Raw genomic sequence first — 72,089 nt, 5'->3', positions numbered from 1 at the left:
TTAACTATGCCATGTGCCTACATTAATGTCTATGAATCTCTTTTTGGTCCTATTTCTTTTCATCTAACCCTAAAACCACAATAGATGGAACAACAAATGGACTGTTTTTTTTTTGATAGATGGATATAAATCGCTACAAAAATGAAGGGTATTTTCTCTCGCTGATCTGTTGTTAAAGGGTCTTTCATCACTGATCTGTCGTTGAAAGTTCGTCTATTGATATCAGCGATGGATCAGAAAATTCATTATGGGATTAATATAAGATTGTAAAAAAGAATATCAGAAAAAATTGATGATTTCATATGTGTTATGCTTATTTTAACGCAAATAAATAGAAAAAAAATTAAGATAATGTTTGAAAGTTGGGTTTATTTGGTCTGTAACGAGTTTTACGTGCATATAGTTTTGTGGGTCATCGTGTAACTCCAACGAATCAAAAGTTTTGACGTTTAAGCTGGATTTTTTTCCAACCTGTTTTGTTTTTTCCTACTAAAACATGAATTGTTGATTCTTTGATTCTTTTCGTGTCAAACCACCACTACCGTCACCAAGAACAACAAGGGTCGAACCTTTTCACCACCTTTTCTTGTACTGTCCTAACGTTTGACGATTCCGTTGTTCTGAAAACGCTAAAGCTAGTAGATTATTGAGTAAAGAAAGTCGGATTCAAATGAAATCAAGTGCCTTTTTTTAATGTTTCTTCCAAAAAAAAAAAAAAAAAAACCAAACTTCCATGATAAGAACAAGTCTTGCTAAGTTCAAACCCTAGGCCACCTTTTCTTGAAATGATACTACCACTCTAAACCTAATCACTGTTCAATCATTTGAAAGAGCAAAAATGGGTTCCAAAGTAAAGAAAGTTTGATTGAACCATATACCCTTTTCAATTTATGCCAACAATAGTATAAAATACTTATATATCTTTTAGCAAATCTTTTTTAAAATCAAATGCATATATATATATATATATATATATATATATATATATATATATATATTCAGTTGCACCAAGATGCATTAGATCAATCCTTGTATCAAGCGTGATTCATGAGTGAGTTTGAGATTAAAGGTGATCAAGGGTCCAGATCCCTTCTTATATATATATATATATATATATATATATATGTGTGTGTGTGTGTGTGTGTGTGTGTGTGTTTGTATAATCGTTTGAGAATGGGAGTTAAGGTGAGAAGTCTAAGAAGGATTTGTACCCTTGATTACTTTTAATCTCACCCCATCCCATGAATTACGTTTCCTCACGTGAATTGATCTGATGCATTTCGTTGTATCTCATTATTGTTGATCTTCAATTATAATTGATTTAAAAATGGAGATCCATTCTCACCCTTCTTAGCATAACTTCCATTCTAATCAGAACCCAACCCTTTTATATATGTGTTGGGTTCCGGTGAGAATGAGAGTTAAGCTGAGAAACATAAGAAAAAATCTTTACCTTGGATGCACATTAGGATGAGATGCACCAGATCAATCCCCATATCAAGCGTCAATTTATAGGTGGCTTTGAGAATAAAGGTGATTAGGAGTCCAAATCCCTTCTTAATTACGCTTCTCACAGGATTCTTCGCCATATATATAATATACAAAGTTTCAAATATAAACCATATCATTCATACAAACTAATCTCAACCGTACATCATATCTCAATTGTTTTTTTAATATAAAGAGTTGAATCTTAACTAATGAACTTTAGTTATCTTCTATAAATATTAAAATCACAATAAATGAACCCTCATCATTTACATAAGTATCTCAATTGATTGGTTTATATTAAAATCACGTATAAAATCACATGTGATTCACGTCGCCTACACACCCTTGCATTAACCATTCATATAAAATTAGTAAAATCACATGTGATTTGACCGTTTTTATACCTTATTCGGTGATCTTGTTTTCGTTTAAACCCATTTTGTATATATAAAGGAAAAACAACAAATAAATGAAATGTTGATGTTTTAATATAATGTGAAACAATAGAAAATGAATAATGAGAAAGAAATGTGTTGTTATTTTAAATGTATTCGTTAATCGCACTTATAAACCTAGAAAAATATTTTATATTTCTTCACGTTTATAAATGCACACATTTTTATGCATTTAAAAACATTTTAATGAAACATGTACGATTCCATTACATGTTTGTCTGCGATTACGCGTGGGTATATTTTATATATATATATATATATATATATATATATATATATAGACCTAATCAAATGAGAACTGATTAGTTTGTGGTAATTGGGAGGTCCAATTTCAACCACAAATTAACGGATAAATTAAAAAATTAATAATTATGGTAGTTTGAGTTAAAATTATAATTAGAGGGCATATTAGGTATTTTAAAAAAACTTATCTCTCCTCTTTCCTCTCTCATCTTTCCGACCTCCGGTGAAATCGGTATCACAGTATATCACAATGAGTATCACATTATGTATCTTTGTTGTTAATGTTTGAGTTGGTATCACAGTATATCACAATGAGTATCACATTGTGTATCTTTGTGATTACTTGATACCTGCTGGATTAATGTTCACCGGAGGCCGGAGATTGGAGGTCGGAGAGATGAGAGAGGAGAGAGGAGTTTTTTTTTAAAATACATAAAATGCCCTCTAATTATGATTTTAACTCAAACTATCATAATTATTAATTTCCTAATTTATCCGTTGATTTTTGGTTGAGATTGGATCTCACAGTTACCACAAACTAATCAGTTCTCCATTGAATAGACCCCTATATATATATATATATATATATATATATATATAAAGATCATGTTGTTTTTTACGAGATCTATGAGACCATATAAATAAGATTAAACCTTCATTACAAAACATTACGAAAATAAACCTTCACAATGTTTTTGTGAAGATTTGGTTTTTTTTGTATTTTCATAATGTTTTTATTGTGAAGTTTAAGTGTAATTTTGTGGTCTCACAAAAACATGTTGGTATCACGTGAAACCCCCCCCCCCCCCCCCAAAACACACATACACACACACACATACGAGAATTGTACATATTTAAGAAAATAAGAGAATAACAAATTATGTACAAAATCATATGCAATTTTACATTAACGGCAAAAAAAGTATGCCAGCAACCCTATGGCCCCGTGTTTGTGTGAATCACATGTGATTTTGTACGCGATATTAACGTATAATCACATGTGATTCGGTCATTCTCTTATTTTCTAAAATAGGAACCATTCTCATATAAACCCGACTATATACATACACACACACACACATACACACATATAGAGGGTTGGGTTCCAATGAGAAGGTAAATCAACACTAATTAAATGTCAACACTAATGAGGTGCACTGAGATCCATCAGATCAATTCTCTTCTAAAGCGTAATTCATGGGTACGCATGATATTAAAAGTGATAAAGAGTTCAGTCCCTTCTTACGTCTCTCATCATAACATCCCTTCTCACACGATCCTCCACCTATATATATATATATATATACACACACACACACACACACACACATATATATATATATAATATCACTAGAAAACAAAGAGATTTCACCAACAAAAAAATTCATCGATAATCCGTCAGAAAAAACCACGACCAACAAACCATAGACATAGTTGTTGTATATACCACTAGGGTTAAGTTCACTTGAGACAAGGTTGTTTTCGTGATACACGTGAGACACGATTTTCACAACAAAATATTGTAAAGGTAAAAAAAGACGAATCTTTACAATAAAAACACTATGAAAGTTACATTCACAGTATTTTGCTGTGAAGTTTCAAGTGCAACAATCGTGTCTCAACGTGTTTCACGAGAATAACCTCATCTCACATGATCTCAAGTCTATATCGCTATGTTTAAGGTAGAAAATCTACAACGACTAACGCTTTAAGAAGAAAAACCCTAATAATTACAAATGAATTCATGAACATTTCTATCGACGTACAACCCATGACCAAAAACCCACCAAGCTATAACCTATTTCTTATACACAAACTTGTGTCTTATTAGAAACTTCCATCGTATCGTTTTCATCTCGTCATCATTTTCCTAAAAATGGCGACGAATGTGACACGTTGTCTTCGATCCGTAGTTTCTCTTCCACTTTATAACCCGTTTTTAGGCTCGTCTCGATTAACGAATCGTCTAAAAAAAGGTCAGAAACCGTATGTTGACACCAATTGTTTATATGCCATTTTAATTGTTACATAAACGTTATAAACGTTTAAAAGGTTAGTAGGTGACGATTATTTATTTTTCAAACGTTTAAAATGAAAATTAAGATCTATGATATGATGGTTGTCAAATTTACATCAAAAAACTCGATAATTTTGACGGGTTTTCTAGATTTAATTGTAGACTCGGAAATTAACGTGGACGAACATATGAAGCCCCTGGGAGTTCTGTATATCCGTTTTAACTGATTCTCGTAAGTAATTTTTTTGAGGTATGAAACATGGTTAAATTTTGAGGGTGCTCTACGATATTAAAGAAATACTGGGGACATCAACCAAAAATGCAAAAAAAAAAAAAAAAAACCCTTAAAATCAACTGAAAACCCGAAAAAATTCTTCAAAATTAGCTAAAAACCCAAAAAAGTTCATCGAAACCAATCAAAGAACTTTAAAATCACTCGAAATCAACCAAAAAAATGAAAAAAAAATCCCTTGAAGCAGTAGAATTCGCTGAAAAACTCACGAGGTCATCCACTTTTCTACAGGATCAAATCACGACTTTACATGTATCTGATCTAACTTAAGAATGTACCTTTTCAGTAGAAAAAAATCTTGAACCCATCGTTGAAAGTTAACAACGTAGAAGAATAAGTTCACGAAATCGCCTCGAGGCAGAAGATCTGGCTTTGACGTACTTCATTATTGCATCGGAGTACAATGATGTTAAAGAGGAAGAAGACAAGTACACTATGTCAACATCATTAATATCTGGTTACAACAAAATTGGTTTTATATGACATCATATTTTATTTTATTTTTGATTAATCTGGATATCCAACCCGCTATGCGAGCCGACTAATCCCATGCAAGACGACTACATGCTTTGCAAATAGTCCGGAGTCACCGCATTTAAACCTCCGTGGCCATAAGGGGACTTCTATTCCTCATTGGATTTGAATTTGGGACCTCCTGGTACTTTTGACATTTGGAGTCAAGCTCAAACCAATCAGACACCACCCTTGTAGTTATATGACATCATATTAAATCTTGATCTATGTTTTAATATAGATGGGGTGATAGAATTCAATAAGCCTATAGAACTGAATAATTGTATACTTTATATAAATGTGTTACAATAAGTGGATAAGACGTTTTAGACGACATAACTGGTTTTTAAGTCAATTCAAAAATAAAGCTCATTATTAGTGTTTTACGTATACAATGCTCGGAGAAATTTATAGTGTGAACTCATTAACGTATTTACAAGATTACCCTCTCGAACTCAAAAATACTTGGGATTGATAATTTTTTTTATCATATTATAAAGAGACTTGGGATAATGTGAGACGAGACTGTTTTCATGATGCCCATGAGACTCCATAAATAGCACTACACTTTCATGGTAAAACAATATGAAAGTAAACATTCACAATGTTTTGCTGTGAAGTTTCAGTGTTATTTTAAGGTTTTACACAGGTCTCACGAAAGCAGACTGGTCTCACGTGAACACAACCCTTATAAAGCAACTACCCCATTTTACGTCTAAACAACGTAAACTTCATATTTTTTTAATTAAAAAAGTACATTAATTTTTCATTCTTTTTTACAATAAAAGTTGACGTCTTTTGTATCGCAACGCTACACCAACTAATTCTTAATCGTCACCGATACATCCAAACGAGGTTGCTCGTGTGCTCGAAACACGTCTAAGTTTCGATATGATACGCACCTACCAATTTGCCCAAAAATGTGTTATTAAGTTTATCACGAGTCTTTTTGTTCTTTGATTAATGAGCGTAATAGCATACGTTAATTAATCAGTGTTTTTGTTTTTATTTAATTAATCATGAATTAATTGAGGGGTCATTTACCTAAATTCTTACCTAGTAAGCGCTTACTGTTATAAGTCAACATTATAATTTATTTTACCGGGTAAGATTGTAGTACATCAAAATGGTATCATATGCAACAATTTACCCGGTAAGCGTTTACCTAGGTAAGAGTCGTCACTCTCACTTACCGAGTAAGACTTTTCATCTTTATCATTGTTTTTATCAGGTAAGATTTTTGACCCTTGTCATGTTCATCCGGGAAGGAAAATTACCCAGTAAGCACTTACAGGGTAATCGTTTAGTAAACGGCCCGTCAAAACAATTGATTAATCATATATTTGTTAATACTGTTATCCATATGTAACCAAAATAATTCTAACTTTTACAAGATTTCTTTTCTAATTCAGTTTTTTCCAAGTTAATAATTTTTACTTATACCAAGGTATAGGGTTAGGGTTCAGATGCAGAAGTTATGATGAAAAAGATAAGAAATGATCTTTACCTTTGGATCAATACTAATTGAAAAACAACACTGATGTGGTGCACCAAGATGCATTGGGTCAATTCCCGTGATAAGCGTAATTCATGATGTTGGGGTGAGACTAAAAGTGACCAAGAGTTCAGATCTCTTTTTACGCTTCCCAAACTCCTATTTTCACACGATCCTTCGTCTGTATATGTATAAATATTCAATAGTCCACTCACTGCAATAAATCTGGTTTGTCTCGACGTTAAAAATGTTTAAAAGTCATAATAAACTGTTTTATAATATTTAAATTTAAAACTATAGAATGTCTTATTTATAAATGTTACAATAAGTTTATAGGACGGTTTTGGACATTCTAACAAGTTTTTAGATAGGACGATTTAGAAGGGAATTGATCTGATGTTTCTCATTAGTGTTGATGTAGTGGAACTCTTCAATTATGATTGATCCAATGATGTAGATATATTTTTATCTTTTTCATCATAACTCTCATTCTCATTGGATCACAACCCTTTATTACTTCGTTATTAATCGTAATTAACATTTATACTATTTTTGTATATATAATATTAATTTTTAAAAAATTAGTTAATTGTGAATGGACAAATTTGTCCTTGGGCTCTGCCTGCATGCATGATTCCACGTGATTGAGTAGCCATTTAGAATAAAAGGCCAAATATGGAAATGTCACATCTAGGTCACTGAAGGATCACCATACTTGCAATGGGACCTCATGCACTTGATTGCATGTTTCTTTAAGCACCAAAACGAAGCCATACAGATTGATGATGGTGATGGAGGGTGTTATGGCCATTGATGGTAATCTTGATCACCCATTTTGGAAAGGACCATTTTTATACGGTAGGAGTTAGTACATCGTATCCTTTCTCCACCAATTGAACAAATGGTTGACCACTTTGTTCTTCTAAAAGTATTTGACTTTACAACTTACCCATGGTCCCACATCAAATATTAAATCAATTAAAAATTATGATATATAAGATTAAAGATGCCTTTTCAATAACCCCAATCTCTTAATAGTTTTGTTAACACATAACATTTGAATCGTTAAGATGTGAATCTTGTTTGGTAAAAAAAAATTGTCTTTTAATAGTTCTAAAACCCTCTGAAAGATTTTACATCTTGAACTTCCCTTAACCATTCAGTATTCTAATTTCATTCTGAATAATTAGCAAACACTTATATTACACCATATTACAAGAGTCTTTTAATCATTCTGATCACTTAATCATTCTGCACCAAACCATTCAGCAACTGTCAAACAGCTTTTTAACCTATAGATGTCTACCAACAACTCATTTGAATGACTTAGAATATTATCCGATAAGGTAAGCAATGATGATGAATATTGCTAATAAACATTTACACGGTAACCGTTTGATAAACAAAGGTTAGCAGAAACGAAACTATTTCACGTGGCTGCTAAAATTACACCTAAATAACCACTTGGGTTGTGGCGTACTGGTTAAGTCTCAAGAGAATGTAGTGGAAAATTTCATTTAATTAACTCGGGTTCGACTCAAGGTGCTCTTAAAGCCCTTGTGGCCATTAAAGTTCACTTGCGATGACTTCTAACATTCGTGGTCGCCCGAAGGATTAGTTGGCATGCATAAGCTGACTGGAAAATCTACTGTAACCAAAAAGTAAACTTTCTTGGGAAGTTTATATATGATCGAAAGTCAACTTATATATGTATAAGACATTATAATGTTCTTCGGTTGATGTTGATACGCTCGCCAAATATGTGGATCAGATGGTCGGTCTGAACCTCTACAAATTTTTAATTGGTTTAGAACAGTTCGTATTGTCAACAAAAACAGATATTATAAACACACACGATCTATATGAACATGTATACGTGTAAACTGATTGGACAACATTCTTTTGATATGTCTTGAATCGTTAAAATATGTTATGATAATTGTTGGCAAAAGTTGCTAGTAATCAATGGTGGATTCAGTAAATTTATAGACTGGGGTCCTGTAGAAAATTCTACTGGGGTGGACTGAAGGTAAATTATGTAAAAACTAAATTTTAACCTAGGTAATTTTTTTTAACTTTTTGACTGTGGTCCCTTTCCCCCTTCCTTTTATACGCTGTCTCCGCCCCTGCTAGTAATGCACCTGATTTGGCTGTTACGTAATTAAACCCTAGCTCACACCATCTACGTATCAACTATGCATATTTGTTTCGACAAAGTTTATTAGTTAAACAAATTTATATTCGATCTGGTTTGATTAGGTAACATTTCTTTGATTTTACAGAACCATGTGTAGTTTTTTACGTTTTTCGAATATATAAAAGAAGTTAGCGTCTGGTCTGATTTTTAAGATCTAATTCAAATCCTTTAGGATTATTTATTACTAGAAGGGTACTTGCGCAATGTAGCGAGATACATCTCTATTTTAATGTTTCATTTTATTCTGTTTATGTTGATATAATACGGTTTTATGTGTTTTGAGAAAGCGACAATGTTTTGTTTTGAATAAAATATAAAATTGAATATATCATAAAATTTTGAATAAAATATATATCGATATTAGTATCAAATTAACCATTTAAAAGTCTTGTTTTTTTTTTTTTGTAATCATTTTATTCAATTTTTTTTATTATAATTTAATTTAGGTTTAATAACAAAGTAATTTATTTTTAATTTAATAATATAATTTTTTTATAAATATAATAATTAAGTATTTTGTTAGAACTTAATGATTATCCTAATTATATTTCATTTTTTTATATTTAAAAATGAGATATTTATCATGTATTTGATTATGTTTATCTGTATTTTGTTACACGAATTTAAACATAGAGCTTTAATAAGTTGTACTTGTGCACAATTTATTTGTAATCTTAAATTTTAAGTAATATGCATCGATAAACAGTATTTCATGTATAAAAAATAGTTTTTAAGAGTTTTTGTCAAATACTTTATAATATAGTATAGATATAACCATGAATATGGTTTTGGGAAAATTAATTAATTATATCTGTCTTATAGAAATTATGATTTAGTTTATATTTCAGTGTAGAATTCAAATCTGAATTTAAATTACGAAATTAATCAATTACTGAAATAAACAGAAAATATGAATTAACACGTAAACGTTGATGGTACATGTCGTTATATCATCGTCAATTCACATGTTTGTATGTATTATTTAAAAAAATTATAAATAATACAAATGTATTATTAAATATATTTAAAAAAAACCTAATAAATTAAATTAAATCATTTATCTCAAAACATTATCACAACTCATACCAGAAAATTGATGCATTAAGCAATCACCAAATTAGAATTTAAAGGGTCAATTATGATATGAATATTGGCATGAAACTTAACATCATGACCCCTATATATTGTTGAAAAGAAAAGTCACTATGCCCTTTATTATTTATTTATTTATTTAATATTAATTAAGATTATTATTAAAAAGAATTAGATCTAAAAACAAAAACAATTTATCAAAGTTTTAGGGGCTGTTTGACAGTTGTTGAATGGTTTAGTGAAGAATGATTAAGAGGTTCTCATGATATAGTGAAAAATGAAATATAATGGTTTGGTAATGTTTACAATGAAATTAGGGTGCTTAATGGTTTAGAGGGGCTCATGATACAAAATCATTCAGATGGTTTTAGAACCATTAAGAGGTAGATTTTTTTTTGTCAAACAAGATTCGTCTCTTAATGATTCAAATGTTGCATCTTTGTTGAATTATTAGGAGGTAAACAAACAACCTTTTAATCATGGTTATTTATGAATTTATGGTCTTAAAATTATATGAAATTAATATTTTGTGGGTTATTTTTTTTTTTAAAATAGAATAAGAGCTTTCAAAAGCATAATGTTTATAGAGTGAGTATATAATAGGTGAAACAAGATGAGAATTGACATGTTTGTGCTAGAGTATGAATAACCCTGATAACTTGTTGTCTAATGAAACAGTTAGAGCAAGAGTCATGTTGAAGGACTACCGTGTAGCACATTGAAACCATATGTCCATCATTTCTGGAAGAATTGATGATTGCGATAACCTGTTGGACATCTGATTCAAAAATCACCCTCTGAAGTTTAAGGTCGGTTACCCATGAGATAGCTTCCAAACTATCAAGTTTAACGGAATCTATGATAGAGTAGATGCTTGAGTTGTCGAAGAGGTTCTATTGACATCCTGAAACAACAGCTATCCCTACAGAAGAGTTGTTATCTAACATGGCAGCATTTGTGTTGCACTTCACAAAATCCAAGGGAGGTTTGTGCCAAAGTGAACAAGAAGTCGAACTCGCAACAGAACCCAGAGTGAACCTGTAATGCTTTAGCCTTCAACTAACATCAATGCCCCTCTTAGACATTACACACCGTTTGGGCTGCTAATCCATATGTATTCCACGTCAATTGATTTCTCTGCCTCCACGAGCATCATGGGATCATAAGGAATTTGGCACTAAGTGATGCGGAACAAAAACTTAATTAGAACGGAGACTAGCCTTCACATCTATTAACTCCCAAAGTACAGCCTCCCTCGAAACCTGCTTAGCGAAAGGGAAATCTATGAATAGACGTCGTGTAATCTCCAAGTTTTCCTCACAAAAGGCACAACAACAAGACATGTCATCCTACAAGATTGCAAATTACTCAAACCGGCAACCCATTAATCTGAATCTCCTCCATACAAAACGTTTAACTTAATGAGCAATATTAATTAGCCATAACCAGTTTCAACCAATCACCCTCAATAAAGTAATACGAGTTTGGTTCCATCACCTCCATAGCCAACTGTCACCCGCTTTTGACCGTGTAATCTGCATTATTTTCATGGTTAAAGCTTTAATACATTGTAATGTACTAGAAGGGTACTCGCACAATGCAACGAGATACATTTTCATTTTAATGCTTCGTTTTATTTTTTGTTTATGTTGATGTAATACGGTTTATGCGGTTTTGAGAAAGATAATGTTTTTACTTTTGAATAAAAATAAATTTCAAAAAGTATATATCGATATTAATATCAAATTAACTATCTAAAAGTTTTCATTTTTTTGTACAATTTCTTTAATTTAATTTTTTATTATAATTTAATTTAGATCAAATAGTGAAGTAATTTATTTTTTGCTTAACAATAAAATTTTATAAATATAATGATTATCCTAATTATATTTTAGATTTTTTATATTTAAAATGAAAATATTTATTCTGTATTTGATTATGTTTATCTGCAATTAGTTATACGAATTAAAAAATAAAACTTTATTAAATTGTACTTACACACAATTTACTTACAATCTTAAGTTTTAAGTAATATGCAATTAATCCTTCAACGTATACATTTAAATCCAAAATTAAATGATGTGGATGTCATAATTTTCTTTTTTATTCCAAGCACATCACCTCTTGTCATTATTAGTAATTATTTAGAACATCACATATATACTTTACTCAAATTCCTGTTTTAAACACTAAACTTTAATTTATAGTAATAATAACTAATTAATGGATAATTTATATTTTGCCTGCCTTGCATAATTCTTTTCACAAAGTTACAGTATTAACTGATTAATTATTCGGGTACTTAAATGTTTAAACTTTACATCTTAAGTACAAAAATGAAAGTTTTGAAAGTACGTTACTCAAAATAGGAGTCAAGTTAAAGTACGTTATTTTTTCATATAATTTGTCTTAATATTATCTATATGCTTTTTATTTTGACAGAGTTATAATAAAACCTTGCCATCTGTCATAGGAAATGTTTCATATACAGATACTAAATTCACATACAGTTTAATATTATAGTTTATATATCTTATTCAAGCACTGAAAAAACACTAAATTATGCATCCAATTAGCATCCAATTAATTAACAATATATATATATATATATATATATATATATATAGTTTTGGACAATCTAAAGTGTTTGTATTAAAACTATTATTTACATAAAATAAATAAAATTTGCTTTTAATCTATAGATAATTGACCTAAATGATCATATTCCAGAACTAAATTGACCTCGTAAACATTTCTCTATAATTGACCTAAATGATCATATTCCAGACAAAACCCGTTTTCAAGGGTTTCATAGGAAAATGAGTTTTGGATCGAATATGTAAATATTGAAGACAAGTGATTATGAACCTCACTTCAAAACATTGATATATATATATATATATATATATATATATTGAGAGTTTGGTTTAAATACAATTCATCGTATTTGTACAACCAATGCAATCCAATAAATTGAGATATTTATGGAAATGATGAGTGTTCATTTATTATGATTTGAATATTTATGGAAGATGAATATGATTCATTAATTATAATCAACATTTTATGCTAAGAAACAATCAAAACTTTTATGAAATCACATATTAATCAAATGAAATAGACGGTTAAGATTAGATTATATTAATTGTACAAATGTCAAGAATTATATAATAACCGACCTCTATGTATTGAATGGATAAAAAAGTTACTGTTATATAAGAAGACAAAAGTAGAGGACCCAAATATAAGGGCACAGACAGCCCCCTCTCTGTCTCTCTCTCTCTCTCTCCTGTTGCTTATTTACAGCCTCTCTTTTGTATTGGACTCGGTTTCATATCATCATCTCATCAATCTGACTTTTATCATTATTAAAACTCTGAGTTTCTCTCTCTCTCTCTCTCTCTCTCTCTCTCTATATATATATATATATACATACATACAGATGCTGTGCTGACTTTTCTTTCTACTCACCATATTAGTTCAAGAGAGAGAGAGAGAGAGATATGGGACATGGAGGGGGACATACTTGCTGCAACAAACAGAAAGTGAAAAGAGGATTGTGGTCACCTGAAGAAGATGAGAAACTCATCAACTACATTACTTCCCATGGCCATGGCTGCTGGAGCTCCGTTCCTAAACTTGCTGGTCTCTCTCTCTCTCCCTCTCCCTCTCCCAAGATATATATATATATATATATATATATATATCCATGTATGAAGAGATTTTCTCAGTGATCTTTCTCCCTGATGACATGAGAATTGAATCTTTCACTCGTCATGCATATATATCTTATACACAAGTACTTTTGTGTTTCTGTATGAAACACACACACACACATATATATATATATATATATATATATATGTTTGAATTCAATTTGTGGGAGTTTTTGTGAATCAATAACATGTTAATCTTTTATGGTTTATATATATTTTTAGGGCTCCAAAGATGTGGCAAAAGTTGCAGGTTAAGATGGATTAATTATCTAAGGCCGGATTTGAAACGAGGGAGCTTTTCTTCGCAAGAAGCGAGTCTTATAGTCGACCTACACCGAATTCTCGGAAACAGGTTTACAACGAAGATACGAGTTTTAATTTGTTCGATACATGAATTTATGTTACATTTTGTTGATAATTCATTGTACGTTTCGAATAAACGGTGACAGATGGGCACAAATAGCGAAACATTTACCAGGAAGGACGGATAACGAGGTCAAGAATTTTTGGAATTCGAGCATAAAAAAGAAGCTTCTTGCTCATACCCACCACCACCACCTATCTAATCATGCTCTTGCTACTGCTACCACCACCACCACCACCTTTCCTAACCCTAAAGCCACCAACATTCATGTTTCTTTAAGTGGTGATCATCAATATTATGAGGGTTTGTTTGATGCCAACCCTAATGTGATCAACCCATATCAACCCCATATGATTCATGACGATCAAGATCATCGTCATGTCCACACACCACCGCCACCCGCCGCCACCCAACCACCGTTGATCAATCTTGATAAATGCTTCGTCGGTATTGATCCTAGCCCTATTCTCCCTCCCCTTCCTCCATCGTTCACCGTCAATCCATCTCCGGAATTCGACCATCAATTCCCCACAATGGAATTCTTGAACTCCTATGATCATAACATCCTGAAACCGGAGAATTATGACCTCATCCTTGGCCAAAATTCGGACCATCATCATAACCATCATCCGGAAATCCCATTTAAACTTGGCGATGTCGAATTGAGCCAACCGATTGCGAACTCAAACGAGTTGCACACGCCTACAAGTTCTCAAACGGAGTACCTCGAGACTTTCGTGCCAAATTTTCTGTCGTCTTCACCGCCATCATTGGTGTTGCCACAGTTTGTGGTAAGCAAGGTAAGAAGTATATATAATGTGACTAATTAATCAATGTTAATATGTGTGTTTTTAGAGCAGGAATAAGTGATCAGTAAACCTAAATATTGCTAGATTTAGGGCCTTTAATTCAGAGGAGACAATGATATATGCTTCTGATGTTATTCCCATATGAAAAACAGAAATATAATTACTGTTTCCTTGCATGTTCTTGAGATATATATATATATATATATATATATGATTATATATATCTCTCTTAATTATGGTATATACACACACCAAAAACACACTGAGTGTGTGTGAATATGTAGAGAAAGTAGGTGTTGTAGGTAGGTGGGGACTTTGGGTACAAATTTGGCTACAAGTTAAGAAGCATATGAAGATAGGCTACCCATTTACTGATTGATGCTAAATCAGAAGCAAAGTGTAGAAAGAATGTCATGTGGTTAAACACAGAAGACTCAACTCAAACATCATTCTTTCTTTCTCTTCAATATAAAACCCAATGGGTTAAATCCAAATTTCATTCTTTTGAGGTCTTTGTCCATGTGATGTCATGTTTTAATTAAAGTGATTAATTAATTACTCATATGTAGATTTGGGATCATGTGAGACCATACTGTTTTCGTGAAACCATTTAAATAATATTGAACCTTTACAGTAAAATGATGTAAAGGTGAATCTTCATAGTGTACAAGCTCTGAACTTTCACATCAGAACACTGTAAAGGTAAACCTTTAAAGTGTTTGTTGTTGTGAAGGTTTGGAGTTTTTTCTTTACTTTTACAGATTTTTGCTATAAATTTTAGTGTTATTTTGTGAACGGGTTTCATGAGGACAGACTGGTATAACGTGAACCCAACCCTTGTTACATATATATATATACAAGGTTGGGTTTTGATGAGAATAGAAGTTATGGTGACAAAAGTAAGAAGGGATCTTCACTTTGGATTAATCATAAATGAAAATCAACATAAATGAGATGCACCCAAGCAATTATCATATCAAACGCAATTCATGGAGTGGGGCTGAGATTAAAAGTGATTAAGAGTTCGGATTCTTTCTTACGTTTCTCATCTTAACTCTTATTCTCGCAAGACACTTCATTTATCTCTCTCTCTCTCTCTCTCTCTCTCTCTCTCTATATATATATATATATATATTAATTATAGTTTTGATCAATTCAATTATTGTTTGCCGATATTTTGATCAAGGCTAAAATTTATTTGTCGGTTTTGAAGTCGTTTATATGATGAAAATGGTAGACGAACGGTTGTAGTAAAGAAAACGAAACCATTGATTAAGAGACAACATCGTGTAACCATAAAAAACTTGGGAATATTGACAAAAATATCAATAAACTTGTATAAATTTCTTAATTAAATACTTTAATAAAAGTAAATATCAATCAAATATTTGTTACTACTTTCATAATCATGATCAAATTGAAAAAGGAATATGGTAAGAACGATTTGATGAAGAGATTTTTAATGTTATTTTTTATTATTATTATTTATAATTTAATTGAAATTAATTAATTACAAGAAATATATATATATATATATATATATATAATAATTAGGTTTTTTTTCTTTAAAAAATAAATAAATAATTAATGTTGAAGGACAATGAATTGAAAAGGGCATTACGAGACCTTATCATTTGTTCTTTCTTTTGCTTTTAAGTCTGGTTCATCTTTAATGCAAACTCATGAGCAATAATGGAAGACCACATTAACTACACCCCCATACATATATACATATATATATATATATATATGCTCATTTAAGGAAGAACGGATTAATTTGTGGTAATTGTAAGATCCAATCTCAACCACAAATCATCGAATAAATTAAAAAATTAATGATTATGACAGTTTGAGTTAAAATTATAATTAGATGGCAGTTTAGGTATTTTTTTAAAAACTTCTCTCTCTTCTCTCATCTCTCCGACCTCCAATCTCCGGCCTCCGGTGAACATTAATCCTGCCGTAATTACAAAGATACACAATGTGATACACATTGTGATATACTGTGATACCAACTATGATACCAACTCAAACCTTAAAAACAAAGATACACAATGTGATAATCATTGTGATATATTGTGATACCAACTATGATACCAACTCAAACCTTAAAAACAAAGATACACAATGTGATATTCATTATGATATATTGTGATACATGTCAGATTCATGTTCACTAGAGGCCGGAGATTGGAGGTTGGAGAGAGGAGAGAGAAGTTTTTTAAAAATACTTGATATGTCCTCTAATTATAATTTTAACTTAAATTACCATAATTATTAATTTCCTAATTTATCCGTTGATTTGTGGTTGAAATTGGACCTCACAGTTACCACAAACTAATCAGTTCTCATTTGATTAGTCTTATATATATATATATATATATATATATATATACTCATTTAAGAAAGAACTGATTAGTTTTTGGTAACCAAGAGATCCAATTATATGAATCACTCTATTTGAGATATTTAAAGGTGTTTTTTAAATAAGCTAAAAGGGTAAATAATAATATTATTTTTGACAACTAATCAAAATATTTGATTAAATTTTGTAGAAAGAAATATTTAATTAAAATTAGTTATCTAATATACATCGTATTTTAAAGACATTTGTGAATCAGGGTGTATCATAGTGATAACGTTCACAATATTTCACGTGTATCACAATGTATTTTCTTTGTTTTATGAAATGTATCATAGTGTGCATTTTCATTATTTTTATTGTTTTGCAAAAGGTATCACATTGTGCATCTTGTATATATATCTGGGTATCACAGTGAATATCGTTTGTAGGTATCACAGTGTGTATATCTTGTGTTCACATAAGGTTCATCGAATGAAATTTCGCCGGAGATAGGAAAAATGCATGAGATGTGAGAGAAGATATTTATAAACTCCCTAAAATGCCCTTAATTAATATTTTAAGTTAAAATTATCAAAATTATTAATTTCCTAATTTAATCTTTGATTTGTGGTTGAGATTGAATCTCACGGTTATCACAAACAAAACAATTCTCATTTGATTAGGCATATATATATATATATATATATATATATATATATATATATATAGGGGTGGGTTCAAATAAAAACCATTCAATTTGTAAAAACCGTGAAAACCTTATTCAACCAATCATAATTTTTCATTTTGTTCATTTTTTTGTAATTATGAGAGGTTGATTAACCATTTTTATTGTGGAGGGTGTTAATCATGGATATTATCATCTTCATTATTTTAATTTTAAAGAAATACATGAAACAATTTCATTAAGTAGTATATGAAACAATTTCATAATCACATATGAAACAACTTCATCAAAAAAAGTATTATATGAAACAATTTAATAAAAAAAATTTCATAAGATTAACGATGGATGAGAGTAGTTTTTACGGTTTTTACAAATTGGAGTGGTTTTCATTTGATCGCTCTTATATATATATATATATATATATATATATGTGTATGTGTGTGTGTGTGTGTGTATGTGTGTGTGTGTATACATACATCAACTCCATTTAGTGTTAAAGTATTTTGTGGTGTTCGTTTTCTAAAAGGTATTGAATTCTGAAAGTCTTATTTCATTTCTGATTGATAAGAAATTGAACTGAAGTCTGAAAGCAGAATCAATAACACTGTCTTTTTTTTTTGTAAATATGTCTGAATTTGTATAATTATCTATTTTACCCTTCAAAATATTATAATTTTGAATTTATATACATTTTTACAATTTTAAGATTAATCAATTGAGAGAGACAAAATGATTGAGAAACGCCTGATTGAGGGCCTGGAGAAAAATAAAAGACAAATAAGTTGTTGGTTTATCTCTTACCAAATAAGATAAAGGTAAAACATAAGTGTCTCTGAAAATTTGACAAAAAAAAAAAAAACAAACAAACAGTCTGAATTGACTTAATTACCTCTTACCGATTCAGACATAAGAAACTGATAAGAGCTTTTAAAAAAAACCAAGACCTTTGTAAATTTTTAACGACCATGTACCGTTTTGTTCATGTATCATCAAATCTTGATGTGATTGTAACTCGTACCATATTGATAAAGCGTAAGGACTATAACTTTGTACAAGTTTCATAACGTATTTTACAAATAATTTTCATTATTATGTATTTATGTATATTAGAGTCGATCGTTATACCATCAAGATGGTGGTGGCACACCTCCTCGAGCATAATGAGTCGTTGAAGTGGTGGCAAATCCCACATCGTTGATCAAGGAAAATGTTGGGTAGTTCCAACGACGACGTCAATTAATGATTTATATTTTTGTTCAAATATGTAATCGGAAAAATATGATGGTATCTTTATCTGTGTTATCGTAAAAAAATTAAGAGCTTGAAATGCATTTTGAACTGAACGCACTTGTTATGATCGCCAAACAGTGTTCAAGGGATATCTTAATAACAGAGACGGACCTCACCATTTGATTATAAGAAACAAATATATATATCTTTTTTCCTATAATCGTTATTGGCAAGTTGGTTAGTTCTTTAATTTGTTTTGGGCAAATTGAGTGAAAAAGTAACGTATTTTAACTTGATTCCTATTTTGGCTAACATACTTTCAAAACTTCCATTTTGGTACTTAAATGTTTACCATGCTGATGTGAAGCATTAACTGGTTACCATGCTGATGTGGCGAATGATATGGTAGTCGGGTACTTAAATGTTTAAAACTTGACATCTTAGGTACCAAAATGGAAGTTTTGAAAGTACGTTACCCAGAATATAAATCAAGTTAAAGTACGTTATTTTTTTCATTCAATTTGCCCAAATATAATAACGAAGGAAAATGACACAAATTGGATTTAAACCCAAACAAGAGCAAAACAAAACAGCAAACTCCAACAGTTATATTAAATCAGTCTTAAAATAGAAAGAAAAACGAGAAATTTCTAATTTTTTTGAAAAGCAACCAGATATATTAAGAAACAAAAGGTTCATAAACAGAATACCAACTCAGTCTAGACTTTTTGCATCTTGAAAGAATGGGACACGAACCCTAAACAAGACCAAAAGAAAAGAACGACAGAAGAAAAAAAGAAAGACCAAAATTAAACAAGATCAGCAGAACCACCCAAAAAGTAAACAAGATCAACAAGGGTGGTGCTCGATTGGTTTGAGCTTCGGCTTCAAAAGTCAAAAGTGTCTGGAGATCTGAGGTTCGAATCTGGTGAGGAATAAAAATCCATTTGTGGCCACGGATGTTCAAATATGTGGCAGGTGGTCTCCCATTGGATTAGTCGGCTCGTATAGCGGGTTGGATATTCAGGTTAATAAAAAAAAGACCAATATGTCAAAGAGATAGAACTCTTTGAACAAGTAGCTATCCATTAGAATGATAAAAGCTGAATATAAAAAAAACACATCTGGTTTTGGAGGAATCTGATTAGAAAACACCACTTTATTCTTTAAAGTACAAATCATGTACACAGCGATTCATATGATTGCCTACCAGACCTTTTTTTGCAGCATAAAAAAGCAGACGACGATCTTCAAAAAAAATATAGCATACATGTTGGAGAAATTTTAAGGGTTTTTTTTTTTTTTTAATTCTTACTTTTTGGTTTATGTTCTTTTATTTTTATTATTTCTTTATTTTTTTAAATTATATATAGAGATGGTAAAATAGACATGTGGGGTCCATCTCAAACGGGTTATTATCTCGTATGTATCAAAATTACCCGGATCGGGTTTTGTTGACCCGTGAAACTTTTTGTCCATTTCTTAAATTTGATTAATAATTAATATATATATATATATATATATAATATTATATTTCAAATGCAACCATGATCATTTGTACAACTAATGCAATCTAATTAATTGATATATTTATAAAAATAATCAGAGTTCATTTATTATGATTTGAATATTTATGGAAAATAACTAGAGTTCATTAATTATGATCAATATTTTATATTAGAAAACAATAAAAACTTTTATGAAATCATATATTTATCAAATTGAATGGATGGTTGAAATCGAGTTGTATTGTTGTACAAATACAAAGGGTTGCATAAAAGATCGAGAACCTTGAGAATCAATTTCAACCATCTGATCACTCTAATTTTCTTGATTATTTTTCCACTTCCATTTTTTTTATAGACATCAAAATTTAGAATCAATTATTATTTTGTTTTATTAATTTAATTTTATGCGGTATAATTTATATTTAACAATAAGATACTTTAATTTTCATTAAAAAAAATTGAAGAATAACCTTTTATATTTCATTAGTTTATTTTATTATTAATTTTACTTTTTCACATATACTTTATTTGATGGTAACATTTATAAAAATATATATTTTTATAAAATATATTTGACCATTTTAAATAATTTAAACATGACGTAGAAAACAAAGTTTTTTTTTGGTAAGGGTGTCCGGACCAAAGCCCGACTAATCCCCGGCAAATTTGGAGGCTAAACATGGCCCCACTTAAATGTCGCCAACACTCCCCTCCCAGGGCTCGAACTCGGGTTCATGACTATGTCATGCCCAAGCCCCTTTACCACTAGGCTGGAAGGTAGAAAACAAAGTTGATGTGAAATGTGACGTGAAAGTGAAACACTATAAAGTGTTATTTCTTATTATGGAACAACATAATGTCGCTAATGTAAAACAATAAATAATTGTTTAACAAGGTGAAACAATGTTGTAATTTTTTTTCAAATTTTGAAATGTGATGTGAAATATTAAAGTGTTGTTTCATATTGTGAAAGAACACAATTTTCGTAATGTGAACCAATATTAAGGGTGTTCAAAAAAAACCGTTGGACCGTTCAAACCGGCTGAACCAAATCAAACCGGACTTTTTTTGGCAGTTTGAGCGGTCTGGCGGTCCGGTTTGGTTTGGAAAATAGCAAAACCGGACGGTCCAGTCTGCGGTTTGGAACCTTTTTTGGGAGGTTTGGACCAAACCGACCGCCAAATACATACATACATATATTTATTTATTTATCTATTTTAATATTAGCAACCCTAACTTTTTTAACTTATTGGCTATGACCCAAATATATCTTTAAGCCTAACATCTAACATAATCAAAATCGACGACTAAAACCATTAAACCATTGAACATATCAACACATTTGATATTGACGGCCTCCAATTTTTTAAATCTCTCAAGAACTCCATCAATCTATTGATCTTTCTAATCCATGGTTTGATTTTGGTGTACATCAACCAAGTTATTCAACCAACTTAGATTTGACTTCTATTTTGTTTGGTCAAGAACTCAAGACTCAAGAATTGAACCATTGAAGGTAGTAAAGTCGTGGATTTTGTTACTCAATACTCACACAGTAGAGTTGTAACTTTGTTAATTTGTTTGTTCTCTAATATGGTATATATATATTTTTTGTTTGCATTTTGGATTGTTTCGACTTTGTACTCAAGAGCTGCTTAATTATTACATTTATTTGTTTAGATATTTTGTTTTGTTAAAAAAGATATTTAATCTAAAATTCTAAATTATATATGTTTTTTAAGTTTAATATTTAAAGTCCATTAAAGGCCAAAATCGCCTAAACCGGTCAGACATGCCCGCATTTTCATGGTTTGGTTTGATCGGTCTGGGTACTTGATGTCAAACCGCTTGGTTTGAAAATTTTATAAACTGCCATTACAGTTTGGTTTGTAGTTTGAGGAGTTAAACCGCCCAAACCAGACCGCAAACACCCCAAACCAATATAATACTACTTTCAGATGATGAAACAATGTAGTGTTGCTTCACATGATGAAACAATACAGTATTGTTTCATATATGATAAGAAACCAAAACTGTTGTGAACTGTGATGTGAAATCCTGTAGTGCTATTTAGAAAAACATATGGTTTTATTATTTAATGTAAAAATTGCAATTATTAAAAAAAATGTAAAAAACACAATGATATTGTCAAATTAAATAAATAAAATATTCGTTTTATATAATTTTTTTGATTTAAAAGTTTATTATTATTAATAATTTTTTAATTTAAAAAGGAGATGGTGTTTAATTTAATTTAAATTATATAATTTTAATAAGACATGAAAAGGGAAGAGACCTGGTTCTTATAGTTCTCAACCTTTTTATGTGGTCAGGCCCACGAAAAAGTCGCAACAAATAAGAAATTGAAGACCATCCTGGTAACTATACATCTGGACGGTGTGCACATGTGCAACAAGTAATTTGTAAACAATTTGTTCGGTATGTACGCATGCATAAAACCAAGAAACAACTTCAATTACTTGTATATGTAAATAAGGTTATTATTAAAATGCGTGGACAAGATGTACGGTCTAGATTGATTCATTTGGTTTCTAACTTTTGGACGGTTTGTATTTGCTAAAAATAGCTGAATACTTTGACCACATTTGCTATAGCTAAATATTTGTTGAAGATGAAATGAAACCACTGATATTTAATGTTTCTAGAATAGGATTACTGGTAGAGTTTCAGCAGAAGCAGATAAAATAGTGGTGGGGCCGGTTGGCGTAGTCGGAAGGGGATTAACACCGAAAACCTTAAAGGGAGAGATAGAGAGAGGGATAAAATATTTAATACAATTAATAAGAGAATAATGGAATATGAGTTGTTTCAATGAATTTATATTATCTATACTATATTATAAAGCATTTCACAAAAATTCTTAAAAACCACTTTTTATGCGTAAAGTACTATTTATTAATGTGTATTACTTAAAACTCAAGATTACAAGTACATTGTGCGTAAKTAYAACTTATTAAAGTTTCATATCTGAATTCGTGTAACTAACTGCAGATAAACATAATCAAATACAAGATAAATATCTTATTTTAAATATAAAAAATCTAAAATATAAGTAGGATAATCATTGAGTTTTAAGAAAATAYTTAATTATTATCATTATAAAATGTTATATTATTAAACCAAAAATAAATTATTTCATTATTAAACTTAAATTAAATTATAATAAAAAATAAATTAAAAATGAGAAGTTTTAAATACTTGATTTGATACTAACGTTGATATATATTTTTTTAATTTTTTATGATATCTTCATATTTATATTTTATTCAAAAATAAAGTCATTATTGTTTTCTTAAAAACACATAAAATCATATTATAACATCGATAGAGACAAAAAAATAAAATATAACATTAAAATCGAGATGTGTCTCACTGCATTGCGCGAGTACTCTTCTAGTATTATAAAAGCATTTCACAAAAACTCTTAAAAATCATTTGTTATATACGGAATACTGTTTATTGATTCATGTTACTTAAAATTCAAGATTACAAATAAATAATACATAAATTAATAAGATGTACTCATGCACATTCTACTTGTAATCTTGAATTTTAAGTAATATGTATCAATAAACAGTACTTTATGCATAAAAAATTAAGGGTTTTTGTTAAATACTTTATAATATAGTATAGATAGATATATATATATATATATATATATATATATATATATATAGCAATACGTTCAAGTTTAGAGAAAAAACGCTTAAAATAGAAAATTAAAAAACTACAAAAAGATAGATAAAAAAATATATCAATATAAATGTCAAATCAACAAGAAAAATATGATATTTTTTTGGTATAATTTATTTCATTCGAGATCTATTTATTTTCGTCTTTTTTCAAATAAAAAAGGGAAGTTGAGGTTTTTTAATTTAAAAAATACTGATGTAACCGCTCATTTAATTACATTCACAAGATTAATTAATCTAACAGTTGATAATGTATTTTTGTTTTTTACTTTTTCATTTATTTAAGGTTTTTTCCTGAACCTCACTCTGTAACAGTAATTTAAACCCTTAGAAACTTTGTATTTATGATTGATTCCACTGTTCACACACTCAAAATAGTATTTATATAACAGTGTAATATCTTATAACAAATTTACATAATATAATTTAATATATTAAAAATAGAAATTTAAAATATTTGACTATTTACAGATACAAACATACACACGTATGTATAGCGTTAATCTATTGAGAACCAGTGCATCATATGTTATTTTATAATATATATTTTTTAATTCAAAACTATGATTTAAAATATTGATTAACATATATTTCAGTATTTGGTTCACAATGTAAAACTTATCACAAACACATTAAAAAGTTTCACATTGTGAAACAAATATATGTTAATCAATACAATAAATACCAACTTCAGATGGAAAAATCATGTGAAACAGTATCTTAAGGTGAAAGTTTGCACAGTTTTCACAATATATAGGGTTCTCATTTGATTATATGTGTATATGTGTGGTGTATAAAAGTTGAGAATTGAATCGTGAGAACCGATCATGTGTTGTTTCACATTATGGAACAGTGTATGTGAAGATACAGTATTGTTTGACAATATATAATCAGTTTTTAATTAAACAGATTATTTAAAAAATGAGCATTTTATTTTTTTAATTTAATACTGATATCGAAATTTTTATTGGTTTAGTTCGTAAATACTTTCGAATATCTTGTATTTGATTTGTTAAGTGGATATCGGATCGAAAGTAAATAAATAATCATTTTAAGAACTGTAATAAATTGTTGTTCTTAATTAATCGGTGATTCTGTTCCACGTAAATTAGTTATCATTCAGATGTGAATATGTTACAAGTAAATATGAGCATTTATTTATAGTATATATGTAGGTTGCAGTTGGTATCCACTTGTGAATATGCACTCAAGCAACACTTTAGAAATTGATATTCATTTGTGAATGCATACATCCGTCGGTTACAATTGATACTCATGTGAATAAAAATGCCAATTAACGCATATCATTAATTAAGGTTAAAAGTTAATTCGTAATAGCTCAAATAAATATTCATATGTGAATAAACATACTAAGAAGCAATACATATAAACTACAATAGTAAATCCATCTAAATGTGGTTAATTGCATGAAAATAAGTGGTTTTAAAAAATAACTACATTTACTATTTTTTGTCCATCTCAAATATATGATTGGTTTGAGTTGTACTCTAAATGTCAAAAGTGTCTGAAAGTCACAGGTTCAAATCTAAAAAGAAATAAAAATCCCTTTGTAGCCATGGAGATTTAAATGCGGTGACTACGGACTACCCGCAAAGCAGGTGGTCGCATTGAGATTGGTCGGCATGCATAGCAAGGTAGATATCCAGATTAATCAGAAAAAATATAGCTATTTTCTTGAATTTCAAATTAATTAGAAAAATTTCGCTAAAACCACCTTGTATTATAGATTCAGCATTATATATATATATATATATATATATATATATAAGAGATTTACTTTGTAAACCACGTTATTTGTACAAATATCATTCAACCAATTCTAATTCTTCATTTTGTTCATTTTTTTTGTAATTATGAGAGGTTGATTAATCATTTTTATTGTAGAGGGTGTTAATATTAGATATTATCATCTTCGTTATATTAATTTTAGAGAAATATATGAAACAATTTCATTAAAATTTCATAACCATATATGAAACAACTTCATCAAAAAAAGTATTATATAAAATAATTTGATGAAAAAATTTAATAAGATTAAACAATAAAATCTACGGATAAGGTGGTTTGCACGGTTTGTACAAATATGGGTGGTTTGCATTTGATCATTCATTTATCTCTCTCTCTCTCATATATATATATATATATATATATATAGAGAGAGAGAGAGTTTGTTTCAAATACAACTCATCGCATTTGTACAACTAATGCAACCCAATAAATTGAGATATTTATGGAAATAATGAGAGTTCATTTATTATGATTTGAATATTTATGAAAGATGAATATGGTTCATTAATTATGATTAATACTTTATATTAGGAAAGAATCAAAGCTTCTATGAAATCACATAATAATCAAATGAAATGGACGGTTGAGATTGAGTTGTATTAGTTGTATAATTGTCAAGGATTGTATAATAACCAACATCTCTCTCTTTCTCTCTCTCTCTCTCTCTCTCTCTCTATATATATATATATATATATATATATATATATATATAACGTTACAAATGCAACCCATCACATTTGTACAAACAATGCAACCCAATCAATTGAGATATTTATGAAAATGACGAGAGTTCATCTATTATGATTTGAATATTTATAGAAGATGACTATGACTTATTAATTATGATTAATACTTTATATTAGGAAAGAATCAAAGCTTCTATGAAATTACATATTAATCAAATGAAATAGACGGTTGAGATTGGATTGTATTGGTTGTACAAATATCAATGGTTGTATAATAACCAACCTCTCTCCCTCTCTCTCTCTCTCTCTATATATATATATATATATGTATATATTAAATATTAAAAATTAATTAAAAAAGAAAGTTGAAATAGTGAGAATTGCATTAAATATCATAAATTAAATGCACACTCACTACAAATAACCTAGCAATAATATGATCATATAATTTGGATCTTATATGCACATTCATTAAGACATAAATTCCATATCTATATTTAATAGCTGTGCCACAAAATTCATAAAAATTAATATTTTTAATTATTTTATAAAAAAATTGAGAAAAGTAAAAATATATTTGTTGATGCATATATACTGATAAATTATGAATGTCTACATCAGTCTCTCTCTCTTTCTCTCTCTCTCTCTATATATATATATATTTGTTTTATATGTATCAATGAATATATATACATTTTTATGGTTTTAATTTTTTTTACCTACAACAAAATTGAGTTTATAAGATGCTACTAATAAATAACGTCATAATAGACAACTTTATAAGACATAACTTATAGGACTGAAAAATAAAGTGACGTTGTAATAAGTTTACGGAAGACATTTTCTCAAAAAAAAAAACTAATATGACGTTTTGTATTGAAAATGTTCTAAAAAACTTGTTAAGACGTCCAAAAGCTTTCTATGAACTTATTACAATGTTTACAAATAAAACATTTTATTTTTTTGGTCCAATAAATTAAGTCTTACTAGAAGGGTACTCGCGTAATGCAGTGAGATACATCTTGATTTTAATATTTTATTTTATTATTTATCTCAGTCGATGTTATAGTATGGTTTTATGTGTTATAGTATGGTTTTATGTAATTTAAAAAAAACCGATGATATTTTTATTTTTGAATAAAATATAAATTTGAAGATATCATAAAAACTTGACAAAAATATATCGATATTAATATCAAATTAACTATTTAAAATTCATATTTTTGTGTAATTTTTTAATTCAGTTTTTTTATTATAATTTAATTTAGGTTCAATAACGAAGTAATTCATATTTGGTTTAATAATATAATTTTCTTATAAATATAATAAATAATTATTTTGTTAGAACTCGATAATTATTTTAATTATATTTTAGATTTTTTATATTTTAAAAATGAGATGTTTATCCTCTATTTGATTATGTTTATCCGAAGTTAGTTACACGATCAAACATGAAGCTTTAATAAGTTGTACTTATATATAATGTACTTGTAATCTTGAATTTTAAGTAATATGCATTAATATACAATACTTCACGCATAAAAAATGGTTTTTAAGAGTTTTTGTCAAATGTTTTATATATAGTATAGATAAAGAAACCTATTAGACTATAAACCCAATTTAATTATAGTGTACGTTGTTTTCATATGAATCTGTGTGTGTATGAGTATTTCAATTCAATGAAAACTACAAGTATTTTGAGAGACAGATAACTAATTCTATAGTGTATTTTCAGTATTAAATAGACTTATTAACATAATACAAATACAAGTAAATATATTCATTAATGAATATGTAGTATATATTCATTGATGAATATACTCATTTACAATATACATATTTTGATGAAACTTATATAATGTATATTTATCAATATATACGCACTATAAAATCGATTCTCTGTTTTCAAATTATTTATGGTTCTCACACATGAACCCTCTCTCTCACACACATATATGTGTGGGGGTTTCAATTTAATGAGAACCACAATTTTTTTGAAAACTAGATAATCACTTATTTAAGATATTATTTGTGATTAGTAACTATCAATTTCTCTCATAAAATTCATCACCAATATATATATATATATATCATATTTATCATTTTAATAATAATATTAAATAGATGGTTCATTGATTCTTATAATATTTACAATTATTATAATATATATATATATATATATATATATATATTTGAGATCATGTGAGACCAGCTTGTTTTTATGAGACCACTTTTTTACAGTTAAAATTTCATAATAAAATACTGTGAAAGTAACCTTCACAGTGTTTTTGCTTTAAAGATTTGCATTTTTCTTTACCTTCGCAATATTTTCTTGTAAAGTTTCAAATGTAAAAATGTGGTCTCACGAGTATCACAAAAACAGACCGGTCTCACATGAACCCAACCCTATATATGTATATGTGTGTGTGTGTGTCATAGACGGACCTAGAGGAGTGGTTAGGTGGCACGTGTTACTGTATTGTTCCTCCGTGGTAAGGTAAAAAAAATAGGTTCGTGAAAGGTGGAACCGTTTTATGGTGCCACCGTATCCAAAAATTCTTGGGTCCGTCCCTGCCTCCCTGGTGTGTGTGTGTGTGTGTGTCTGTGTGGTTGGGTTCTTGTGAGAAAGAGAGTTAAGGTAAGAAGCGTAAGAAGGGATATATACTCTTAGATGCGCATTATGATGAGATGCACCATATCAATCAGGGACGGACCCATAAATTTTTTCAAACGGTGGCACCATATAATTAATATAAATATAATATACATCTAAAAATAATTACAAAAAATGTGGTTTTTATAGTACCGATAAACAACTCTTAAACTTGTACCCGACGCGTCTTCATCTTTTGAAAAACGGTCAATATATACCCAAAAATAATTACAAAAAGTATGATTTTAGTTATTTGGGCTTTGTTTTGTTTGGGTTTTAGTTGCATCATTTGGATTTCAGGGAAATACGATAACACCTTCTAAAACGATACGGTAGCACCGTCAACAAACCTAAATTTTTTACCCTTCGGCCGCGAAATAATACGGTGGCACGTGCCACCCATGCCACCACACCAGGTCCGCCTATGATATCAATCTTCGTATCAAGAACGATTCATGAGTGAGTTTAAGATTAAAAGTGATCAAGGGTCAAGATCTCTTCTTACGCTTTTTATCTTAACTTTTTTTCTCACACGATCCTTCGTGTGTGTGTGTATATATATATATATATAGGGTATATTTCTTTTACAACCTTGTGCATTTGTACAACCTTTGCAACCCAATTAATTGAGATATTTATAGAAATGATTGGAGTTCATTTATTATGATTTGAATATTTATGGAATATGAATAAAGTTTATTAATTATGATTAATATTTTATATTAGAAAACAATTAATTGATTAAAAATTGAATGGTTGAGATGAGGGTTGTATAGGGTGTAGGAATGACAAATGGTGTAGAATAACATCCCTCTATATATATATATATATATATATATATATATATATGAGAGAGAGAGAGAAATTTCTAATAGCGAATAAATCTTTGAATCGCCATACTTGAATGTGTTATGTAAGATAATCATTTGTAATTTAAAAATCCATTCTGGAGGGGGTAGAAATGTCTTTTTCCCCACTTCCATTAAAAGTTAATTAGTTTTTGGTTAATTAAATTTTAGTTTTTAGAAATAAATAAAATACTGGTTTATGTCAATGCAAGATCGGAGGGTTTTCAGTTCGTAATTCTATACACAACGTCTATATTATATTATATTATATTATATTATAAAATATTTAGATAAAAGTTATAAAACAATTGATTAAACATCAATTATTGCTATACAATATATATATATATATATATATATAGAAACCGTAAGAAAAATGTTCACCCTTAGATGTATATTAGGATAAGGTGTACCGAGATTAGATGCATTAGATCAATCTTCGTATCAAATGTGATTCATGAGTGGGTTCGGTATTAAAGGTGATCAAGGGTCCAGATTCATTCTTACGTTTTTCATCTTAATTTTCCCACTCACATCATCATTCGTCTATACACACACACACACATATATATATATATATATATATAATTAAATACAAAGCATGTAAATGTCACAAACCATATAAAATAATCAATTAAAATATTTATGGAAATAATGAATGTTTATTTATTATAATTTAAATATTTATGGAAGATGATTATAGTTCATTAATTTATGATCAACACTTTATATTAGAAAACAATCAATATATTTATTAAATTATATATTCGTTAGACTGGATTGATGATTGAAATTTCTTTGTATGGTTTTTGTGACATTTGCATGGTTTGTTTGATTTCTCTCTCTCTCTCTCCCTCTCACACACACACACACACACACACACAAGCTTAATCATTTGAGAACCCAATTAATTATGATAACCTTGAGGTGCATCGTGCGCTATTTCATGTGGGTTTTTTTTTCCATCTATGGCTTAGATTTAATATATTGATTAACATATATTTGTTTCACAATGTGTTTGTTTCATATATATTCGTTTCACAACCATATAAAAAATGTTCACAATCTGAAACAAATATATGTTAATCAATACATTAAATCCAAGTCATAGATGGAAATAAATCACGTGAAATAGCACACAATGAATTTTTTTCTCAAGGTTATCATAATTTCATGAGTTCTCAAAAGAATACCCCTATATATATGTATGTATGTATGTATGTATGTATAATTTTTTTAAATTTAATTAAGTTTTCAAGTGATTGTTATATTACATACAATTTTTTAAACAATTATTACACACTTATAAAAAGTGATTTTATATCATAAGTCTCTCTTAATTATTAAGCGCCCTATTTTCATTGTAACAATTACCAAACAATTGTATTTCATTTTGCACTATATCATGAGAGTCTATTAATCATTCTGACCATCTAATCATTCTACACCGAACCATTCAGCAACTGTCAAATATCCTCTCAATGACTATACAATCGTTTGTTTAAAAATCACTAATCAAATGCACTTTAATTATTTGATGTATTATTTTTTTTTCGTTATAAATTTTAAAAATCAAGCTAAATCTTCAGACAGTATAACTTTACTTAAGGACAGTTAAAATACTAACCTGTATAGTTGTAATAACCTTTCATATAATGGGCGTTTTTTTTTTCTTTTTAACTCCGCGTTCAAAAAAGTAACTATAATTCCACATAAATTCCGCCTTTTCAATTTTAAATAAATAACTATATTAATTTTTTATTATTTTTATAATAAATTTTACATCTCATCGCATCACATTGATACATAATTAAAACCAGACAATAAAAGGGCTTGTTTAAATCATGCCCATTTTCAAGATTATTATTGCAACTCCAAAAAATAAAACTATCAAATAATTTATGATATATATATATATATATATATATATATATATATATATATAATTCATGATTATATATTTATCGTTAAATAATCATTTTCTTGCATAATTATTTATTTAAATTTAGCTATAATTTTAATTGAAAAAATATAAAAATAATTTTAAAATTTTACAAAAGGTCAAAATATAAAAAAAAATTTAAGTGCCTGATTGGTTTGAGCTTGGCTCCAAATACCAAAAGTACTAGAAGGTCCCAGGTTCAAATCCAAGGAGAAATAAAAATCTTCTTGTGGCCACGAAGATTTAAATGCGATGACTCCGGACTATCTGCAAAATAGATGGTCGCTATGTGACTAGTCGGCTCGCATAGCAGATTGGATATTCAGGTTAATAAATAAATAAAAAGTCAAAATTATGAACCCATCATCAAAAGAGCCTTAAATTGAAAAATGTCAACCTTTGGAATATTTGTAACCACAGTAATAATGAGACCATTGCACCTACCATGTCATAAACACATAATTCCAAATTTTTACTTTGTATAAATACCAACCCAACTATCACAAACCCATTACAAACTCAAGCATTTAATTTGAGTGGTGTTCTTCCTTTCCATCAAACACATGTTCAATTCAACTCTTATCTAGTGAGACTGAAATCCCTGATCGGTATACTGGTTTCACTGAATACTGTTAAGCTAAAAGTCCTTTTGATCTGTGTAGTTTCTTGTGTGACGTTGAACTGATGGTTATAATTTCTGGGTTTTTTTTTTTGTATCTAGGAATCAAGAAAGATGGATGTGTTGCATGAACACAAATGTTGTGACGGTCGATTGGTGTACAAGGGGGCGTGGACTCAGGAAGAAGACGAGCGTCTCATTGTGTATATGCAATCTCGTGGTGATCGTAAACAGCCTTGGAAAGATGTTCCTAGATCCGCTGGTATATATCTATCGGTTGTTCTTTCTCTTTAATTAATTAATTGTTTTATTCATCGATCGTTTTGAGTTGTTTTGACACATTCATTCGTGCAGGTTTAGCAAGATGTGGAAAGAGTTGTCGGTTCCGATGGTTGCATTACTTGCGTCCGAGTTTAAATCGTACCGAGTTTTCTACTGATGAGATCGACACCATACATAATTTGCGTAGCTCTGTGGGGAACAAGTAAAGTGACACATACATATACATATACATATACATATACATATACATATACATATACATATACATATACATATACATATACATATACATATACATATACATATACATATACATATACATATACATATACATATACATATACATATACGTATCATATTTTTTTCGATTTAAAAAATAAAGGGTGAGATTTTTTTAATTTAAAATAAAGGTATAACCGAGATACATTTATTGGATCAATTAATCTAACGGTTGATAAGAGTGTTCTTGGGTGTTTATTTTTTTTCAAAAATCTTATTTATTTAATGCTATATTTATTGCATGAAACATGAATGAATTCTTTTTTTTATCTATTTGGTCAATTAATTGTGGTTTTTAACTGTCGATTTGTTATATATATTTGCAGGTGGTCTGAAATCGCAAAGTTTCTACCAGGACGATCTGATAATTCCATCAAGAACTTCTGGAATACATATTCAAGAAAGTTGCCCATCAGAAGAAACCAAGCATCTGCTGTTCAACAAGTTCCTGCTGTTAATCTCCATCGTCAACCAACTCTTTTCATGAATTCTATGAACAGTAGTGTCACTACTACTACTACTACTACTGTTGCTAGTTCTTCGATGAATCGAACCAGAAACCAACGTCATGGTGGTTCGATTTATGATCGTCATGGTGGTTCGATTTATGATCATCGTGGTGGTTCGATTTATGATCATCGTGGCGCCACCTCTTCATCCGTTCATCGTAATCTAAACATAGGTCATCCTCTTGCACCCATGATCCCCACTTTTGAATCAAGAACTGGCAATCAAGGGTTTATTATGAGAGAAGATGCATTCACTGGTTATGATGGTGTCACTCATGATCATCTTCCAACTCAGTTTTTGCCATCTTCAAGCTTCGGTACATCATCAATCACCCATCGAAGTAACTCTCTTGATGATTTCTTATCATCCATCGAGTATGATCTCCCTCTTCCTGGATCATTTCCATCCCCAATTATCAATCAATCTCCAATACCCACTTGGGGAATTGGCTCAAATTCAACCAATGATCATCATGGCATATTATATGAGGGTAATAATTCAAATTCATCCGACTACAACTCTGATCTTGCTTCACTTCGAGCTTCTCCTTCATCCCGACTGTTTGACTATGTTATGTCATCAGCAATACGATCATCAGATTGGATGGACCCAATCTTTTTCAATGACCAAACTCTAGAGCAACCCAATTATCATCATGAATCCAACTATCTGTATGAACCATCTTTGTTTGGGTCTGAAAGCTATAACTACCATCAAATGATGGGACACTCGGTTATCGGTGATGGTAGCGGTGATCGTGGCAACCATGGTACGGTGAGGTCTGGAAACAATCTCAACGCCAGTGTTTATCAATCTGATGATGACTATTTTGGAACAATTTTGGGGGAAGAAGAAGAAGAGTGGCGTCTTCACTTTAGCATCCCCTCTTGGGAGGATTATTCACTTGATCCAATTATGCCTTCCAACCATGAATACATCAACCATGGAGACAACTTCTAAGTCAATAGCCTTTTCTGTCTATATATATATATATATATATATATATATATATATATATATGTGTGTGTGTGTGTGTGTTTCTCTATGTTTAGAAGTTATGTGTGTGTGTGTGTGTGTTTTTCTATCTAGGCTTAAATCCATGAGCTATATATCTATATATATACATATATTTGAAGTAGAAATGAATGTTCAAGAACAATAACAATTCTCAATATATGAAAGCTATTTTCTTGTTAAGTAGTTCCATGTTCTTGATCTTTTAGTGCTTTCAAACCTATTTTCTTGTTTATATGATGTTTTTTTTTCCTTTTGTTTAACTGGTAGCATGTCAAAGGAATTGAAAAAAACAAGAAATCTTGAAAAAAATCTTGAAATTTGGAAAAGGAAAAAAAAATTAAAAAAATAACCAAAATGAACATATGACAGAATCTTTTTACAGTAATATCTCTTGTATATCCTCCAATTAATTGTATTACTTCAAAAGCCAACATTGTTAAAAAAAACCTCATTTTTGACCATGGTAATAATAAATTACCATATCTTTATACTCTTCTGGATAAACGTAAGGACTGCATACATTCAATTTTCTTATCTTTTTCACCGACCCTTCTTGGTGCGGAATTCATGGGTTCATTTGGTTCGGGTTTTTTAATGAATTAGCATAGGTGACGTGTGTGTGATAGTCAACAAATAAATATATATATATATATATATATACACATATACATACATGTGTGTGAGAGAGATTTCAATGAATTACGATGGATGCATATGATTTTCGGAGTTTTTCCGAAAGAAAAAGTATAGATTCCCCGTCCTATCAATCCATGTTAATCAATTTGAGTGTGTTCTTAATTAGTTTGCTTGTTGTGAACTTGTTCTTTGATTAATTGATCGTTTTTTTATGATGGTAGCAAAAGAAATTCAAAACAGCAAAGCGAAAAGGATGTACCTGAACATAATCTAGTTGTTGTTCTTAATGCAACGCTCGATATGATCTTTGGAATATTGATGCATTTACTTGTATTGAGATGCCATCTCGTTTGTAATCGTTTTTTTTTACCATAAACCCTAATTACAAAAATTAGAAACCGAAGAACAAAACAATCATATATAGTCATCGTCAAAAGTTAAACCCCACGACCAAGTGTGGTTTCAAAATATTACCCCCGTTCTAACCATGAGTCGATTATCTACCTTAATTTTTTTAGTCTCGGTGACTACTGAGCATATGTTGTTTTCTTTTCTCTAGTTGAAGGGTGCAACAACAATTACGTAGTTCACAATTGCATCTGGTATTTGATCCTAACTGAAGTAGTTTTTTGCTTTTGGTAAAATAAATGATAAGTTAATTAGCAAAATTAGCTGATAAATAAGTTATGATGGTAACAGTTAGTTTGTAAATTAACTGGTTATGTGAAACAATTTAAAAGAACATAGAAAAAATTAACTGATCGAGAAGAATACAAGGGGCATAATAGGAAAAAAAAATATCTTGAATTTATTGAAACGCTACTTGAGATAGTTTTTTAAATACATAGCTTATATATAACTAGTCAACCGAGACTTTTCGATACTTATATTAATTAATAGGCCATGGTGGCATAAACGATATCTAGGGTTAATGATCATGCTTCTTTTGGTCGAGCCGGATGCATTGTTCTTGCTGGATTGCTGGAACTTTTGAGTCGAAGCTTTCCGACTTTGTAAATGTGTTTCAACAGAAAACCTTGAATGCGAGGTTTGAAAGTGGCAGACAGATATTGTCATACTCGCCCAAGGCCTTAACGTGTATATAACAAACCCTTTTGGCTTACAACAGGCCTAACTGTCAAATGGGATTCTGATTCAGATGGATTTGTAATGTCCTCGTGCTCCAAACCATTATACACGCCAAGTTTCTAGCCCCGAAAGGGTTGTTCATTTAGCACAACTAGAATCTAGGTTTCATGTATGGCGATGTGTTCAGGAGGGCATTCATAATTCCACATTGGACATCAGCAAGTCGATATATGATGTCGCCTTTGCAAAAACAATGCATAATCCATTAGATCATAGGTTGAAACTAGCTTCGGTTATATATAGGCCACAATGTGAATTAAGGTCTATTCCAGGCGATACCCTCAACAGCCCTGTACGCTAATCAGCCAGAACACGATGGCTAGATCTTCAGGGGGATAACAAAAATGAACCGCATGAAGTAGTAATAGACAATATATTCGTCATCTTTTATCATACCAACATACAACTCTTCTTAACGTCAATATCATTAATAGAAGTTGTTCTGGATTGAACTTTAACCACAAGAGATTTTGTAGCTCGCATGTGGTGGCAGTTGTTATTATCAAGATATATGGATTCCGTATTTAATGTGAAGTTACTTGTACATAAACTAAATTAATTAAACTAGATGAAACCAGTATATTTTACTCAAAACTACCAGGGTCAAAGATGGAATGTAAGCAGACTGACTCTACTCAAAGGGTAGATCAAGAATCGTTACCATAAAGAACCCGACTTGTACAAAAGCATAATCCCAAAAAAAAAAAGATAACCGAACTTGTAAGGGAGATATGCGTAGCTGTTTTCAGATGAATGTTATACCAAAAGATATATAAACCCTAACGAAGACATCAAACGTCTTATTTCTTTATCATAATTATGGGTGTTCGACCTTAAACTGACTACACCCACATGCCCAAAGTCGATTATCATATAATAAAACTAATTGATTCTGTACCTTCAGCTGACCATCGATCATCTTCAAGTAACTTCTGTTAATTTTGTTTTAAACCGTTATATCTCAACAGATATATTTTGTAATAAATATGGGCCCCGTGATATATAAAATGAGAAGCGTCGTCTTATTTATGGCTCCATGTGTTTAACTCTTTATGAATATTATTCAAATGAACGGACTTTTAGGACTTTATACTATATATGGATTAGTTTCTAACGAATAGAAAAAAAAACCCGTTAGAACCAATCAGTTCTTGACAATTCAGATAGAATACGTCTCCTGACTTTATCGTAATCTTTCGGTTTTTTACGCAACGATCATCTAATGATTTTTTTTTTCAAATCGACGACGAAGGTTAATTAATTAATGTTTTAATTTGTGTTATTTAATTACTAGATGTACATGATGTGTAGACATGTAGTACAACAATAATGGCTACGTGTTCCATCATATTTTCCATCTCTAAATTTCTTTTAAGATTTACGTCATACGAATTATTTCGGTTTCGATTTATTTTCGTTACGATTATGAGAAATAAAAATATATCGGTTCGAGAAATTAACGAAATAATTAAGTGATCATTTTCAAATCTGTATTATTCCAATTAACTGGAGTTATATATCATAAGGGAATAGCTTCAGACAATCCTCTTGTAATTGCTCAATGCTACAAAATCGATGATTCAATTCATATAACCGAAAACAAAACAGAATTCATTTGTCAGATGTTTACCCGTGAATGATTTGACCGACGACAAATATACAGCGTCTCGTGAATTCTAACCGATGGATTCCATACTGAAATAATAGATCTTCGTAAAGATTTTCCCCTTATTTTGGTAAGATATTTTAGACGAAAAGTTTCAACGGGCTTATTAATTTCAAGTGAACGTTTGCCAATTTTGCCTTTTCAGTAATTACACTAAAACCAACATACGACAAACTGAAATGACCGTTTTAGCCGTCAATGTAGTTAAAACACCATCAAACTCGTATTTATTAATAAACAAGGAAAAAAACAAGTTTATTTTGAAATTAAATATCATTTTCTCTAATTCGTTTCAGACTAAATGTTACCGATTGAGTAAAGTTTACTTTATATGGCATTTTAAATCCATTAATACCCATTACAATATCTCAGTAAATTTTGTTCCGAAAACAAAAATATATGTTGAAATTCTTAAATGAATTCAGATATTTTATAAACGTTGAAGCTGTGTAATTATTAAATTCGTCTCGTCCAAAAAAAATATACTTTTTTATTGTCACAAATTAATCAAGGTTTATTTTTTAATGACTTAAATTGAAATTTAATAAAAAGATTACAGAAATCAATAATATTAATCTCAATTTAAATACCATTTATTTGTAATTAAATTTTATTATATATATTTTTAAATAAAATAATAATCAAACCCTAATTTCTTTAAGCATTCCCTTTAATGTATTTCCAAATTTGCCCCTCAAAGACATAAAAAGTGGTGGTTTTCAATTGACCCTCCAATTAATTCCATATTAATTTTTGAAGCCCCCTGGCACCAAAAGTAATACAAACCAAACAAACGCACCTTTACGAGCGTGTACAGCACGGACCAATCAGAGTGGGTTTAAGTGCGCAGCATCTTTTGGACTTATCCGCTGACCAGAAATTGACCAGTCACCTAACAAGGCGCGTGGGGTGAGTTTGCAATAACAGACAACTCGCACTCACCAGTTTGCTGACGTGGCAATTTGATTGGTTCACCTTTTCACACACTTTACACGTTCACTGTGTGTTTCTCTCTCCTCCGAATACGTGGAATTATTGTATATGAAAACCCTTCACACACACACACTCTTTCTCTCTCTAGAAGCACACACACACTTTCTCACTCTATGTTTCTCTCTCTATTTCTCCGAAACCTAAATTGGTGACGACTAGGGTTTTCAAGATATTCGCGCTCTAATTACTCACGAACGCCTTCAAATCTGTAAGTTTAGTTAAGTTATTTAGGTTCGTGTTTGTGTTTTGGATCTACTGATGGTTGTTTTTAGTGTTTTTGTTGAAGAAATCAAATGGTTTCCAGATCTGTTGGGTTTGGGTTTGTCGGTAGTTTTGATTTGTTTTTGCTTTTGGTTTTATGTGGATTGGTTATAGTTTATGATTTGAGCTCAATACCTGTAATTTTTCGAGTTTCATGTTGTTTATTTACTTCTGATTTGGTTTATTATATGCTTTCTGGGTTTTAATGTATGTTCTATTTTATGCTATGCTTTGAATGAACTTGTGTTTATCTTTATGTTTGACAGCTAAGGATATGGATTCAATGGATCGTTTAGCTAAAAATCTATGTATGTGTAATTGTCTGGGTGAAACGGGATGGTAGTTGTCAATTTGGGATAAATGGTATGGATTTGAATTGGGTTTTCCTCGAGAACCGTAAATGCTTTATCCTTTTTATTTACTTTTTTAGTGGGAGCGCTGGGGAAAGAGAAAACCCTAATTGATGGGTTGACTTGATCATATATTTTGTTACTTGTGTCAGTGTTTGTTGACTCTATTTAGCTGTGTATCTATGCTTGGAAATTATAGTCGAATTTCTACTTTACTATTTCGTTTAGTTGCTAGGGTTCTTTCATCTGTTTGACTAAATGGATCTTGTGATTGTTGGTGATAAATTTCTGAGCTGTTCCTCGCGTTTGGTGATAGGATGTAGAAGCTATAGCTTCATTTTAGAGACACTGGTTGGGTGTAAGCAGTTAGAAATCGTTGGCTTCCTTGACTCATAGGGTTCAGTTGGTTTTTATCTTTTCATTTTTTTCGTTGACTTCGTTTTTGTTATACTTGTATGTGACTATATGGTTACATTAACGAGCTCTCATGTAATAGTGTTATATTTCAGCTTTAAGCCTGGTTTACTTTCTGCATATATTATGGGTTTGCTGTGCTGTGCTGTGCTGTGCTGTGCTGTGCTGTGCTTTCTATACTTCTGATATGCATGCCGACTGATCTTTCATGCTGAAGTTTTGGCTTGTGTATGTATATCACCTGGGTTTGTCATAAAATTTCTATGAACATGTATGAACTTTTACTTGAAATTTAAGCTCTCAAGTGAAACTGTCTGTGGTTCATATTTAGCTAATAGATACTGTGTTTTTTATTGTTAAATTTTAGGATTTGCTTTTTATGTCTGTTGATTGAACTAAACTATACCTCCCAGTTTAGAAAAATGGAATGGATGTAAAAATTAGAAATATTAATTTGGTTTCATCAACTCATAGACGTTCATGTTACTTTGTGTTCTATACATGTGATATTTCACTAGTGTTTTCTATTTATGATATATTTTACCATGGTTAAATTGAGCTGTAATTATGTTTTCCTTTGCTTTTAGCCTCCACTTAGTTTCTATATTCTCAATGTTAACTTAACGGATGGCATAATGTTCTTACTTGTTTGCTAGGCTAGTCTTTTGCAATGAAATTTTGCATGCATATTGTATCATTGATCCTCTCATTATGGACTTAATTAGTATGACCACACAAGAACATCTATGCAAATCTAAATTCTCAGTCTAAATTTTACCAAATTTAGTTAAATCTAACTGTCACTAGTCATTAATATTACTCTTTTGCTATATTAATACAATTTTCATGTGAGCTTAATCACAGTCGGTGCTCCCTTGTGACAGTGATATCTTAAGCATGAATAGCAATGATGAAAGGAGCATTGTCTCGGTAGATGCTGATATGATTATTGGGGGATGTCGTGCTCAAGGCAACAATGTTGCTTCTGGACTAAACTCCAGCAGCTCAACCATTAAGATTGATTCATTATGTATCGAACTTGGCATTGTCAAGGAGAAGGGTGATGTTCAAAAGTGTAGGCATTTTTCTATACGGTAAGGCTTGCTGTTTAAATTTCTGTTACATATTCTGTAGTTGAGTTGACTGTTGATCACTGACTATGCAGTAGTCTTTTTGCACACACACTTTTAAGCTCGTTCCCAGGCACAAGTTTGGAGTGAGAATTATCTCGAGTGGAATTTTCTTGACAAGTTATGAGGCTGCTATACGTAGTAGTCTCAGTAAATTATTTATAAGCAAGACTTTAATTCATGTATTAGAAATCTTGACATGAAATGCCCGATCTCTATGACATGCTTCTGTTATCATGCCATCCTTTTTTGCTTTTATTTTGTTTATTATTACCTACTGTTGATAGAACCAGGTTCTTCCTATCAATGGCAAGTTATATTAGTCTTTATCTCTGTGAATATGTTTAACTGATTGAAGAGACTTTATGGTGTCTTTTTATTTTCACAGTCTCATTTTAGAGAAGAAATAGCTATTTCTTCTAAATATCCATATCTATTGTGGTCATCTTCTGTACACAATATCAATCTGTTTCTTTTGCAGTTAGCACATTACCTATTGTTTTTCTATTGAGATTATCTAGAAAAGAGTTATGAGTAAATCTTATATCCAGCCAACCATCTTTAATCCATGTTAATTTTATAGCATGCATATATATATAGCTTTGTCTGTTTGCTCCTTGTACAAATTAGTGTGATGCTTTCCTGACTGTGTCATATCTTAGGATCTTTGTTGAGATATAACACAAACCCAATTTCTTGTTTGCGTTTTCATTTTAACATATACATGATATGTGGTTTATTTGTGTGTGGTATGACATATTCTATCAGGGTCACTTTGTGGACAGAAATCTCTATCCTCTGTACAATGAACAACAGATTTATACTTCATTGTGATTACTTGTTTGACATTCTTTATCTGTTATCCACCCAGTGGTTATGTTGCTGAGATGCGTGAAAAAGGTCGCAGCAACTTGCTACCTTTTATTGAACAACTGCCCCCTATAGATGTCCCGCAATTTAGATATTGGCTTTGCCAAAGGTGCTTACAGAACTGTGGATCAAATACCTCACGTGAGACCGCATTAACCTCTGTCTGTGATCAAAGCATGGTCCGGCCTTGTGCAAAGTTATCTAACCCTCAACAAGATTGTAATCGAGTATCTGTGCTCCCTTTTGGCGAAGGGACTTCAGGTAATTTTCGTTTAAATTAGTAAAGACATCAAGTGAAGGAAGTGATGCCAGACAGGTTGCTAGTTTTACTTTCGCATTTATTTGATCTTCTGTACATAATCTTTTTTTTCATTCATCAGGTCTTAAACCTGTTGACAATGGGAATGATGATAATAGCATCCTTGCTGGTTTAGGAGCCGCTGACGGTCAATTTTCTCAAGAAATCCCTGCTAAAGATGCAGTTCCTCAAGAACCAACTAAATTGTGTTCCATTGACACTAATGTTGTTGCAGAGGCAAATGCTGGTGTGTCAGGAGAGAAAGAGAGCAGTGGGTTGAGAGAATATGAGGATCTCCAAAAAACTAGCATAGTCAAGGAGATCACGACTACTCTTGTGGACCAACCATTCCAATCCTGTCAACATAATGATTACCCAAATGGACCTCCACGACGAAAGGCTCGCAAAGTGCGTCTGTTGAAAGAGTTGCTGTCTGGAAATACTAAAAACCAGCAACAGAAAAAGGAAATTTCCGCCCTTCGCTTGGGTCCAAGAGCATCTTCTCCGTCAGCAGCTTCTCCCCAGATTAAAAGGAAGATGGTTCATGATCAGGATCAGAGATCTGTCGATATAACCACTCCAGGTTATGTTGGTAAAAAGGCCAAATCCTCGAAGAACAATGTTGTTGCGAAAACCAGCGTGGTTGAACATTGTAGAGATCCGGGAGCTGGTGAAGGTGGACAAGAGACCAACAAGTATCAATGGCATAAACATGCGACTCAGAGGAGTTCAGTTCTTGATGAGGTCGGTAGTGATCCAGTGACTGCTTGGCGATCGATATTCAGTGATATGGGAAGAGGAGACGATCAGGTTACAGCTGCCAGTGGTGCTTCAAGACCAACTTACGACATCTCTAAAGGCAGAGGAACTGAACCCTACTCCAACTTAATGGCTCCTCCACCACAGCCCGACAAGAACTTTAATGCTTCTAAGAAGGTGTCAAGGAACCCTCTCAAAAGTAAATTCTGTGGAGAGGATTCAAGGAAGATAAATGTAGGTGGTTCTAGAGCAAAGGATAGTCAGTCGGACACAGAGTTAGGACTTGGTCTCTCTCTAAATCATGACCCACAAGCCCAGGTTCGTCCTCTGCCATCGATATTGAATCGAACTCCCAGCCAAGATCATGGTAGAAGAACTGATTTCTTCTTGGGAGAGTCGAGTATTCCACATAGGGTCCCATCAGATTTGAAATCAAAGGAAGGATATGTTCATGATGTCAGCAATAGACATGCTCCCAGACCCGCACTCGTGCAGGAGCAGTGGCCTCTTACACAGCTTCAATACGGCAGTTGTTCCGGGCATCAGAAATTGGTATGTCGACTCTTTTTTTAATAGAGTTGTACTGTTTACAACAAAGAGTATTGCATTTCTGTACTGTCATTCTTGTATATTTGTTTTGTGGCTTTACTTCCCTCTCGCACTACCCTGCCTTTTCCCCGTTTTTATGGATCACTGTGTTCCTAGATTAAGCATCTAACATTTTGTCGCCCACAATGTTAACGAAGTGTTTGAGAATGGGAACTATTTGGTAACAAGTAAGATGCTGTTTGGTTGGTTTTCCATCAAGTCGTGTACGGATAACGTCTTCTGTGTGGATTAACCTATTTGTATAGATTGGGTTTTTGTTTGGATGGGTTTTTCATAGATGGAAGGACCGTGTTTTTTTAATTTGAAAGGGCATGTTTATAAAAGACTTGGCTTTCTGCATAAAGCTTCCCCTAGAAGTTTACTGAATAAGCCACTTTCTATGTTATTAAGCCACTACGAAACAGTCATGTATAGCTGACCGAATGTCCATTAAGCTCCTTAAGCTGCTAACGGACCCTAAGTCGTGTATGAATAAAGTTGTTTGTGTGGATTAACCTATCTATATAGATTGGGAAGGTTTTTATTTGGCAGGATTTTCCCATTGATGGAAAGGAGTTTGTTTTTTAATCTGAAGTGGGAAGGTTTGGAAAAGAAAAACTTGGCTTTCTGCATAAGCTCCCCTCTAGAAAATCACTGAATAAGTCGGTTTCTATGTCATTAAGCCACTACCAAATAGTCATGTATAGCTGACTGAATATCCATTAAGCTCATTAAGCTGCTAAAAAACAGACCCTAAATCTAGCATCCTGCCTCTGTGATTCTTGCATATAAATAATACATTACTTATGATTGAAGTTTATGCTGTTTATAGGATTTCTCTGATCCATACAAGAGGAACAGTGGAGTTAGATTGTATTCAGATGTAATGAGGCCTCATAATCATGAAAGACAAGAAAAGATGTTTCCGATCGGGAGGTCAGATGAAAGGGAAATTGCTGAGCTTATGGCAAAAAATCAATACGAGAGGAGTTTATGTGAAGCGAGGAGTCATCACCGTCCACCTGGTGGTAGCAATAACAGTTGGATAATACCGAATACATCGGGTTTTCCAAAAGTTGGTATGAATGAAATGTGTTTACATCAAGAATATCTGAGCATGATACGGCCTTCATCTTCAGTTGCAACGATTTCCATGATGCCAACAAGCGAGAGTATGGGTCCCACCTCCATGAGAAATCCAGCCACAGGCTTCTTCCATCAAGACCAGGTTTCTTCGTTTGCGATGTTTGATGCTTTTTCACAGTGTCAGAAGCAACCGTCAAGTGGGATTTGGATATCGAATTCTGGAACTCAACGACACCATGATCCATGTTACCATCATGTATCTAAAGGCGGAAATAAGAAGATAGCCGATGCCCACCGCTATACAACCACCAATATGCAGGTCTTAGAAGCATTCAGCCCGTATCGAAATGGCACCAACGTGTCATTTGGTCAAGAATATGCAAAATGCTCGGAAAAGGATAAGGGGAAGAGCATCATGAACTTGGATTTAAATGTTGTGGCTCCAAATGTAGTTGAAGAACAGAACAATTCGGGATCTTTAGATTTGACATCGAGGGAATATCGTAGTCCATATCATCCAAAAGAACAGAGAATCGAGCCGAATTCGAAGCATATATCTTCGCTAGATTCTTCATATTCTAACGAAGCCATACCCGCAATGCAATTGCTTAGCTTGATGGATGCAGGGAAGTCGAGTCATCATCCATTTATGGACGGGAAAAAGTTCACAAGACCTCTTTCTCCGTGTTACAATCATTGCAACTCAACCATGGCTGGAAAAACAAACCCGATGGCAAATTCTTGCTTCCCGTACTCTGGGATGAGACCCGGTGTACAGAAGCCCATTGGAAGCTCGACCCACTTCTTTTCGGTTCCTGAAAGTTCTTCATTACCTGCTGGTAGATTCCGAACTGATCAAGATGTTAAGTTGCCCTCTGTTAACGGTCACCAAGTTTATCATAAACCACAAGAGGAGAAATCAAGAAGTACGTATTCTCCTTCATTAAGCCACGGATGCCGACCTGAAGATGCGTACGTTTTTCCGCTTCCATGGCATGCAACTGAAGATCGAAGTGGACGGGTCTCATTAGGGGCACAAAGAGCGTTCGGGCCAAGAGTCGACCCACCAGGAACAACCATTTGCACAATCAACCAAAACCCGGCTGATTTTAGTACACCCGGGCCGGAAAATGAGTATATGATCGATTACGAAGATCTAAAACTAAGAGGGGAGAGTTCTTTCAAGAGAAAATCTGCATCGGAGAACCCGAATGGACCAAAAAGACAAAAAAGGCCATGAAAACCTGAGAACTGGTTGTAATGCATACATCAATCTTGAATCTGTTTGAAATCAGATTGATGGGCTTGAAAAGATTTGTGTTCTGCTACTGTCATCAAGAAAATCTTGCAGAGTTCACAATAAGCAAAAGGAGATGATCTTCAAACAAACATGATTTGGGATATGAATGCATTTTTAAGGTTCTTGTTCTTCACAGGTATGGCCTCCTCCCTTATACTTAATATTAGAAAAGTCAGTTATATATATTATATATATATATATATGTTATATATATATATATATATATATATATGTATTTTGGATTTGAGCTGTGTTTTCTTGTGATATAGTTGAGAGGATTGATTTCCTTTTGAGACTGTGGGTTGTTTCTTGTTTTTACAGCTTTTTTGGGACAGAATTGCTTTTGTTGTTTGAGATAGTTTGTTGTGTTATACTAAAGACTTGGCCTTCAGATTATGCTTTGCTAGTTGTATAACACTACACTTATCAATAAACACTTGTTATATGCCTTCCAAAACTTCACTTTCATCTCCTGTTAACCATTCTTTTGTATTGTATGCATATATACATACAAGTAATTAAAGACGTTTTTAGGTTTCTATGCACATATGCAAACCGAGAAAGTTACTTACAAATTATTTGTACATATATGTATATAACATACAGATGAACAGTTACTAGGATGTAATACTGATTCTAGATTATTTTTTTATCTAATTTCATCTCTCTTTTTTTTATCTAATTGCATACAAACTCGTTGTCTACTTCCTCATCCAATTTTGTTAGTTACAACTTCATACAGAAAAGGGAAGTTGCAAACCTTGTTTTTGTTTTGAACCGGGAGACAAACAAGAAAACGTCATTTGTCCTTATTCATCCTCATCATGTGTTCTCATTTGAACCGGGAGACAAACAAGAAAACATCACGTCTCCTCATTTGTCTCATTCATCATGAATAATTAAAACGAACTTTTTTACAAACATCCGTGATGAATATTTACACCATTGGGTCTATCAAGCACCATTTGTTCAACCATTTACATACAACTTCATATACATTAAGCTTCTTCAACCAACATGATCCCAAGATATTATACCATGTGCTATATTTCAAGTTTTAATGGATTCTCATTTAATCTTCATATGTGAAGCTACCTATTTAAAGATGCAGATTTACAACTTCACACGTGATTATGTGAACATCACATCAATTGGAAAGAATGATTTAAAATGGTCTTCTAAAAAATGGCCTCTTCAAGGAGATTGAATCATGAAACCGAAAACCCCATAAACCGTTCAGGGGCGAAGGCATAGAAACCAGAGCATGGTTTCACGAACTCGTCAGAAAATATACTTCCGTAAGGTACAATTCGACCTCCTTCAATCAATCTCTCGGTTACTGCTAATAGAATACAATTCAAGAAAATTCACATAACACGAAAAGCATAACAGAAACCCAAAAGCTCCAACTTTCATGTCATCTAGCTATATATAATATAGTCTTACTTCCTGTACGGATGAAACCTAGCACCACCACTGCCGCCGCCACTGCTGCCGCCACCACCACTGTTATCATACCCTTTACTACCATCATACCCATACCCATATCCATATCCACCAGAACCACCACCCCTACTAAATCCTTTACCACCATAACCACTACCGCTTCCATAAGCCCTACCGCCCCCATAGCCAGCAGGCCCACCATAACCACCATAACCAGCACCTGCAAATCCAGCACCACCGTACATAGGCCCACCAAACCCAAACCCATACCCATATCCACCATAACCACCGTAGAAACCCGCAGAGCCACCTCCATAGCCGGCCCCATAACTGTCATAACCAGCATATCCACCCCCATAATCATCATACCCTCTATCCGCTTTTCCACCATATCCACCTGAACCCCTACCAAAACCGCCATACGACTTGGAACCACCACCACGCCGCCCCTGGTTGTCAAATGGGAAATCACCGCCAGCTCTTTTTGGCTCCGCCCTCTTTATCTCCACCTAACATAAACCGACATCTTATCAGCTCTTCTGTTTCTCAAAAATACATAATTAACTTCAATCAGTCTTGTATATAACTCTACATTAACTTACTCGTTTGCCTCCAAGTTCATGGAGTTGACCATCGGCAAATATCTTTTCCACGGCTTCTTCACTATCAAATGTAACAAAACCGAAGCCTCTTGATCGTCCTGTGACATGATCTAGCATAATCTGATGCTCAATTATACCACCATACGAAGAGAAATACTCCCTTAACTCATCTGCACATCAAAGTTAAGAGCATGTTTGTTAGCAGCTTAATGAGCTTAATGGGACTCACAGCTTACTCATTCAGCTATAGATAACTATTTGGTAGTGACTTAATGATATAGAAAGTGGCTTATTCAGTAAGCTTCTAAGAGGGGGCTTTATGCAGAAAGCCAAGTTTTTCCAAGCCTGTCCCTCCAGATTAATAATGACAAGCTCCTTACATCTATGATAAACCGAAAAACCTTCCCAATTTATACAGACAAATTAATCCACACAGACAGCTTTATCCATACAATACTTACAGAAAACCAAACAAACCCAGTAAAGCTCGCTCGAAAGTAGTGTCTAGGGTGAAATTTAAGCAGACTTGACCTTTACCCTTAAAGAGGAGAGTGGTTGTTTTCCGTGAAGACCCTGGCTTAGCACAATTTGATTCATCCAAAACCAAACCAAACTAACCCACTAAACCCCATTCGAAAGTGGGTCAGAGTGAGATGTATGCAGACCTGCCCTCTACCACAAAGATATAAGTGGCTGTATCCATGAAGCCCCCGCACATGCGCCGGGAGGGGCATGTGCAAGAGTGTGGGTAAACAGTTAGAATAGATAAAGACTAGCACAATTAGATTCATTCATAGACTAAAATATCAATCAACCAAGGGTCAATTACCTTCTGTTAAAGTCAATGGTATCCCACCAACAAAGATTTTCTTCGTTCTCGATACCCCTCTATTAACCTGCATATCTTCTCTCGGAACGGTCCTCTTCACTTCAACCTGATTCAAGGATACATTAAAAAGCAAAATGAGTACAAATAGATACCAAGTAATATCTGCCATTTCATATTATAAACATCACAAGCATGTCTCTTACTGGTCTGCCATCGATGACATGATCTTGTTCCAAGACTTTATCAGCATCCGCTGGGTTAGCAAATGTTACAAATCCAAACCCACGAGGCCGACCAGAAATTTTATCCATCATTATCACAGAATCTGTCAATTCTCCATAATTGCTGAAGTAATTGCTGAAGGATTCTGGAAACAAGAAACAGAACATAGACTGAATCGTTATGAAGAAAAAACATCCCTTATCAAAGAAAGAATGATGACATATAAACATGATATATGATGACAACGATACTAAAAAGATTCGAACATGCTAAAGATTTAATTACCAACATGCAATGATAAACACGGTAAACCACCAGAATGAACATATTGTACGCATTATTGACTCAAGAAATCAAGAAAATCATCGTATGTTCAGGATAGAAGAACCAACTCTTTTTTCTCGTTATTTGGCACCACTACTTCTTTGTTTTATTTATTCAAAGCAAATCTTGATTTCTTAATTTGAAGGGACCCTACGTAATTCTCTCATTACCTCGCTGTTAGAAATCTAAACAACCAAATCTTGGCGTTATTCAAGAACCGTTCCCAGGAGCAAACCTAAAGGGATATGAACAATAGAGAAAAAAAGTACAAATATTTTGGGTTTTACCATTTTCGAACGGCTGTAGGAAAAATAAAGGTTTTCTAGATAAACAAACCCAGTATGTCTCACTTGACAGTAGGCTTTCGGGGTGGGATGTATGCAACCCTCTCCTCCACCCCAAAGGATAGGGCGACTATTTCCGTGAAGACCCTCTTCTTGTGCAAAAATGCGAGCTAAAAGGTAAGAAGCTCGAAGAACCTGCTTGTTAGCAGCTTAATGAGTTTAATGACACTGACAACTTATGCGATCGGCTAGACATGAATGTCTGGTAGCGGTTTAATGATATAGAAAGTATCTTATTAAGTAAGCTTCTAGAGGGGAGCTTTATGCAGAAAGCCAAGTTTTTCTCAAACATGCCCTTTCCAGTTAAGAAACATGCTCCTTCCATCTATGACAAAACCCTCTCAATCTATACAGACAGATTAATCCACACAGACAACTTTATCCACATAAAACTTAATGGAAAACCAACCAAACAACCCCGAAGACTAGGATATAGTAAGCAACAAACAAAGAAGTAAGAAGTCATAAAAGATAGATATATCATACAATGAAAATCGAATTCGTCCCACCCTCAACCTATTCAACGCCCTCATCCTGTCCACTCTAGCTACATGTTCCTACACCTAGTCTGCTACCTTAGTCCTACATCTCCAAGAACACCTATCAAAAGTCATGTTCTCGAAAATGTCTATATGTTTTACAAATGAGTATATGAAATTATACAACATTTTATCTTTATGATCTAAATTTCATCTCCTAGTTGTGATTGCCACCTCATCCTCCATCGTTGTTCAGAGTCCTTTGTTCATCCTCCATTTTTGTTTCGTGTTCTATATGGGCAACTCTATTTATCAAGTCAATCAAACATGCTCAAAGCATAACATTATTCATTCTTTTAATATAATGCGAAATTCAGATGTGTAAACATTTTCATAAACATATAAAGAATTATAGTGTTGCATTGTAGTAGCTTAACATATACCACTTACCCATACGAAAAACGATTTAGAATACCAACCACAAAATGTGTATCACTATTTAAATGCTAAGGAGTCACAGTTTGCCACAAATCAATGTGGGTAGGGGATTCAGAATCACTGGCTATGCTTCAGTCTGGATTGGATTCATTGAAGTCCATGAAGTTTTTACAGAAATAACACATCTGTCTGTTTTATTGTGAATAGATTGTCACGTGCTACACTATGATAAAAAAAATTGTGAATAGTTTTAAAAAATTGCAGACCTTCAAATTCGATGAATTTCTAACTTCATAACTAGTATGGAATTTATAATTACCTTCATTGCTTACACAGACAGTGAGCAGGTTCATATAAGAACCATAAATATTTTGAGAACCTAGACACCAACTATTCATGATAGATATTCATGATGAATATCATGAATAACGAAAATGCATGATATTCATTATGAATAATATTCATGAACATTTTAGGGTTATATATCATGAATAATTCATGAAATAGTTAGTTCTAAGGTTTTCAAAAAATTACGATTCTCACTTGAACCTGCCCCACACATACAGAGAAACCTCAAGTAATAGTTGTATTGTTTGCATGTAAAAGAAACCCTGCAAACATGTTAAGGATATTTAACCTGCTATAAGGTCTCAAAGTTCTTTTGATCCACATGAATATGTGTAGTATATATTAGAAGAAAATTCATTTCTATTCAAAAATATATGTGACTGCAGTGTAAAGCTAAAGTGTAAACCCCATAATCTTTACCCAAAAATACCCCGATAATCCATCACAATGCCAGACAAATCTCGCTGCTTGATACTGCTAAGCACGTTATAAGTTTCCCTACTTAAGTCGCTATATCGTTAGACCCACTACCTACCCTCTTCTTCTAGTTGTTGTTTCTCCACTTTTTGCCGGCTATAAATTTACATAAGTGGCACTTCTAGACGAGAAACCAAACCAACTTATTGCCCTCTATAAAATTTACATTGGTGGCACTTATAGACAAGAAACTAAAAACCAAATAAACCCACTATATCCCCTGGCTTGCATTTTTTTTAAAAGAAAGGTAAATCTTGAAAGGAATAGAAAGGATCAAGATTATAACGGTTGTAAGGAGCCCGAGACATAGAAATTTTTTTTTATGAAATAACAAAGTGTGCAAAGTGTAAGAAAAGAGTGTGTAAAAGGTAAAAAGGCCAGGACAGTGAAGACGGATAATTAAGTGCATAAAAACATATTAAAAGACACGCACAAAACGACAATTCTCGCAACCGGTCAAAGAACCCCCCCCCCCCCTTTCTCTAGCCATCTTAGGGCACAAGGACACCACTGCGTGCCGAGCAAAGATCCCCCTTCGGTCCTCCCCCACCCCTAACCTCTATCCCTCCAACCCCTCTCCCCCATCCACCGAAACTGAACCTACACACTTCCATGATCCATTTTCTCTTCAAAAACTTCCCTTCAACTATTGATGTCAAATGAAAGAATTGCAGAGTTCATTTTCAAATGAAATGTCCAAATACATGCCTTATTATTTTCAATAATCCATCAAAAGACAAGTGTTGATATCAAACATTTTCCACACTAATATGTTGTTCTTCAAAGTCCCTAAAAATTAATATGGTAAACTTATAGGGGATTTCATCCAACATATAAGTAACATACCAACATGCAAATTATCATTCACACATGTATCCTAAAGTATATGTCACATTACATTCCATTTAAATATATGTATATACACATATAGGGTCAGGTTCAGGGAAAACGCAAAAAATAAAAACTTAATACCACCCTAGTAACCGTTCATCTCGATGGTATGCACATGTGCACGTGCATAAAAACCAAAAAGCATCTTCAATTACTTGTATGCAGATGTGCATACTGTCCAGATTAATGCTTACCAAGGTGTTCCTCATTTTTTCATTTTTTTGGGTTTTCCGCTGAGCAGCCCTCCATCTACCTATATATATGTTTGGACGGCAAAAAAATGAAAAGCTGAGGAACATCCGCTAGCCATTCATCTGTACAATATGCACATGTGCATACAAGTAATTTTTCCGTGCATGTTAAACCAAGAAACAACTTCAATTACTCGTATGCACAAGTGTATACCATACAGATTAGTGGTTACCAAGGTATCCTCAGTTTTTCATTTTTTTGGGGGATTTTCCCGTGACCCCCCCCCCCCCGGCGGGGCTATATGTGTGTGTGTGTATATCATATAAAAAAAATTAAGCTGCATTAACATACCTTCTGAAGTCTCCCAAGCAATGCCTCCAACAAAAAGTTTTCTATCACACAAGAAAATTTACAAGTTAACTTTCAATCTCATAACACAATTGTCATCTTTTTTCTTATCCTTGGCGAACACTGGAGGGATATAGTGTAAATATAAGATACTACCAGCTCTCCCACCATTGAAACCAGACATTATTACATTAAATTCTGATAAACATCTACACTAAACTATAATACTAAACATAACAATATATTTCTAAACACCTAAAACAAAACAAAACCAAACATACAAACTATACAACAAACTAACCCTGCTGAAGATTCACGACTACTGTCATTGATTGAATGCCTCATCTCATTGCCTCCACCACCACCACTATCATCTACATTATCATCATAATTTTCATGATTTTGATTCACGTTATCAAACCGTAGTTGCTCATCGTCGCCATTAACGTAAGGGTGGATTCCAACATCGCCATGATGATCCATTAATTCTATACCCTTTTGAATATCTCTATTTATGTCCTACCGATTAAAAAACCCTGCAAACGAATGAGTATTATTGATTTTTTTTCATCAGGGTTTCGAGATTTTGTTCGTAAATTCAAGTATAAATAGAATGAAACCGTGGATAGGAGAAAGAACGAACCTGATAGCAACAACAATGAAGCTCTTTGAATTGTTTTTTCTGTAAGGATGATGGAAGAAATTGGTGGGTGAAGAATCGGTTTGAATTTGGGTTTTGAGTTCGATGATTTGAAGGATGTTAAAAAAAACCCTAGCTCCTTGCGGTCGAAGGAGATAGACGCCGCGTTGCCTGAAGTCTTTGAAATCCAAAATCCTTTCTATACGGTGTGTCTAATATATATATATGTATTTATATATTATATATATATACACATATCTATCAATGCGACATCGTATCCACTTAAAAGAGTAAATTACAAAAATGGTCCTTCTGTTTTGTAGTAAATTACAAAAATGGTCCATTTATTTTGTAGTAAATTACAAAAATGGTCCATGTGTATTGATTCTTATTCTTCCTCCTCCACCTCCTTCAACCCAAAAAGCCAAATGGAACTCATAATAGGCTTGGGGGCCGTTTACCAAACACTTACCCGGTAAGTGATTACTGGTAAAATTTAACATTATCATTTACTTATCACGTAAGATTTTAGTCCACCAATACGGTATCGTATGTAACAATTTAGGAGTTGTTTGGGATTGCTTATTTGGAACAACTTATACTTTTCTATAAAAGCCCTTGTCAACTTATTATAAGTTATAAGAGTTTAAATTCTTCAAAAACTTCTTATTACTGGTTTGACATTGGTATAAGTTGTTTATCCAAACACTCAAAAATGCTTATTACCGATATCATACTAGAATAAGTAAATAAGTTGTTTTTTTAAGCAATCCCAAACACTCCCTTACCTGGTAAGCGCTTACTGTGGTAAGAGTCGTTGCCCTCATTTACCGAGTAAGACTCTTGATTCTTGTCTCGCTCTTACCGGGGAAGATTCTTGCTCCTTACTATATTCATCCAATAAGGTAATGTGACTTGGTGTTCACTTATTCGAGTAAAATCAAGTGCATAACGTTTAGTAAAATCAAGTAAACAAGAAACATGTTACAGCATGAAAGCATGACTCCTATGAAATGCATGTCCATAGAAACAACTCCAATAGGTTTTCATTTTGTAGATTACAACATTAATTATATCATTAAAATATTTCATACATTTAATTAAGTATCAGTTATCTCTCGTAAACATTTCATTTAGAGATGTCTTGTTGGTGCAGTATATTAAATAATCATTTATATCTTGTGGTAATACTTTTTTGAGAGTTAGATGGTGTTTGTTTTTTAAGAGGTGCTGAAGTTTGAAGTATGACTTCACTTCTGATTTATAAGAGGTAGTCATGAAGTCTGAAATCTGGATCAGTAAGATTGTTTATTTTTACATCTAAAGTCTGAAATCTGAATCGGTCAAACTATTACAAAAAAATATAAAAAATAAATAGTTTTTCACAAACGTATAAAAGATAAATAGTTTTTGCTAACAAATCTCTTATAGCCCCGGAAATATGAACCATTCGATAGATGACGGATTAGGATTAAGAGGTATTAAGATGTGTCTTTACCGCTTGAATTTTAGAGGAAATTTAGAGTTTTTAAGCTTTTATTTTAGAATAAAACAAACGTTCTTAATAATCAAACGTCTGAATGAATCAGACTTCAAATGTACTAAGAGGTAATTTTGAAAAAAACAAATAGACCCTTATTCAAATTTGGAGAAATTTACACTTTTTCTCTTAGGAGGTGTTTGAGATTGCTTATAAAAGCTGTTTTTAAACTTATTTCAGTTTGACACCGGTGATAAACTGTTTTTTGGTGTTTGGATAAGGAAAAAAAGAACTGCTTATATCGGTGCCAAACCGGTAATAAGCTGTTTTTGATAAGTTAATCATTCCTGACTTATGAAAAACTGCTTATTACCATTTTACAATTTTAACTATGTTTTATTTAACTCCGGTTTGATACCACATAAGTTAATAAGAACTTTTACAAAAAAAGCACAAGTTGTTTTAAATAAGCAATCCCAAACACCCCCTTACTTTCTTCATTTTAGAGAACATGTTGGACCAAAAAAATTGCCCAAACCCCATTTTGAAGAATCTGTTGTAGATATTCTAACAAATCTTTCGATGTTTCACATATCCAAACAGGTTTAACAACGTGTGATTCCAACAAATGTAACCCTTCATTTATACCACAACAAGGTAAAAAAAATGTCACTGTATCAATTTGTTGTGTGTCACCGTATATATTTTGAAGGTACATTGAGAACAAGTTTTCTTCGGTAGAGTTGGTTTGCAAAGCTTTTCTTCCACCTAGACTCGAGCTTGAATCATGTTAATGTCATTTTCATAGTCAAATGGTTCCATCATTTGAAAAAATTGACCTCTATTTGTTTTTTATAGTCAAATGGTATCATTGTTTGAAAAAAAATCATTTACATTTGTTTCTTATAGTTAAATGGTGTCACTGTTTAAAAAAAAATTATGGGACCGTCCCTCTGCCACAAAGCCGAAAATTTAATAATTAGGGATGCAAAGTGTAAATATAAACATACTTCAAGGATCTCAATGGAATAACAATAAAAGCCGTTGTTAGCCTCGATATCCATCGCCATTGGAGAACCGTCGTTTCTCGACGGAGATGTCGTACTTGCTACCGCACTTGCACTCCGGTTGGGCCGTCGATCAGGCGATCCTCGCCGAGGAGGAACGTCTCGTCGTCATCCGATTCGGCCATGATTGGGACGAAACTTGTATGCAGGTAAATGCCTAGTTTTCATCCATCTGGAATGCTCTCACTTCAATTTCTGCTGTCTGTCTGTCTGTTATTTATCGATCCTCCGTCGAAATCCTTGTCTATGATATTTCATCAATTTATTTGTTACATTTTCTGGTTATTGGATTCCATACATGTGATGCCGAATTTTGCAATTGGTGTAGCTTAGATCAATTTAGTATATGATTTAGTCTCTATCGGTTCTACAGTCATTGTTCACTTGCAAAAAGGTCTCATGGAGTCATCGATAAATTATTCATCATAATATCACTGGTAAATCTGCGTTATATTAAAGGAAATGGAGACATTTTTGTGCAAAGTGGACTGTAATTGTGGATCAGGGTCGACATAGTGTATCTTAGGGATTGTGTTTGGGTGTTATCCAGTGTATACATGGATTCATTTTCGTAGTTTTTTTTAATATCCTAATGTTGAAGTCAGTTTAAGGACAAATTTTGATTGATTGAGACTTCATGTTGCTTGTATGTTAGCAAAAATCTCCAGTGTTTTGCTTTAGATGCAAATGGGAACTCTGTTACATTGATATAATGTGTTAATATAAGCATATAACATATTGGGTTGATCTAAACTGGTTTTTGAAGTCTCTGCTATCTTATTTGTTATATATGCTCTGAAGGACTACAACCACTTAATCTCATAAGTTTTTGAAATTGAGTTCCATGAGTTAATTGAATCTGGACATAGGCACAAAGTCATACATTGTGAAAACTCCTGGATTATGAAGTGTGAATATATCTAGGCATTGGGGTTTGTTTTGGAGTTCATAAAACATGTAGATCGGTGGAAGGGATTGATTGTTTGATGATGACGGTCATCTGACTTCGCTTTATTGGAAAACCGAACAGTTAAACCTTGCGGCACTGTATCAGCCAATTTAGTGATCATCATCTTGCGATTGAAGTCATAAAGGATTTAGCTCTTCTTAACTAAAATCTTCAGAACCCCGATGGTGATATACCACATGAATTTGCATGAACATGTACTGTGTTTGATTTATTGAGTTTGTTTGGTTTCATTCGCATCAACTTGTGATAGATGACCCTCTGGATGCCTTCAGTACATGAGATAGGACTGGACACTTGTCCCACGTTTGGCGCGACATTAGACGGAGACATGATGGGACTGAGTGGGACAAAAATGCAGTTTTGTTATCACGCCAAAATAGATGGAACAAAAATCTTTGAGATGGAACAAGATTGTTAGAACATCTCCAAGAAATTCTCCAAATTAAGAGAACTCTCCAAATATGATTACTTATGAAAGAGAAATTATTTTTTATTCTTCTCACCGCTAAGAATCCTTGAAATTAAATGTATAAGAGAAAGAAATAAAATTTTATAAAATATATTGATTATTTTAATAATATAATTCATATTGTAATCTTCAAAACGAATAAACTGTTGGAGAGGAACATAAATTTTCCTTGGAGATTTCGACTTTTGATTCTCCGTTTTGGAGAATCTGTCGGAGATGTTGTTAAATTGCTAAAGTACCCCTGCCAAATTAAGACCCTGAAACCTTCCCCCATTCTTTCATCCACCTACCTCACTCATGTCCCTCCCGGTCCAATCCTATCTCTCCTGGTCCAGTCCTGTCTGCATACCAAACGCGTCCTTTGTATTGATATTGGTTTTTTAAAATTTTAACTTGGTCACTCTGTTTTGGCATCTGTAGATGGACGAAGTGCTTGCTTCAGTTGCCGAAACAATAAAGAACTTTGCCGTAATATATTTGGTGGACATCACGGAGGTACCCGACTTCAATACAATGTACGAGCTTTACGATCCGTCTACGGTAATGTTCTTTTTTAGGAACAAGCACATCATGATCGATCTTGGTACGGGTAACAACAATAAGATTAACTGGGCAATGAAGGACAAGCAGGAGTTTATAGACATAGTTGAAACGGTTTACCGTGGGGCCCGCAAGGGCCGTGGTTTGGTCATTGCACCCAAGGATTACTCGACCAAATACCGTTACTAACGAGATTCACCGGTCAACGGTGTATGGTTTTGTGGACTCGAACCATGTCTTTAAAGAGACAAAAAAGGTTGCGATTTATTTGTTGAATTAACATCGAAGTAATAAACCTAGAGGTGATCAAGAAGGCCTTTTAACCAAGACCTTGAATCCCGAACCGGTTAAAACATGGCATGTTAGCCGTTTAGGGATCGTTGGGACTTACCAGTCCCGATGGGATTTGTTATTTTCGTATTGAACCGGACTGGTTAAGGGTCCGATTCAATATCAGTATTTTTTTATTCTTTTTTTGACATATGTTAGGTCAATGGAGTTATTTTCTTCCTTTCTTTTTTCCGGTTTTTCTGAGTACTTATTTACAGTTTTGCCATTAAAGCTATTTATCATCTTATTTAAAATTTTAGAACAAATTATATAAAAATGTAACGTACTTTAACTTGATTCTTATTTTAGGTAACATACTTTTAAAACTTCCATTTTGGTATCTAAGATGTAAAGTTTTAAACATTTAAGTACTCGGATAACTGGTCGAAGCATTAACCGGTTATAATGCTGATGTGATATCTAACTCAGTATTATTTGCTGACGTGATTAGTGTCATGAAATTTTTTAAATCTAAAATTAGTTTTTAATCGGTTACCCGAATACTTAAATGTTTAAAACTTTACATCTTATGTACCAAAATAGAAGTTTTCAAAGATGTTACTCAAAATATAAATCAAGTTAAAGTACGTTATTTTTTCATGTAATTTTAACACAAATTTTATCATACAAATAGTTGATATTCAATAATAATAAACAGTGTAAACTAGGTTTTCTCAGGCTGGACTGAACTGATTGAAGTGACTATTATTCAAATCGGACCGTACTATCAAATTGCTCAAACTGCCAAAAAAGGTTCAATTTGACTTGGTTCAATCGGTTTCCAGATCTGACGGTTTTTTAGATATCTCTACGACAAACCACAGGTATGAAAAACATTGGATGGGAACCACTTTTTCAAGGAATAGTTTTTGTCAATTACATTTTTATCCCTTAACTAATGTCGGTTATGAGGCATCCATTGAATGAATGTGAAGTGAGGACTAAGGGTCCGTTTACAAAACGCTTACCGGAGTAGATACTTACCGGTAAAATTCAACTTATTTATTTGGTAAGTTTTTAATCCATCAAAATGGTATAATATGAAATAACTTACACGATGAGCGCTAACCATGGTAAGAGTCATCGCATTTACTTACCGGGTAAGACTCTTGGTTTTTGCTTTAGCTCTTACTAGGTAAGATTATTGATCATTCTTATATTCATTCAATAAGCTAACGTGATTTGGTAAGAGCTTACCCGATAAGCGTTTGGTAAACAACCCCTAAAACTGGGATGACAACTGGTTAATAACTGACTTCGACCATCTCTTAATAAGCTTATAACTTGACCTAACTTGAAAAATAGACCGAATAATTCAATCTAAGACCCCGAGCCAATTTCAAGCCTAATTAATGCGTAACACAAATTAATTTAAGAGTAAGCTATAAATTTGGTTGGTTCATGTGGTTTGTCAAAAACAATACCTTTTGTGGTTGTCGTTTCAAAATTACAAGATTGTTATCGTGGTTTGTAAAAACGTTTGGATTTTGTCCCTCTCATTAACGATTGTTAAAAAAATCCGTTAAACGAGTCATTTTTGTGCTTTTATTGATTTTTTATCTCTTACCCAATTAAAAACCACAAGAGCCAAAATCATCAAACTAATTTTACTAGGTTAGAGAAAGAAAATTGATAAAAGGACGAAATTGCCCCTCATTTAACGGAATTTTTAACGCCAGTTAGAGGGAGGGACCGTATACAAACTTTCTTTACAAATCAAGATGATCATATTGTAATTTAAAAACTGAAAGGACCAAAAAGTGTTGTTTTCTAACAAACCGCAGGGACCAATATTGTAGTTTGCTCTTAAATTAATTAAAAATTGCCTCCCGAAATTAATTAATTAAAATTACCTTTTTTTCGTCTACGTGGTTTGTTAAAAATTACGGATTTCGTCATTGTGATTTCAAAATTTGGGTTTTCATTTCTATGGTTTGCAATTCATTTATATTTTCATCCATGAGTCCAAAACATGACTTTTAAGTATTAAAGAACTAAAATATAAATGAATTGTAAATAATGACGATGAAAAAGATAATGAATTACAAACCATAGAAACAAAAATTATAATTTCAAAACTATGAAGACGAAAGTAGAAATTTTCAACAAACCACAAGAACGAAAAACGTAATTTATGGGCTATTTGATAGTTGCTGAATGGTTTGGTGCAGAATGATTAAGTGATCAGAATGATTAAGAGGTTCTCACGCCGTTTAGCATAGTCTAGTTTTCTTCTCAACCGGAAGGTGGCTAATTCCTTGGTCTTACGAGCCGCTTACGCTAACTCAAGAAGGTACCAGGAAAACATAAGGGCGTGCGCTAGCACTCTTGTAGGAAAACGACCTAGCTAACGCGCTCCTTATTGGATATAGTGCAAAATGGAATATAATTGTTTACAACGAAATTAGAACGCTGAATGGTTAATGGAGACTTAAGATACAAAATCATTCAGAGAGTTTTAGAACCATTAAGAAATATATTTTTTTTGCCAAACAAAATTTATCTCTTAATAATTCAGAGACTACCTCTTAATGGAACTATTAAGAGGCAAACAATAATTGAAAATCTAAAAGTCCTTTCCGAAATCAAAACGACAATATCTAATAATAAAAGGTAGATTTTGAACTCTCACGTAAGTTGAAGGGTGAAAATGAAAAATTTTCATAATCAACGAAAAGATCTTCATCTTCTGGTTTAAACCCTTTTCACAGAATATGTGACCAAAAAGTGTTTGTTGAACAAGGGTTCTGTGATCCATAGAACCAGTGGGAGTCGTCGTCGTCTTTCACTGCGAGTGTTAGGGTCCCAGATGATCTTAACACAAGGAGCAGTTCGTCCTTCTCCTACTTGCTTCACCCGTTTCGCTCGTCTGACCACCCATTTATCGTTTTCGAAAGCTAATCCTTCATCAACTTCAGGTTCTAGATATGAGAACTCTCGTGGACGTCTTCCTTATTTCAACCGCATTCTTTCAGCTGCTCCCGTACATACGAATTCGAGTGAGTTTCTCTATGAATTGCTGTTGTTTTTCTTTGATTTCATGTGTTTGGAAGTTATCCCTGAAACTGGGGTTTCTGAAATTGATGGTTTATGTGTGTGATTGCAAACTTGAAAACGATTAATATATATATATATATATATATATATATTATATGTACATGTATATGTCTATATGTATAGAGAATAGAGGGCGATGATGGAATTAGAGTGTTATAAGTTGCAAAAGTATCGTGGATTGTATGTTTGAGATTTCAATTCGATATCATGGAATCAGCATTAAAGAAAGACTAATGGTTGAGCTACTTGAACCTGTTTTCCAATTTTAGTCTGTAATTCCGTATCTCTAATCTTACCCTAAGATTTTATTCAATGGTACTTTGGTCAGCTCTGGCCTTTTGAAGTGCTACATGTTTGGTTAGTTTTCCATTAAGTCCTCGATAAAGCTGTATTGATTAATCTGCCTGTACAGATCAGCAAGTTTTTGTTTGGGAGAGTTTTTCATAGATGGAGGGAGCCAGTTTCTTTAATTCGGAGAGACAGGTTTGGAAAAACCTTGCTTTCTACATAAAGTTCCCATTAGAAACTTATTGAATAAGTCATTTTCGATATCATTAAGCCACTACCAAACAGTCATGTATAGCTGACTGAATAAGCTGTGATTCCTGTTAAGCTCATTAAGCTGCTAACAATTAAAAATTCAAACAATTCAATGGCTTGGTATGAATTTTGTAAAGATGCAGTTTTTTCAAGACCTAGCTGTGAGTCCATTAAGCACATTAAGCTGCTAATCTCCAACAGCCATTCTATTTTAGAAATTTTGGAGATCCGGGAAAAGTTTGTTCCAACAGTTATGCTAAAACTCTCCTCTAAAATAGAGGAAAAAATAGGAGAGAAAACGGAGAAATCTCCAAATTTGGAAGAAGAGAGAATATAGCATACGTGTTGGAGATGCTCCTATGTCTTTCAAAAAGCTCCTTGTCTTTTGTCTACTTTGTTCTAATTATGCCATTTGTATATTTACAATTAATTTTTAACATGTTTTTTAGGTCATTTTACATTGCTAGCTTATCAGCCATGTCAAACATGTTTGCTTGATTTTCTATTAAGTCTTGTATGGATAAAGCTATCTGTATGGATTAATCTATCTGTATAGATTAGCTTTTTTTTTGCAGAGTTTTTTCATAGATGAAATGAGCGTGTTTTTTAATTCAGAGGGGCAGGGTTGGAGAAAAACTTGGCTTTCTGCATAAAGCTTCCCCTTAGAAACTTACCGAATAAGCCACTTTCTATATCATTAAACCACTACCAAACAGTCATGTATAGCTGACAAATAAGCTGTGCGTCCCATTAAGCTCATTAAGCTGCTAACAAACATGCCCATAGCCTTGGAATGAACTGTTTAGGCAGAATGAATAGGGAGCTGTCATTTCTTTGAGATCTGCCCTGTATATATGCAGGAGTCCAGCAGCATTTTTGTTAAAAAATCGTTTTTATTAATAACATCTTCATCATAAACATTTTGGCTTTTACTTCGTGACAAATGTGAAACTACTCGTTATCTTGCAGGTGTACAGAAAGGAGAGCAGATAACTCTCGAGCAACCAGAAATCATATTTATAGGGACAGGAACCAGTGAAGGAATTCCACGAGTGAGCTGCCTTACCGATCCCTTAAAGAAATGCCTGGTAACCATCAAACTGAGTCAACTCATTTTATAAGAACAAGTGGGTTTTTAAATCTTGCTGGGGCTGTTTGGTTGGTTTTCCATGAAGTTCTGTGTGGATTAATCTGTCTCTATAGATTGGGAAAGTTTTTGTTTTAGTGGGTTTTTTCATAGATGAAATGAGCATTTTTTTATTTGGGAAGGGTAGGTTTGGAAAAAACTTGGCTTTCTGCATAGAGCTCCTCCTAGAAGCTTACTGAATAAACCACTTTCTATATCATTAAGCCACTACCAAACAGTCATCTATAGCTGACCGAATAAGGTGTGAGTTCCATTAAGTTCATTAAGCTGTTAACAAACTTGCCCATTAGTCTTTCTTTCCAGCAATATGAGTATCTCAATGGCTTTTCAGGTTTGCTCAAAAGCTGTGGAACCTGGAAATAAGAATAAGAGACTTAATACAAGCATCCTTATTCGTTATCCTCGTCCCTCTGGCATATGTAACATTCTTATAGATGCCGGCAAGTACGTAAAAATGCTTTCGTCAATGGTTTTGTCTATACGTCTACGATCGTGGGTTTTTGCCTTTTTTGTTTGATTCTCGATGAAGCTTTTTGCATTTGCGTATTATTGTTTGAGATGTGTAGGTTCTGTAATGTTGAACAGTAATAGTTGTATGAGAGGCATACTAGGGTAGAATGATAAAATCACTTGTTGTAACTATTTCCAAAATTAGTTAGTCAGTTTGTTAGTGACCAATAGTTAGACTTTATGGTTTGTATATAAATAGTCATTGTACGAAGGAAGTTTCATTAGGAACCCAAAATTGATTAGTAACCCTAGAACCATCCACAATGCATCAAGTGTCCCTCTTCAGGATGAATATTCATCATGAATCATACATTCATGATGAATAACACGTTCATATTCTTGATAAGTGCCACTTGTGTTGTGGGCTCTCCTCAGGTTCCTAATGAAAATTACCGACGTAAATTAATCAATGACTACTTATTTACAAACCTATGAGTCTAATTACCGGTCCCAAACCAACTAACTAACTAATTTGGGAAATAGTTACAGCAAGTGATTTTACCATTATGCCCTTGTACTCTTGCTTACTGTTCAACGTTACAGCACGAGCAGCATGTATCTACTTGCATTGTCCTTAATATCATAATCATATGAACTATTCATCAACGCTTGTTGCTCGTCTTACAGGTTCTTCTACCAAAGTGCTCTTCGTTGGTTCCCTACTTATGGGTAAGATGGCTCATTTTCTCTTACATATATATATATATAGAGAGAGAGAGAGGGAGGTTCAGGGGAAAACCCCCAAAAAATAGAGAACTGAGGAATACTCTGATAACTATTATTTGGACGGTATGCACATGTGGATACATGTAATTGAAGTTGTTTCTTGGTTTCCATGCATGTGTGCATGTTATGCACATGTTGTTTATAAATTACTTGTATGCACATGTGCACACCGTCTAGATGAATGGTTATCAAAATGTTCCTCAGTTTTTCATTTTTTGTGGTTTCCCCTTGAACCTAACCCTACACATATATTTTGCCGCAAAAATACTGAATACTTTTCGACTTCTTGTATGTTTATTTTGTCAGGATACGAACACTAGATGCGGTTGTGATTACTCATTCTCATGCTGATGCAATTGGAGGTCTTCGATGTTAACTTTCTTGTTTAGTTTTACATTATCGTATTCCTCTGTCCCAAAATAATTGTCCACATTTCTACTTTAGTTTGCCCCAAAATAAAGGCCCACTTTCAAAAGTAAGTGCCTACTTTCCAATTCTACCTTAATTATGAGACGGAGAAATTCATCACTTCCTCTATCATTAAGGGTAAAATTGTCATTTAATTAATTAAAAATTGTAATAATTACATATTTCTAAAACAATCTACCCACGTTTTTATTTTACTTTGTCCCAAATTAAGTGTCCACTTTTAAAAGTAATTATAGGGTCTGTTTATTAACAACTTAACGAGCTTAATGAGACTCACAACTTATTCGGTCAGCTATACATCACTCTTTGGCAGTGGCTTAATGATATAGAAAGTGACTTATTGAGTAAGTTTCTAGGGGGGAGCTTTATGTAGAAAGCCAAGTTTTTTCAAACCCGCCTCTTCCAATTAAAAAACAAGCTCCTTTCATCCATGAAAAAACCCTTCCAAACAAAAATCTTCCCAATTTATACAGACAGATTAATCCACAAAGACAACTTTATCTATACAGGACCTGATAGAAAACCAACCGAACAGCCTCTTGCTTCCAATTCTACCCTTGTTAGATAGAGAAATTTATTACTTCGTCTATCATTAAGGGTAAAATTGACATTTTAATTGATTAAAAAGTGTATTAATTACACATTTCTAAAACTGTGCGCCTTCTTCATTGTAAAAATTTATTTTGGCACGGAGGTAACAAGCGTAATTATGCACAAACATCTCCGTTAAGTTGGTTTGGTGTATTTTTTTTAGGTTTGGACGACCTTCGTGACTGGACAAACAACGTTCAGCCGTATATTCCAATTTACGTAGCCGAGCGCGATTTTGAGGTCGAAAGCTAACTCTCGGTGAACCATTCATTGTCATATCGTTAACTAAAATAGGTATATTTTCCGAATTATAGAAATAATGACGATAAAGCCGATGTTTTACAAATCGATTGTAGGTGATGAAAAAAACCCATTATTATCTAGTGGACACAAGCGTGGTCACACCCGGAGCTGCGGTCTCGGAGCTGCAATTCGATATCATACAAGAAAAGCCATTCATTGTACATGATCTTAAGGTTAGAATTTTTGCTTTCTTGATATTTCCATGAATTAATAATATTGATGAAATTGATTATTTATTTCTTCCGTTGTATATGACAACACGGAGTAAGCCGCTCTGCTATTTGGGATAGAGGTCAGGTCTGCGTAAACCTCACCTCTCTAACTCGGATCCTACTTTAGAGTGGGATTTATTGGGTTCATTTGGTTTAGTTTTAATTTTGTTGAAATTAGTTGGTAGATATATTTGTTTTATGGTACCTTGTTATGATGTTGTGACATGTGTTGTGCTTTTAGTTTACCCCGCTACCGGTGTGGCATGGTCGTAATTACCGTTCCTTGGGTTTCCGCTTTGGCAGCGTTTGTTACATCAGGTAATAATGCCGAATCTGTACTCTGTAACATGCTCTACATACACATGCATATGTAATACATATATAGGAGACGTTTCAATTACAAACCATCCAACTCTAACAAACTATACAAACTAATTTTAGCCGTCCATCTAGTCTAATTTTAAATTCATGATCATAATGAATGAACATTATCATCTTCCATATATATCTCGATCATAATTAATGAATCATGATAATTGTCCATAAATATCTCTGTTGTTTCCTAATATAGTGGTTTGTATAGTTTGTAAGTGAAACGGGCCCTATATATATGGGTCATTGTGGGATATGACCTTTAGGGGGTTCCGGTGAGAAGCGTAAGAAGAGATCTCCATCCGCGGATCAATTCTAATTGAATGTCAACACTAATGAGGTGCACCGAGATGCACCAGATCAATTCTCTTCTAAAGCACAATTCATGGGTGGACATGAGATTAAAAGTGATCAAGGGTTCAAATCTCTTCTTACGCTTCTCACAATAACTTTCTTTCTCACACGATCCTTCGCCATGACCGGTTTGGGTTTCGATGAGAATGGAAGTTACGGTGAGAAGGGGAAGAAGGATCTCCACCCTTGGTTCAATACACTAATGTGGTCAACCGAGATGCACCGGATCAATTCCCGTGAGAAGCACAATTCATGTGGTGGGGGTGAGATTTAAAGTGATCAAGGGTCCGTATCCCTTAAGCTTCTCATCTTAACTTCTATTATCGCACGATCCTTCGTCATATACCTAAATATCCCATATATATTATACACACACACATATATATATATATATATATGGGATAAAGATATTCTGTTATAAGTCACGCCTTGAAAAACGTCGTGGCCTTGTCGTGGCTCAAGATACACAAGTGTATAACAAACATCTTCGACACTAATCCTTCAATTGTTGCAGTGATGTTAGCGAAATACCTGATGAAACTTATCCCCTTTTAAGAGATTGTGAAGTCCTTGTAATGGTAATCATATCCTCCATCCTCCCCCATACAACCTCCATGCTCATGTTCGAAATTTCCACTTATAATCGTGTATTTTTTATATTTATTTTTTTTCAGGATGCGCTGAGGCCAGATCGGTCATCTTCAACGCATTTTGGACTTCCAAAGGTTGAATTTCTAGAATTTTTCTACTAATAATTTGTTATCGTGTTTATGCTCATGTCGTTTTTTAACCCTAGGCTTTGGAAGAAGTCCGAAAAATCCGACCAAAAAGAACCCTTTTTACAGGTATGCGCTCTCTTTTTGTACTTTTGTTTGGCTTTTCAACCGGTCTATAGGTTGCATCTTTTACCCAAATGCATGAAAGTAGAGATGCACAAAGCCCTGGCCTTCCAAACCCGTTTCGGTGAGCAAAAAAAGGCCCAGGCTTTGGGGTTGAAATGGGCCCGATCGGGCTTCTTCGGGACAGAATTTTTCGAGCCTAGCCTGACCTCAAAATTTTGGCCTGATCGGGCTTTGAGGCCTGGTCTTGACCGGGCTTGTGGCTCACTAGTCCCGGGATTTTTCGGGCTGGGCTTTAGGTTTGGGCTTTTTTGTGTATCTCTAGTTAAAACTAGACTCCGATTATGGAAAGGAATCAAGATCTTTTGGTTATATATCGATCTTTTTTTACATACCAATTAGAATTTGCATCAATTATGAAGTTGAAAAGTAGGGTTATTTAGAGAATAACCTTCAGAAATATTTGGAGGCATTCTTGTGTTAGGAAGAGTCATTCTTGTGTCAGACAGAGGTGTTCTTAAATCTGTCAGAAGGTCATGCATTTAAAAAAATGTCAAAAAGTTATTCTCCAGAATAACCCTTTAAAAGTAACCTGCATAGGACTAGTTAGGGGCCGTTTACCCAGATGCTTACTTTTACTACCTTTACCTGGTAAGCGTTTACTGATAGAAGTTAGCACTTTCACTTACCTTACTCAGTAAGACACTCGGCCCTTATCATCGCTCTTACCGTGTAAGGTTATTGGTTTTTGCTATATTCATCTGCCAAGGTAAAGTGAAGGTAAATGTTTAGTAAACGGCCTCTTAGTTTGGAATGGATAGAATAGTGTCGGAAAACCGTTTTCACATGCGTTTTCATCAAATAATCACTTGTTTTATGTGATGGATAAAGGCATGATGCATTTGATGGATCATGAGAAAGAGAATGAAGGTCTATTGAAGTTGATGGAAACCGAAGGTCTAGACGTACAACTCAGTTATGACGGGCTCCGTGTTCCAATAAATCTATAACATTTGCACCTTTCCGACCGCACTCACGTTTTTCTCGCAAACGGAACGGAAAACCGCGGTGTCAAGACACCATATTATACAATAACTTGATGCAAATTGATGTTTTGTATTCTTTTGGAACTTGTCAACTTTTGGCTTTAAATGTAGGAGATGCCTCATAATTTGGTAGGATTTTGTCATATAATTCTTTTGTCAATTTTTAAGCATCCTACATGGAATAAAGTATTGGGTAGGGGGTGTAAACTATTCGAGCTTTTAACGAGCTAATCTCGAGTTCGGGCTATAATTCTCGAGCTCGAGTCGATCTCGAACACAAAGTAGAACTTGTTTAATTTAACGAGCCGAGCTTTATAACACTAATGTTCAACTTGGTTCGTTTGAAAACTTGATTAAATTTTTTAGTGGAGCCGAGTCTAGCCATATGAGCATGCATTTCATTTTTTCGAGCCAAGTTTGTTATATATTGATTAATCATACAAAAAAAATATAAAAATTATTTAGCTCAAATCAAAAAACGAGTTAATCGATCGCGAGTTCGAACCCATAAACGAGCATCGAGCTCGATAACTCAAAAAATATATGAGCTCGAGCTTGAGCTTGAGCCTACTTTGAAAAAGTAATTGAGCTCAATAACTCGAAAAATATTCAAGCTCGAGCCTGAGCCTACTTTGAAAAAGTTAATTGAGCTCAGATCTGATAATAATTTTTCAAGCCCAATTCGATTAACCTACTACTTGACTCAATCAGCGTTGTTTACACCCTAGTTTGGGAGGATAAAATGTATGCAGATCCAAGTCTAGACGATGTGGGACTCAACATGACATTCTTAAGGAATGCTAGATGGGCACAGAGAGTGCGGAGAGGAGGCTAGACGGGCACAGAATGTCTCAAACTGTTGAAACATTGGCTCTGATACCATGTTAGAATGAGTGGAACCTCATTAGATTATTATCTAAAAGACCCGTTGATGAGAGAAAACATAAGAACATATATTGAAGATAAATTAGGTCGGTTTTGAAAATGAAAATGGATCGGCAGCTTGCGCCTTTTTAGGCAAAGGCGGACCAATCACTTTTTTCAAGTGGTGACACTATTTTTACTATAAGAAACAAAAATATGGATATTTTCCACAAAATCATTATTGGTTTGTCGGTTAATTCGTTGCTTTTCGTATATGAGGTCCAGTGTTCGAGTCTTTCATCGCTAAAAAATTTTGAAGCATAATAAATCTGAAATTAAAAGTTAAAAACTGGCAGGACAAAACCATGGAAACCAACTATACCAAATAAAACTTGTGTCATTGTTACAGTTTCAAAATATATACAGTTTCACACAACAAACAGATACAATAACATCTTTCACGACCCTATAATTAATTATACTACAACAGAGTCCACCCTTGTTTTCAAGGTCGAACTATGAAGGTCCCAGTAAGCTCTTGTTTATCTGCTCAACCGATTTTTACAGATAAATTTTTTTACCGTATCAAAAATAGGTGATTCAGTTATTAAATCTATTTATTATCAAAGAATTATTGGTTATCAATTTAAATTTATGATTTATTAAATAAAAATAAAAAAAATTAATAGATATTAAAAAAAAAATGAAGCCAGCTCATATAAAATAGAGTAATGATCCATTCGTGGGTAGGGCCATCCACTTTTGATATGCCTACCCGTGAACTCTATGTTGCACGCATATTTAGATCCAATTAAATATATAAAATATTTAAGAAAATAATTTTTTTTTTATCAAATTCTTTTTTTTAGTAATTCCTAGAAATGGTAAATTATTTGAAAAAGTAACGTAATTTAACTTGATTCTTATTTTGGATAACGCATTTTTAAAATTTCTGTTTTGGTATCTGAGATGTAAAGTTTTAAACATTTAAGTATCCAAGTAAACTGTTAAAGCATTAACCGGTTACTATGATGATGTGGTATCCGGTTAATATTTAAGCAAATAATATTGACTTGGGTACCACATCACTCGTCACATCAGCATGGTAACCGGTTAATGCTTCAACCCGTTACCCGATACTTAAATGTTTAAAAATTTACATCTTAGGTACAAAAATGAAAGTTTTGAAAGTAAGTTGCCCAAAATAGGAATCAAGTTAAAGTAGTATGTTATTTTTTCATGCAATTTGTCCTTATAGAAATAAATTCTTGTTTTAATCATAGTTTATGCAAATATATTGTCAAGAATTGGGGTCTTGCAATCCGACTCGGTTATTGATAGAATGAATAAATCTGCAATCCAGACCGAGAACAGGTTTTTGAAGTTAGCTCATCCTCGTGGGATCGAACTCGATAACTATTTCTCAAACTCGAACTCGAGCTCGAATCAGGCTCAAACTCGAGCTCGAACTGTAACTCGAATCAAGCTTGAACTCGAACTCAAATCAAGTTTGAACCAAACTCACCCATTAAAATTTATGAAATTTTATGGTCTTTTTCTTATATAAATTTTAAAAGTTAAAGGTGTTTTCTTAGTTTTTATAAAACTAAAGGGATCAACTTCAAACTTCATCATAAAAAAGACAAAGTTATAAATTCCATTTATCTCCCTATATTATTATAACATCTTTTCTCCCTTTCTTTACCATCTCTTTTCCAATGTGCGACAATTTCACTAACCCGTTTTATAGTTTTTATTTGTCTTTTCTTATTTGTGATTTTAATAAAGAATAATTGATTAATTTTTATAATTAAAAAATGCATGATTTTGTTTAAATATCTAAAAATATAAGACATTTTTATTATTTATATTTTATAAATTTTATCATACAAACTGATTATATTTTAAAATAATTATATATAAAATAATCGAGTAACTCACGAGGTTTTCGAGTCGAGTATTGGGTAGCCTGACTCGACTCGTTAATATGTCGAGCCGAACCTATTCGAATCGAGTGTTGAACGAACTTTGACCGAGTCAATCTCAATTAGCTCACAAATTGTCTCGTATCGTTTACAACTCTATAAATAGGGCTGTAAACGAACCGAACGAACACGAACGGAGGCTTGCTCATGTTCGTTCGTTTAACTTAACTGAACAAACGAACGGTAAACGAACGAAAATCTTTGTGTTCGTGTTCGTTCGTTTAGAAATAAGGTGTGTTCGTGTTCGTTCGTTTAGAAATAAGGTGTGTTCGTGTTCGTTTATGTTCGTTCGTTAACATGCTAAACGAACGTAAACGAACGAACATAAACGAACGGGCTAAACGAACATAAACAAACGGGCTAAACGAA

The 72,089-nt window shown here is 32.7% G+C and overlaps 5 protein-coding genes across 6 annotated transcripts; 4 read left to right on the top strand and 1 right to left on the bottom strand.

The window, feature by feature from the left end:
• Positions 1-13,298: 13,298 nt before the first annotated feature.
• LOC112509916 (transcription factor MYB26-like) lies at positions 13,299-14,705 on the top strand. The gene is made up of 3 exons (XM_025115124.1): positions 13,299-13,440; positions 13,734-13,863; positions 13,961-14,705. The coding sequence occupies exons 1-3, from the start codon at positions 13,299-13,301 to the stop codon at positions 14,703-14,705; spliced, it is 1,017 nt and encodes a 338-aa protein (XP_024970892.1).
• A 24,655-nt stretch (positions 14,706-39,360) lies between these two features.
• Positions 39,361-46,475, top strand: LOC112510027 (protein EMBRYONIC FLOWER 1). The gene is made up of 5 exons (XM_025115286.1): positions 39,361-39,461; positions 41,163-41,372; positions 42,280-42,539; positions 42,659-43,887; positions 44,756-46,475. Exons 2-5 carry the CDS (start codon positions 41,176-41,178, stop codon positions 46,247-46,249), a joined length of 3,180 nt encoding a protein of 1,059 aa, XP_024971054.1. The 5' UTR covers positions 39,361-39,461; positions 41,163-41,175; the 3' UTR covers positions 46,250-46,475.
• Positions 46,476-47,549: 1,074 nt separating this feature from the next.
• Positions 47,550-54,092, bottom strand: LOC112508523 (heterogeneous nuclear ribonucleoprotein 1-like). Its single transcript, XM_025113167.1, has 7 exons — positions 53,893-54,092; positions 53,551-53,785; positions 53,253-53,293; positions 49,390-49,553; positions 49,187-49,292; positions 48,358-48,527; positions 47,550-48,264 (listed from the first exon to the last, which is right to left on the bottom strand). Exons 2-7 carry the CDS (start codon positions 53,730-53,732, stop codon positions 47,752-47,754), a joined length of 1,176 nt encoding a protein of 391 aa, XP_024968935.1. The 5' UTR covers positions 53,733-53,785; positions 53,893-54,092; the 3' UTR covers positions 47,550-47,751.
• Positions 54,093-56,464: 2,372 nt separating this feature from the next.
• LOC112510363 (thioredoxin-like protein YLS8) lies at positions 56,465-58,779 on the top strand. Its single transcript, XM_025115761.1, has 2 exons — positions 56,465-56,585; positions 58,296-58,779. Exons 1-2 carry the CDS (start codon positions 56,466-56,468, stop codon positions 58,602-58,604), a joined length of 429 nt encoding a protein of 142 aa, XP_024971529.1. The 5' UTR covers position 56,465; the 3' UTR covers positions 58,605-58,779.
• A 2,678-nt stretch (positions 58,780-61,457) lies between these two features.
• LOC112509970 (putative hydrolase C777.06c) lies at positions 61,458-69,073 on the top strand. Of its 2 annotated transcripts, none has more exons than XM_025115207.1 (12): positions 61,458-61,744; positions 63,312-63,430; positions 63,821-63,933; positions 64,627-64,668; positions 65,032-65,087; positions 65,909-65,985; positions 66,102-66,221; positions 66,502-66,578; positions 67,501-67,564; positions 67,661-67,711; positions 67,783-67,831; positions 68,717-69,073. In XM_025115207.1, exons 1-12 carry the CDS (start codon positions 61,555-61,557, stop codon positions 68,833-68,835), a joined length of 1,077 nt encoding a protein of 358 aa, XP_024970975.1. In that variant the 5' UTR covers positions 61,458-61,554; the 3' UTR covers positions 68,836-69,073. The 2 variants fall into 2 exon arrangements, with proteins under 2 accessions (XP_024970975.1, XP_024970974.1); XM_025115206.1 differs by having other exon boundaries at positions 63,821-63,981.
• The last annotated feature ends 3,016 nt before the right edge of the window (positions 69,074-72,089 follow it).

This window comes from Cynara cardunculus (genome assembly GCF_001531365.2).
Source record: "Cynara cardunculus var. scolymus isolate 2C chromosome LG 3, CcrdV1, whole genome shotgun sequence".
Lineage (NCBI taxonomy): Eukaryota > Viridiplantae > Streptophyta > Magnoliopsida > Asterales > Asteraceae > Cynara > Cynara cardunculus.
This window is presented reverse-complemented; position numbering and strand designations above follow the sequence as displayed.

Excerpts from the sequence above, each read along its gene's own strand:
- LOC112509916 (XM_025115124.1), top strand. The coding sequence starts at position 13,299 with ATGGGACATGGAGGGGGACATACTTGCTGCAACAAACAGAAAGTGAAA. Across the intron at positions 13,441-13,733 it reads CTCCGTTCCTAAACTTGCTG|GGCTCCAAAGATGTGGCAAA; the intron begins GTCTCTCTCTCT and ends ATATATTTTTAG. Across the intron at positions 13,864-13,960 it reads CACCGAATTCTCGGAAACAG|ATGGGCACAAATAGCGAAAC; the intron begins GTTTACAACGAA and ends AAACGGTGACAG.
- LOC112510027 (XM_025115286.1), top strand. The coding sequence starts at position 41,176 with ATGAATAGCAATGATGAAAGGAGCATTGTCTCGGTAGATGCTGATATG. Across the intron at positions 41,373-42,279 it reads TGTAGGCATTTTTCTATACG|TGGTTATGTTGCTGAGATGC; the intron begins GTAAGGCTTGCT and ends TTATCCACCCAG. Across the intron at positions 43,888-44,755 it reads GTTCCGGGCATCAGAAATTG|GATTTCTCTGATCCATACAA; the intron begins GTATGTCGACTC and ends TGCTGTTTATAG.
- LOC112508523 (XM_025113167.1), bottom strand. The coding sequence starts at position 53,732 with ATGGATCATCATGGCGATGTTGGAATCCACCCTTACGTTAATGGCGAC. Across the intron at positions 49,554-53,252 it reads TGCTTGGGAGACTTCAGAAG|AATCCTTCAGCAATTACTTC; the intron begins GTATGTTAATGC and ends TCTTGTTTCCAG. Across the intron at positions 48,265-48,357 it reads ATGAACTTGGAGGCAAACGA|GTGGAGATAAAGAGGGCGGA; the intron begins GTAAGTTAATGT and ends GGTTTATGTTAG.
- LOC112510363 (XM_025115761.1), top strand. The coding sequence starts at position 56,466 with ATGTCGTACTTGCTACCGCACTTGCACTCCGGTTGGGCCGTCGATCAG. Across the intron at positions 56,586-58,295 it reads GGGACGAAACTTGTATGCAG|ATGGACGAAGTGCTTGCTTC; the intron begins GTAAATGCCTAG and ends TGGCATCTGTAG.
- LOC112509970 (XM_025115206.1), top strand. The coding sequence starts at position 61,555 with ATGATCTTAACACAAGGAGCAGTTCGTCCTTCTCCTACTTGCTTCACC. Across the intron at positions 63,431-63,820 it reads ATCCCTTAAAGAAATGCCTG|GTTTGCTCAAAAGCTGTGGA; the intron begins GTAACCATCAAA and ends ATGGCTTTTCAG. Across the intron at positions 67,712-67,782 it reads CGCATTTTGGACTTCCAAAG|GCTTTGGAAGAAGTCCGAAA; the intron begins GTTGAATTTCTA and ends TTTTAACCCTAG.